A 66167-nucleotide genomic window follows, 5' to 3' on the forward strand; every position below is an offset into this window, starting at 1 on the left:
CGCGTCCGGGTTTAGATACAGGACAGGTGAGCACTGGGGTGAATGTCCTTTGGTGGCTGCAGAGTCTGCAGACCGATGGTGCCACTTTGCTTTTCTTGGGCCCGTCTGCTCTCACTCTCGGTACATTGTCCGAGGGTCTTGGTTGTGTGCTCATATTTGGTTAAAACTGACCTGTGGGAATCCTGGGGCCAAATGTGTGGGTGATTCTTTCCGGGAAGGATTAGAGCTCCTGTCCCATCTGTCGGGACCCGGGCTCTGTGGGCAGAAACTCCGTGAGACCCTCCGAGGCCCTGCAAGCCTGGGGGTGGCTTCCGACGGCAGGGTGGCACGTCTGGGTTTCTCCCAGGAGCAGCGGAAGGCTGCGGTGGGCGTGACGCGCCCTCGCCCGTGCTTTTCTGAGATCATTCTGGTGCTTCCTGGAGTGTGGCTGGCAGCCGGGAAGGAGCTAGAACCCCCGCAGCTGTGGCTCCCTTGCATCCTGACCAGGGACTGGGGTGTCTGTGAGGAAGACCCTCTCCACTCCTCCTCTCAGCGAAGCTCAGGACCCCAGCCTCTTCTCCCCGCCGCCCCCTCGCTCTTGTGAAGGGGGAGCGGCCCCACGGCTCACAGCTCGCCAGCCTGAGCCTCTCGTGACCTTGGTGAGAACCCCTCCTCTGGAGGGCTTCACAGACTGCCCCCTCCGCCCTGCGCCCCGGCCCTGGGCCGTGCCCACTAGGGAACTAGGATGTGGCTGGGCCCGCAGGGATTACAGGGCTTGATTCTGTAGGTAAATTCCACCACTCAGCATCCGAGTGGTTAATTTTATCTTACTGCTTTCTTACATTTCATCAAATAACTTTCAAGGGCGCAGAAAGCCAGAGGTGTGTATATAACAGGAGCTGAACTGTGTTTGCCAAAGTGCGAGGACTCAATGCCCCATTCGGAAGGATTTTCAGTCCTAAGCACTTTTTATTGGTTTTCATAAGGTGATCTAAGGTGCAAGAGAAAGTACACAAAGGTGTGGAAGCAGGTCAGACGGAACTGTGGCCACACCGCCGGGGAGATCAAAGCCCTCGTCCGCTGAGACACTGGGGAAAGACGGCTGTTTTCCCCGGAGCCGCCCGCCGGGCAGGGGGTGAGGCCCCGGGCTGTGTGCCAGCGACCACCCACCCACTGACTTTTCTCCCGCTGCCCTGCGTCTCCCCAGTGCCAGCCAGGCACGCAGGGGGCCACTGTCCCGGCTCACCCCCAAATGCTCGGGGGTTTTCAGGCAGCCACCCCCTCTGACCTGCAGGATGGGACGGGGACACCTGCCCCCTCCCCCGGGGCTGCTCGGAGTCGCTGTGTGAGCCCGAAAGCTCCATGTAAACGAAGACCGTTCTTCAAGGCATCCTGATCTCTAAGAATTAAATGACTGTTCCCGTAAACATGAGGCAGGACAAACCTCCACAAACCAGGGCCATAAAGCATCCACGGTGTGAGTCTGCCCCCCGAGAACCACCCAGGCTCCGGACCCACGAGCCCGGGGACATACTGAAACGGTTGCTCTGAGCCCCCGGGTGGGAAGCACAGGTTCCTTGGACTCAGGGGACCTGGGAGACGGGATGGACGCTGCGGTCCTTCAGGGCGGCCCTCCACCCAGGGCGGCTCAGGCAGGACGGCCGCAGCTTACTGTCCTCCGTGTCCCCTGCTCCGTCCCCTTCCCAGTGGGCCCCTTGGCCCGGCCCCTCCGCCCCCGCTTCTCCAGAAAATACTTCCTAAACACTGGCCGCTAAAGCTGCCCGGCTCTGTCTCCCGCCGGGTCCCTCGGGGTCCAGCACGCGGGGCCGGGCTCTGCCCATCGTTCAGCTTCTCTCTTCTCTGTTCCCAGCCCCGCCGCTGCATCAGCAGCCCCTTCTGGGCGCCTCCAGCGCTGCCAGAGCCCAGGCCTCGCGACCAGCCCGTCCCGTCTACACCCCGTCAGAGCGCCTGCAGGAAAAATCAGCCTCACCACCAAGTGCAGGCGGGGCCTCGAGACACAGGAGCTCTCATACTCGCTGGCTGGGATGCGAAACAGAAAACGAGCCGTAAACTTACAACGTGACTCAGCGACCGGACCCCTAGGCGTTCGTCCCAGAGCAACAAAGTCACATAACTGCGCACGTTACGTACAACACGCTGTCTGCCGTCGTGCCCGGCAGCTGTATTCGGGGGGCTGCAACGTGGGAAGAACACAAATGCCCCTCCACCCACCGCGGGGGCACATCGGCCCCACCCAGGCCTGTTCCAGGGTCAAAGGACAGACAGTGGACACAACACAGGAATCGCGCTGAGGGGAAGCCGCCTGCGGGGACATGTGATAGGCGTGGCTCCAGCTACATAACCGTCTTGAAATGACACGGTTTCAGCACAGAGCAGGCTAGTGGTCACCAGGGGTCACGGGGGGGTGGGGACCACAGGGGGCCATCCGGAGGGGGTGGTCACGTGAGCCTACACAGGCGACAGAACGACACCCACCTCTCCCCACACGTGGCACAGGCTCAGGGTCCCGGTCCCGGCTCGGCGTCCTCCGCGTCGCCCAGGATTACGCACCGCGGCACCGGGACAGGAACCGGAGGCAGAGTCGCTGCCCTGAACAGCTGCCCACTGGATGGCGCGGGCAGAAGGAGGAACCTGGGCGTGTGACCTCCTGGCACCAAGGACTCGGAGGCGGGGAGACCACCCTGGCCTAGGCGACTCTAAGTCAATCGCAGGGTCCTTGTCAGGGTCAGGGAGGGAGTCGCAGCCACGGAGGCAGAGGTCGGAGCCAGAGAGCTCAGCGGGTCCCGGCAGGGCCCGCGGGCCACCTCTCTCTCTCTCTCCCCCTGCACCGCGTCTGGTCCTCAGGCCGCCGCGCTGGGCTCGGGGCCTCCCCGCCGTGGTCAGGAGTCTGCGTGGGTCCCTGAACTGCGCTGCGTCTGTTTGGGCCGCCAGCCTCCCCGCCGAGACCCCTCTGGGTCCTGGTGGTGCTGCCCCACGTCTTGGCTGCAGATGTGAGGGTGTCCAGGTGGGGGCACGGGCACCGTGCAGCACGCATGCTGGCCGGCGGGCGGGGGCGGGGCCAGACTCGTCAGGGTGGCCCGTCCCCAGCCCCCACCCCTCCTCGGGCTGCCCTGCAGAGCTGGCCCTCCTGTGCCCGCTGGGCTGCAGCGTCCCAAGGCCAGCGGCAGCGAACGCAGGAGCCAAGCACCGCCCCTCGAAGGAGCCGACGGCGTAACCGTTGCTTCCCACGTTGGCCAGGCCTCCCTCCGGGCGCACCCACGGCTCGGAGTCTCGGGGACCCTCTTCCCTCCCTGTGCCCAGCTTCGCTCCCTTCACTCCCTGTGGTGACCCCTCGCAGACTGGGGTGCGGGCCGGGCGGGGGGGGGTGATGGTCCGCGGCCAGCCCTGCAGGTTCCCGGGGGGACCGGAACGGTGGGGGGCAGCCTGGAGGGGCATCTCCCAGCCCTCGGGCTAGCAGGGCTCCCCCACCAGCTCCCCAGGAGGAGCCCCGGTGTCCAACCACTGCACACGCTGCAGGACACCTCTCAGTCAAGCGAACGTGGAATCGGGGGCGGGGGGCCCTGCTCGCCCCTTTGGTGACAAACGACACGTCAGTTTTTGGCTCCTGGCACAGAACCCACTGTTTAGAAACTCCCGGGAGTGAAGTGTGATGCCCGTCCGTCGCCTTCCGGAGGTTCTAGAACTGGGTCTTCTGTATTTCATCACAAGCCGGCAATATGAAATTTTTTCTGGGAACATCATGTTTTATGACGTGGTGACTTAAGACCACCCCCAGCTTTCCAGAGACACACGGACCTTACGTGTGACAGTGGAGAGTATTCAGGAGAGGAACGATTTCCCTTCACGCCGGAAAAGCTCCCTCACCTCAACGCAACGTCAGTCACACTGCTTATGCTGCTGCTGCTTCAAAAAAATTGTTTTCCAGGCTGGTTCCTCCTGTTCCTAGTTGTTGGAAAAGAACGAATTTCCCAAAGCCGCCCCAAGCCCCTACTGGCAGAAATGAGCGAGCCTCAGCGAGCTCCCGTGCTCACGCCACGGACGTCCAGGAAAGCCACCCTTCGTCCCGAGCGCTCCGGGCCGGGCAGAGCTGAGCACGTGGGACCAACGTGAGACACCACCGCCGACAGTCGGACGGCGGAGGCCTATTCAGATGCTACGGCCACGGAGACAAGCGATTTTTGAGCAAGTTTCTGAACGCTGCGAAAGGTGAGCGTTTGTTCAGCGGTTCCGCGTGGGCCGCACTCAGGTGCAGGGGCCCCACCAGCCTCCCAAGACCCAGAAGCGTCCCGTTTCTTACGACTCAAATGTGAACATCCCGCAGCGTCTGGGTTTGGGTGGAATGTCACTGGGGTGGCTTCTCTGAGTCCTCTTGTTCACGTGACCAGCCGTTGTCAGGGCCGTGCCCCTGGGCCCGGGAGGGTCTCTGCGCTGCGCTGGAAGGTGGGGGGGGCTCCTGCTCTCCCTGGGGCGGCGCATCCGTGGGCGGGCCCTTGACCCATCCAGTCTCCCCTTCCTCCTGGTGCTTGTGGAGGGCACAGCAGCTCTGGGCACAGAGGGAGGCCATGCGCAGGTGCCAGGAGCCTGCAGGTGGTGCCCCTGGGAGCCTGTGGCCCGCTTCTCCCCTTCCTTCGCCCAACCCATGGGGTGGGTGATTAATAGGGAACTGACCTGAGGATTCTCGTTTCTGGTGGGGACCGCAGAAGAACTCACAAAGAGAAACTACAGCTTGGGGTCAGGGAGACCAAGCCAGCGGGGGAAGTGCTACTGCTGCCGGCTGACCACTGCCCGCCGACCACTGCCCGCCGACCACTACCCGCCGACCACTGCCCGCCGCCGGAGCTGGGGAAGAGCTCCGGGAGCCCCGCCGCGAGCCGGTCCAGGATGGGGCTGCGCCCTGGGTCTCCCCAGGCCAGCGGGGCAGGGGTGGTGGTCCACTCTCCTCTTTGCACATCTTTACACGTTCGCTGCCATGAGCCCCTGCTGGACCCCAGGGCATCCCTCACTGTCCGGCCACGGCCCACGGGAGGAAGTCACACACCAGAAGGACCGGCTCCCCGCGGATGCAGAGTGCAGCAGGTCCCCTAGGGACCCCACGTTATGGTCCCCTCCCTCGGTACCACACAGCCCCTCCGCTGTGCGACCCCCGCGCCTCCCCTGCGCCCTGGGAGGGGCGGGGTCGCGGCGCATTGCTGGGGAGACCGCCCGGGAGCAGCGGCGCGGTGGACCGGATCCTCCGGGTACCTGGGCGCCGACACCTCCGGGGCCACACCCGCGGCCCGGAGGTCGAGCAAAGGGCGGGGCTGCGGGCTCCCGGAGGCCCGCCCCTTCCTCCTCCCGGCCCCGCCCCTTCCTCCGCGAGGACCCCTCTTGCTCTGGCGATGCCGCGCGCGCCCAGGTGCCGGGCGGTGCGCGCCCTGCTGCGGGACCGCTACCGGCTGGTGCTGCCGCTGGCCGCCTTCGTGCGGCGCCTGGGGCCCGAGGGCCGGCGGCTCGTGCGGCGCGGGGACCCGGCGGCCTTCCGCGCGCTGGTGGCTCAGTGCCTGGTGTGCGTGCCCTGGGATGCGCAGCCGCCCCCCGCCGCCCCGTCCTTCCGCCAGGTGGGCTGCCCCCGGGGACGCCGGCCGGGCCCGCGGGCGCGGGGGTGGGGGTGGGGGGGTGGGGGAGGCCGCGCCTGCGCCCCCGGCCACTTAGGAGCCCTCGCCCGCAGGTGTCCTGCCTGAAAGAGCTGGTGGCCAGGGTGGTGCAGAGGCTCTGCGAGCGCGGCGCCAGGAACGTGCTGGCCTTCGGCTTCGCGCTGCTGGACGGGGCCCGCGGCGGGCCGCCCGTGGCCTTCACGACCAGCGTGCGCCGCTACCTGCCCAACACGGTGACGGACACGCTGCGCGGCAGCGGCGCCTGGGGGCTGCTGCTGCGCCGCCTGGGCGACGACGTGCTCACCCACCTGCTGGCGCGCTGCGCGCTCTACCTGCTGGTCCCCCCCAGCTGCGCCTACCAGGTGTGCGGGCCGCCTCTCTATGACCTCTGCCCGGCCGGCGCGGCCGGCACACGCCCCGGCCTCGCGCTCCCGCGCCGGGCCTGGGACGGCGGCCACGCGGAGGCCGGGGCACCCCGGGAGCGGCCGGCGCAGGGCGCGAGGCGGCGTCCAGGCAGCGCGGGGGCACGTCCGCCTCCAGCCAAGAGGCGCAGGCGCGGCCTGGGTCCCGAGCGGGGTCCCGAAGGGCAGGCGCCCGGGCCCCGGCCTTGCGCCGAGACCAAGCAGTTCCTCTACGGCTCGGGCAGCAGAGAGCGGCTGCGCCGCTCCTTCCTGCTCTGCTCCCTGCCCGCCAGCCTGGCGGGGGCCCGGAGGCTCGTGGAGACCATCTTTCTGGGCTCCAAGGCCCGGCCGCCGGGGGCCCGCCGCGGGGCGCGCCGCCTGCCCGCGCGCTACTGGCGGATGAGGCCCCTGTTCCGCGAGCTGCTCGAGAACCACGCGCGGTGCCCCTACGGCGCGCTGCTCCGGGCGCACTGCCCGCTGCGGGCCCGCGTCTCCCCGGCCGCGCCGCGCGGGCAGGGCAGCCCCGAGGGCCCGGCAGCGCCGCCCGAGGCGGACGCGGGCTCGCGGCGCCTGCTCCAGCTGCTGCGGCAGCACAGCAGCGCCTGGCAGGTGTACGGCCTCCTGCGGGCCTGCCTGCGCCGGCTGGTGCCCGCCGGCCTCTGGGGCTCCCGGCACAACGAGCGCCGCTTCCTGAGGACGGTGAAGAAGCTGCTGTCCCTGGGCAAGCACGGCAAGCTCTCGCCGCAGGAGCTGACCTGGAAGATGAAGGTGCAGGACTGTGCCTGGCTGCGCGGGAGCTCAGGTGAGCGGCCGGGCCTGGGCCTCGAGGGCGGCGGGGCCTTCGCCGTGCCTCCCCGGGGGGCAGGGGGCTGTCGGGGCGCTCCATCCAGTTGTCTGCTTCCGACCCCTCTGCGTCCAGTCTGCGTAACGCTGCCGACCTTCGTGGACTCAGGCAGGACCTGGGGGCTGGGAGGGGGGAGAGCGGGTGCGACGCCGGGGCGAGGGCTGCGCCGACAGACGGGGGTACCCGCAGGGCCTGTGAGCGGGCCTGCGGTCGCTCCTTATCCCTTTTTGCCTTCAAGGCTTGTTGCCGTGACGTGGTGCCCCGCTGACAGAAAGGGGGGCTGGGCCGAGAGCCCCGTTCTCGGGGGTCGGGAGGCAAGGCTCCTGGGTTCGCGGCTGGGTCTGGTCCGCCCGCACGCAGGTCCAGATGCCACTCTAACTGCGCGTCCGCTGGGCCGGGGCCAGGGAGGCGTGACGAGACCGTGTCCTTGAACGCGGCCCCAGGGTCACCAGGGGAGAGAGGAGCAGCGGGACTTTCTGCGAAGCGGGGCCTGCGGTGCCCCCCGCCCCCTGGTTTTCTGGGTTTGATGTTGGGGTTCCTCTGGCCCAGCCACCATTAGCCCTGCCTCCTCAGCACCCCCTTGTGAGGGCGGAGCCGGGAGTGAGAGGGCCCGCCCCCGCCCCGCTCCCCCTGTGTTTGAGCCCCCCCCCAGATGATCGCAGCTTCTAGAAGGAAGGCCTCTGCGAGAGCCCGGTGAGCCCCCCCCACCATGCACGTGGCCGTCCCCTGGGGGCGGGGCCCCAAAGGTCACGTCTGTGATCGGGGCGGGGGCACGCCCCCTCCGGCTCCCGCGAGACCGCGGGTCAGGGGATGCGGACAGTCAGGGTGACCTTCCAGCAGCTTGGTTTAAAAAGAGGTTTTTTTTAATTGTGGGAAAAGCTGACGTAGCGTGAGAGCTACGCTCTTAACAAATAAACGCTGGAGGGGATAGCGCCGCGCTGCCCGGGGTGCGGCAGACCCCCAGAGCCCTGGCGTCTGGCGTGCCTTGCACCCCCGCCCGGCAGCACCCTGCGCGTGGGACGCCGTGGATGGGCCTCCGGGAGGCGGGCTCCGTGGGCCAGGCCCTCACCTGACCCCTTGTGCCGGTGGGCCCAGCCCGCTTGTGGAACGAGGCTGCGACGTCTGTGCTCTCACCCTGGTTTCAGACGGGGTCCCCGTGCCCCTCGAGCCGCAGGCACGGAGGAGGTGGTGTTTTCCCAGGCGACGGCGCCCCAGCCCCTGGACCTCACGCACCTTGCTCACCCGAGCTGTGCGCCTGGCCATTTGCTCCTTTCCGTGGCCTGAGCCACGCCTCCTGTGCGCTGCTGAATGAATGCTGCTCTGAACCTCGGCTCTCCGAGGTCACCTCTCTCCCCCTCCCCTGCCGGAACGCCCCTTCCTCCGCGCCAGCCAGGCGCTCCGTCCGCAGCTCCAGGCTCCCCTGCCTCTGTCGAGCCAGGCTTGGCCACTGTCCGGCCCGCCACTCTGCCCTCTGACACCTGTCAGCTCCCTGATCCCCCATCCTGGAGCCGGGCCACCGGGCTGTGCACGTATGGGGCCGCGTGTTCCTGGAGACGTCACCAGAAGGGTCCCCGCTCGCCGCCTCAGCCTCCGGTCGCCCCCTCCTGTCCGACGTCCGAACGCAGTCGCTTTTCCCGAGCTGCGGGGGGAGCGGGACCCCCGCCCCGCTGAGCCCTGTGGACCCGAGGGGTGGCTGCGGCGTCTCAGCGCGGCTGTGGCCTCTCGGGATCTCCCCACCTCCCCCCTCCTCGGGCCCCCGCCGCCCCTTCCTGCCTCCCCCCCAGCCCCGTGACAGCCGCCCCGTGTCTGTATCAGCCGCTTGTCAGTGTTTCCTGTTTCTCCCGTGACTTCTCCTGTGATCTTGGAGTTATTTGGACGTTTATTTTTTATTTTCAAATGTGTGACTGTTTTTGTTTTTATCTTTAATATTTATTTATTTATCTTGGCTGCGCGGGGTCTTCATTGTGGCACGTGGGGTCTAAAATGCGCACTCTTAGCTGCGGCGTGTGTGGGGGATGTAGTTCCCGAGCAGGGGTGGAAGCCAGGCCCCCTGCGTTGGGAGCGCGGAGTCGTGCCTGCTGGGCCACCAGGGGTGTCCCCCGTGTGGCCTTTTGCTGTTGATGGCTCCGCCTCAGCCATGTATGGGTCCGTAGGACCGCGGTGGCCTGGAGCCCGGGGAGACTGGCTTGGACCTGTGTGTGGCGTTTGCACTGATGGTTCCCGTGTGTTCGCTGGCCAGGGTGGTGTGGTCACCACATCAGGTGCCGTTCAAGACGTGTGTCCTTCCAGACGCTGCGATGCTGAGGGTGCAGCCCCGGGGGCGGGTGTGTCCTTTCCTTCCCGTCCTGACGTCTGCATAGTGGGTGGTGGTAGCTGCAGGCACGTCTTCCTCTTCCTCGGAAGTCTAATGGCTCTTTTTACCGTGAAGTCTCTTCACCTGCCTCCCCGTTGGTTAGTATTTTCCGATTGCGTCATTTACGTTATTTAGTTTTTATCTTCAGCCTGTTGGTGCCCTGTGGGGGTTCGTAGGTTAGGAGTCTCATCCACGACACGGAGCTGACGTCTTGTGTTTATTTTCAGTCTCGGCTGACAGTCGTTGCCGCTTACCCGGCGTGATTTATTTCCATCTTTCTGTGCGGGTAGGCGCGTCTGGGTACCTTTTCATCCTCCCAATTTGTCCGCCTTTCCGTGTCCTTGTTTCTCGTTTCCGAGGTGCGTTTCCTCACGTGTGCACACGCGTGTGCAGGCGTTGGTCGTGCCTCTGGGGCTGGCTTTGTGTCTCCGCTGCCCCGCTTGGGGGGGTTACCTGTGAGCCGTGTGAGGGCCTCGCGTGTCAGGATCAGATCCCACTGGAGCCGTCTCCTCCACGAGCCCAGATGTGTCCCGAGGGAGACGCTGTCGTGACGGTTCCTACGTCAGTGTGATGTAGTTCCAGCCTCGCTGCTCCTCTGCTCGCTCACTGTTCTCCGGCCCCAGACCTGCCCCCGGGGCCCCTTTCTCGTCCTCTGGGTTTCCTTCATGCCGGTTGCGGGTGGTAGAGCCCCAGCTCTGTCTGTGCTGAGGCCCCTGTGGCAGCCTGGGGACAGCTGCACCTCTGCTTGAGGTGCTTCCAGGTGCACCGAATAAAGCGCAGAGGACCCCAGGGGCCCGTCTCGGCCCGCGGCCGTGTCCGGAGCCTGCCCCGTCGGGCATCCCTCAGCGTGCGGCCGCCTCTGCTCGCCTGTCAAGGTCAGCCTGGAAAACCCCAGGCAGTTCTGGCTCTCGCAGCCCAGGGGCGATGCTGGAAGTGTGCAGACCGGCCCCGAGCGCGTCCCCGTGTAGAGCAGTCTCCACCTCCTCCGGCCGCGTGGAAACGGGACAAATGATGAGGCTTCACGTCGTTGCTGCCCAGTACGAATGTAACGTGAGCTGCGTACGTCATTTAAGGTTTTCCAGTAGCCACAGCAAGAAAGTGAAAAAGAAAAGGTGAAGCTAGTCTAAAAGCGTTTTTAGTCGAAGCCTGGTGATCCCGTGTCATCACTTTAACACGTAATCGGGGAGGCGTCGTTGCCAAGATGCCGGCGTTCTCCTCTGCCCGAGACTCCGAGCTGCGGCGCGTGGGCAGCCATCCAGGCCCGCGGCGGCCGTGGCGGACAGCGTGCGGGGCGAGCGCCGGCCTCTCTCCTCCCAGGGGCTCGCTGCATCCCGGCCGCCGAGCACCGTCTGCGCGAGGCTGTCCTGGGCAGGTTCCTGTGCTGGCTGATGGGTGTGTACGTGGTGGAGCTGCTCAGGGCCTTCTTCTATGTCACGGAGACCACGTTCCAGAAGAACCGGCTCCTCTTCTTCCGGAAGCGCATCTGGAGCCAGCTGCAGCACATCGGCGTCAGGTACGGCCGTCGGGCCGGGCCTCTTCCTGCCTGGGCCCCGCCCTGGCATGGACTCCGGAAGCCCCATGCTTACCGGAAAGCCAGGGGCTTGAGCTGGGTGGTCTGCGGAGTCTGGAAGGCGTCTGTCTGGATGGAGACAGCACGGGCGGGCTGCCTGCTTCTCCCTGGCACGCGGGCCCAGGGCTGTTTGAGCCGCGCGGAGCAGAGAGGCCTGTGTCCCGGGATGCAGCCCCTCCTGTTCGGCGCCGCGCAGCGGGCAGAGGTGTGGTGTGAACAGGCGTTCCGGGGCTGAGTGGCCGCGGGGCGGCCCTGACGTCTGCCTCAGGTGTTCTCCGACTGTCTTGTGCCCACTCTGAAGGACTGGGCAGATGTCAGGTGGGTGGGGACCCGGCCGGGGCGGTGTGACAGCCTGAAAGACATGGGCCGGGCCTGGCCGAGGCGCCCAGTGCCAGACGACTCGGCTGCGCACCTGGGCCAGAGCGTGGCCTGCGTCGGGATGTCTGTGGGGGGAGCCAGGCCGGCGTCCCTGCGCGCGGGTGCTGGGGCCTGTGTCCTCCTGGGTCTGGGGGAGCTCTGCAGGCCCTCGTCGTGGGTCTGCGTGAAGGCGCTCTGTTTAAGTGTGTCATGGCCTGTGACCCAAAGGGGCCGTTAGGCTATGCTGTGGGGCCCGTCCCCTGCCTGGTGGGTGTCCAGCCCCGTGACGGGCTGTGCGTGGGACCACCCTTCACTCCTGGGCCCAGCAGCCCGGGGGGCGTCCTCACCCCAGCGGCTCGGAGGCAGGGGGCACGCGGCCCTTCCTGTGGGTGGTTTTGGGGTAGAGGCCGAAGATCACAGGTGACAGGGAGCCACACGGGGAGACGGTGCCATTCCTCGGGGCGGGGCGGGGGGTCTACACCGAGCACCCCCTGCGCATTCCACGTGGAGGGACGCGGGGTCTTTGTCCACCGGGAACCGGGTGTCCTGGCCCCGCCGAGCAGGGGCCTCCAGCCGGCGCCGGGCCGCACCGCGCGTCCCGGGTGCTGGCATGGGCTCTGCCGACTTCACGGGCGCTGGTGTCTGCCAGGCTTACCCGCCCTGGCTTCCCACGGGCGCCTCTGTTTCAGACAACACTTGGATCGCGTGCGGCTTCGAGAACTGTCGGAAGCGGAGGTCCGGCGACACCAGGAGGCCAGGCCGCCCCTGCTGACGTCCAAGCTCCGCTTCGTCCCCAAGCCCGGCGGGCTGCGGCCCATCGCGAACATGGGCTACGTCGTGGGAGCCAGGACGTCACGCGGAGACAAGAAGGTCACCGCTTCTGTCGTGTCTGGGGCAAAGCGCATTTGAACCCCGGGCCCTGTGGGTGTAGTCAGAGCCCCGGCGGGGCCGGTGGCCACGCTGAGGCCGTGGGACGGCGGGGCGCCGTGGACGGGCCAGGGCTCCGGGTCCAGAGCGGGGCCTCCCAGGAAGCCCAGTCCTGCGAGGTGCTGGCCGGCCTTCGGGAACCCTCCGTGTCCCTGGCTCCTGGAATCCCTGGGCGCGGGGACGGTGTGTTCTGCGGGGGCAGGGGGCAGGGGGACCGTGTGATGGCTGTCACCCCCCTGCTGGGGTCCCGAGGACCCTGTGGGACCTCATCCCCATGACTGCTCCCCCCACGGCGCCTCTGCGTCACCAGCAGCTCTCACCCCTTGCACGCGCCTCCCTGTGGCATTTGGGGGAGATGTGGGGTGATTCCACCATTCGAAAGAGAAGCTGTTGTTTTTGATGGGGGTTCATCCACGAGCAAAGACAAACTGCTCGCCCAGTGGGGCTGGGGTCCCCCGGGGGTAGCGGGTTGCATTTTTTCCATACGTGGTGTCCCTGACCCCAGGAGCATCCCTGGGGAGACCCTGGGGTCTGGGGTGGGCGCGGGCGGGTGGGCCACCTGGCCCTTCTGGGGTCTGAGGGAGGCTGGGCGGGCAGGTGGGGCAGAGCAGGCGGCAACGTGGGGGACCTCCCTCGGCCCTGGGGGCCGTCTGACCCCGCGTCCCCTCTGTCTGGGGCCCCTCTGGTGACCCGGCCTGTCCCGGGCGGGCCTGCAGGCCCAGCATCTCACCTCCCAGGTCAAGACGCTGTTCGCCGTGCTGAACTATGAGCGCGTGCAGCGCCCTGGCCTCCTGGGCGCCTCCGTGCTGGGCTTGGACGACATTCACAGGGCCTGGCGGGCCTTCGTGCTGCCCCTGCGCGCCCGGGGCCCGGCGCCCCCGCTCTACTTCGTCAAGGTGGGCGCCTGACTCCCACCCCCACCCGGGGAACCGGCCCCGCAGGGGACCCGCGCGTCACCCTCGGCCGGCGTGGGGAGCGACCGCCTTCTGCAGCCCGTGTTTGCCGGAAGGAGTCACCCCTGGGTCGAGCCGTGTCCGTGTCCCACAGATTCTCCTGCGAGTGGGAGGGCGGGGGACCCCGTGTGCCTCTGGGGGTGTCCAGCTCCCAGGGGCAGAGGCTTTTGTGGCTTCCCCTCTGGCGTCACCACGTGACTGCATCCCAGCTCCACGGGGCTCCTGCCCTCAGGCGTCCCCTTCAGGGAAGGAAGCACTTGCTCAGACCGCAGCGCCCGGTGCCCTAGTGCCTGGTCATGCCGCGGGGGCCTCCTGGTCACCAGCCTGCCGCTCGGAGGGAGGGGCACAGACCGCCCGGGGGGCGCACAGAGTCCGGGGGTGTGGGTGTCTCGGGGAGAGCCCCGTGGGGGGCGGTGCGTGTGGCAGGCACGGGACAGTGGCGGGGGGTGTCCGGTTCACCCCAGGGTTTGCTGGCGGCAGGTCAGAACCGGCAGAACCTGGGAGGTCAGGGCGGAGGTGAGCGCGTCCTCAGGCTCCTCGGTTCCCGCGTAGGTGGACGTGGCGGGGGCTTACGACGCCCTCCCCCAGGACCGGCTGGTGGAGGTGGTCGCCAACGTGATCCGGCCCCACGAGAACTCATACTGCGTGCGCCAGTACGCCGTGGTCCGGAGGGCTGCCCGCGGACACGTGCGCAAGTCCTTCAAGACACACGTGAGCCCCGTGGGTGCTGGGGGCGCGCCCTGCGGGAAGCGTGCGCGCCGTGGGGGGGAGCTCTGCGGCGGCCTCCCCCTCCTGCTGCCCATGCACAGCCCGGGGCCCCGACGGCACACCGGGCTGTGCAGAGAGGAGGGACCCTGGTGGAAGCGGAGCCACGCGTGTGTTTCCGTGGTGTTCCCGCGGCCACGTGTGCTCCGTGGGACGGCAGGGGCCAGAGGGCGCCTCACCGGGGACACAGCGGGCGAGGGTGGGAGGGCTGCCCGAGAGGACAAGGGTGTTTGGTTGTGCCCCTGGCCACCGGGGGAGGGTCTCCTAGCGCTCCTCAGGAGGGCTCTCGGCATCCCCCCGCCTGAGGGTGCAGGGGGGCGGAACCCCCCAGAAGTTTTCGGGAAGGCGCGTGAGAAGGCCCTAGGACGAGGCGCGGGAGAGCGTGGTTTGCAAGTCCTGAGTGTGCGGCGCAGGGATCTTGTGTTTGTGGACAGAGACGAAGCCACGCCCACCTCACGGTCCAGAAGAGCAGGGCCCTCGGGCTCCCTCCCGCCCCCGGGGGCCCGCGGCGGCGACCCGCTCGCGCTCCTACCCCCGACGCAGCTGCTGCGTGCGCACCTGTCTCTAAGTCTGTGATGTGAACGCGGGGAAACCCTCCCTTCCCTTCCGGTTCCCGCTGGTGTCTGGGGTCCTGCTGGGCAGTGAGGCCCCGCCTTCCCTCCGGCAGGCTTGCTGGCTCCTGTCTGGAGGTGAACGAGGCCGCTGCCAGCATCCCCGTGATGTGCCGCTTGGGGGACAAAGCCCTCGTTCCCGTGGGCGGTTCCAGGCTCGTGTAGTTTTAGGAGATGTGGCCCGAGCGGGTCCTGCAAGGCTGTGCAAGGTGCGGTCCTGGGGCCGCTGCAGGGGGCCCGGGCCTGCGGCACCGGAGGCTCAGGCTGTGGCCTGCGGCTCGGCCGCTCCCTGGGGCCCCCCCGTCCTGTCCGTAGGGCCTGGTCTGGGGAGACTGGGTTCTGGCACCTCAGCCGTGTGGCTGGGTCCCCTCGTGGGCGCCCTGCCGTCCCCCGTGTGGTGCCCGGCTGTCTCCTCCGTCGTCCATCTTAGGGGACCGTCCCACGTCCTGGGGACAAGTCCGTGGGCTGCCAGACGCCTCCTTACCTACATTTTCTGATTTAATGGAACTAGTTTATCCGTTATTTGGGGCTGAAACCCTATTGTGCTTTTTTTTTTTTTTTAATTTTTGGCCGCCCGGCACTGCACGTGGGATCTTAGTTCTTGGACCAGGGATGGAACCTACGCCCCTTGTGGTGGAAGCGTGGAATCTTAACCACCTGACCGTCAGGGAAGTCCCAGAAACCGTGAGGTGCTTGGGCAGCCGGGCTGCCTGCGGGCGGCCTGACCTCTGTGCTCCGTTAGCAGATTTGTCATTGGAACTGCCGTGTCCAGACCAGAGTCCATTTTGAATTAATTTTTGTGCTGCTGTTGTAACGTATTCCGTCTCTGCGCGGATCTAATGTGCACAGACCTGTCTTCTGGTTCACTCACCTGCTCTTTTCTGTCTCTGATTTTAGACCCATTTATCAAATTCTTAAGCCCGGCCTGTCTTTCAGTTTTAGATGTGAACTTACTCTCAGATTCCAGGTGCCTGGTTCAATCCTCTGTCTTTTTCTTTGTTTGATGAGCAGTGTTATCTTGACTGCTTTTAAAATTCCAGAAACTGGATGCCACCTCACCTGCAGGCAGGTTTCTGTCACGTCTGTTTCTGCTGTTTTGTGGGTGTTTTTGGTCGCACGGGGCTGTTCTATAGCTTCAGAATCTTTCCATGAGGTTCTAGACTTTGCAAACAGGCGCTTTAACGCACAGGTTTGCAAGTTTTCCTCCAGAGGGGATGATCCTTTCCTGACAGTTGGTGGAGCCGTGACTCAGTCCCGCAAGGGTCCGTTCTAGACGGTGTGGCGTCTGGCCTCCCTCACTTCTCCCTTGCCTGGTGTGTTCCCCTCGGAGGGGCCCCCAGCCCACGTGGCCGCTGCGACCACACGGCTCAGCCGGGTGTGGCTCCCGGGGCACCGGACGCTGAGGGTCCTTTCTCTGCGGCCCCTCCCCGGCACTGTCCCTCAGTCCCAGCTGCTTAATGGCCCCGAACCCCAACAGCTTCAGCCTCGGAGGCCCCACGTTCTGCTCGGGCTCCACCTCCCACAGTGGACGCAGGCCTCGGGGAGGAGTCGGGGCGAAGGTGGGATGCGCCCCAGGGCTGGGACCCGGCCTGTGTCCTGCCTCCCCAGCACCCCCAGGCGGCCCTGCTCTGCGTTTCACCCCCAGTCGTAGTGACCATGGGAGGGCCAGCACGGACACTGCCGGGCGGCCTCCCGGGCTGCGCGCCCGTCCTGAGCGTGCGGTCGGGGCTGCGGGGGAGTGTCGTCCACCCGCCTCACGCCGTCCTCCTGGCCGGCAGGTGTCCACCTTCACGGACCTCCAGGCTTACATGCGACAGTTTGTGGAGCACCTGCAGGCGGCGGGCTCGCTGAGGGACGCCGTGGTCATCGAGCAGGTCAGTGTGGGTGCCACTCAACACGGATCGGGGGCAGCTGTGGACACCCCGGGGCCGGCAGGGACCTGCTCCCGCCTTTGGCCACGTGTTTTCTCTCTGGGGGGCCTCAGGCACCCTCCGCTCTCAGTTTTGGTCTCGAGGCCACAAAGAGGCGAGTCCCCTTCCTCTCGGAGGACAAAAGGGTTTGCTCCATAGACCTGACTCGAACTGGCCGGTCACGGGGACCCGTCTCCTTGTGTGAGCTGCGCGCCCCCAAGCCGCGTTCGCCGGTGGTGGGTCGGGCCTCGCCGCCCCGAGCTTTGTGCACAACAGTGTCGGGGCGACTGTGCCACCACGTGAGGCTCCCGGACCCCGGACGCCTTCCTTTGGGTCTGGAGGCGCCACCGCGTGCCGTCTGGCCGGACCCCCAGCTGACCGCGCCTGCCTCTGCAGAGCTGCTCCCTGAACGAGGCCGGCAGCAGCCTCTTCGAGCTCTTCCTGCGCCTGGTCCACAACCACGTCGTCAGGATTGGGGGCAGGTGAGCCCGGCCCCTACGTCCCCACCGTCCGCCGCTGGGCTGGGTGGCAGAGGGAGGCTCCGCGGTTACGGGAAGTCCTTGCGCTCTGGAGGGGGCAGGTTATCTTTTTAACGTGTGTGGAACCAAACCTGCCTGGGGGGCGCCTGTGTGAGACCCACGTGCGTCCGAGGAGAGTGTGGTCCTGGGGGCCTCCGGCTCTCGGCCGCAGCCATTAGAGGTCAGCCTGGACCGCGGGGCCTCCTCGGGGGTCGTGAGCCGTGCACCAGGTTCGGGAAACTTTCTGGTGAAAGGGAACACCTTCGTCACTACTGTATTCTCAGTAATCACAACACCTACTGGAAGATAATCACATTAAAACGTAAAGTACCACAGACGCCTGGCAGGGCGCACGTTCACGACGGCGCAGGTGTGCGCGTGCGTGTGAACAGCAGCAGGTGGGCAGGGAACTCTCCCCACGGGAAGGGCCACGCGGGTGAGCACCTCCTCCCCGGGGCACCGGGGTGTGGTGTATGTGCGCGTCTGTGCTCCGTGTCTGCGTGTGTGTCTGTGATGGAAGCAGAGGCCCACCGTGGCCAGCACACCTCCTAAGCACGTCCTGCCCCCAGGTCCTACGTCCAGTGCCAGGGGGTCCCCCAGGGCTCCATCCTGTCCACGCTGCTCTGCAGCCTCTGCTACGGAGACATGGAGAGCAGGCTCCTCCCCGACATCCAGCGGGACGGGTACGGACCCACGCGTCGCGGCTGTTGCTTTGCCCGGGGCCGGTTTGTATTTCTGGTCCTGGATGTAGACGGGGCTGCGCCCTTTCTTCTCGTAACGGCGCACGGGAGGTGGCCAGCAGGCCTCGAGCGGGGAGTGACGTGGCTCCCGGCGTGGCCTCCCGGCGGACCAGCACTGAGCTCGCGTGCTCCCGGCCCGATCGCGGGGCCCCTGCTCGACGCTCCCGGCTGAGCCGGATCCCACAGGAACCGAAGCCTTCGTTCAGGTTCTTTGCAGAAGGTCACTGTATCCGCGTCCCTGTGAACTCGGACGTTGAAGTCCTCGGCGTTGGCCCGTGGGGGAGGATGTGGCGTGTGGGCGTAGAGCAGCCTGTTGAGGGTCGCCCCTCATCCCGGGGTCTCTCCGTGTCCAGGGTGCTCCTGCGCTTGGTGGATGACTTCCTGCTGGTCACCCCTCACCTGACACAGGCCAAAGCCTTTCTCAGGTAAGGTGCCCCTGTGTGTCTCTGTGGGCGCTTCTCGGCCCGCGTACGGCGGGTGCAACTCATGTGCGAACACCTGTGCGCCCCATGCATCGCTGCATCTCTGGGGCGCGTCCCGCGGTGCAGTCGCGCGGCTCTGAGAACCCGGCATGCCGTCGCCGCCTCCTGTCGCAGGCATGGCCGTCAGGACGCAGGAGCCGCCTGGAGGGAGCGCGGCTGGGGTGGTGGGGCCAGGTCAGCAGAGGGTCCTTGGAGATTCCATGCCCGCGATGCCCTGGCGGTGGATGGAACCGAGGCTGTGCCCTGCGCACCAAGGAGGACGGGAGAGAAGGCCTGTGCAGCTCACCTTCCCCCGCGAAGGAGAACGTTTCCAAGAGTGGAGGATTCGGACGTGCCGCGTGGAGGTGTTACCACGTGTGGGGACCGCATGGGGCTGGTGCCCACAGTAAACCTGGCACCTGGGACCCTTGCCTTTGGGCTGCGGCCGCAGAGCTCTGTCCTTCCCGGGAATCTGGAGGCTTCTTTCAAAGTGTGGTTTTCCAAGGGAGAAGAAAGTTCAAAACTGAGCCCAAAGTGTCCCTGCTGGATGCTCTGGTCACTTTGGTCCCTGGGCTGTCTTTGGAGAAACCCACCTGGACGGCACCCACGTACCCCACGTCTGCCCGCAGGGGACCCCCGGCTCGGAGCAGGTGGAGTCTGCTGTCACGCTCTGGGGCTCCGTCCCCTCGGCAGCTCCCAGCACAGGACACGGTGCAAACGTAAACTTGTGAAAGTTAAATCCAGTGTTGCGTCCAGGTCCGCACAGGCGTCGGCTACAGTTGGAGAGCTTGGTGGCCGCACGTGTCCAGTGGCCACCAGAGGGAACAGTGCAGAGATCGTCTCCTCCGTCGTGGAACGTTCTGGGGGTGGCGCTGCTCTGTGGTCGTTGGGCAGGGAGGTGGCTTGGGGAGTGTCCGTCAGGTCCCACCAGGAGATGCCCCAGGGGGCACAGACAGACACGCGTCCAGGAGACTTCCTGCCAGGACTTGGCTCACGTGATGGTGGGGCCGGCAGGGCAGGTTCGAAATCCACGGGCAGGTGGCCGAAGGGCAGGGGCTGGGGCTGCAGCGTGGGGGCCTCCCCCCGTCAGGACACCCTCTTCCGCAGCGGGTGAGCTGCCCCGCCGCGGGACGTGGTCTCCTTTAAAGCCGGCTGGGCGTGGGGGTCAGCCGCATCTACAGGACCCCCAGTTATACCAACTCGAGTTCACACGCTGGGGACCGCAGCCTCGCCAGGTGGACACATCAGCTGGCCGTCACAGAGGGGACGCATCCCTTGGCCTTTGCCCGCCCTCCGAGCCCCTCCTCTCCCGGGTCCCAGCCAGGTGCCCAGCTGAATCACACACCCGTCTTACCTGGAGGGTCATCCCCGTGTCCACTCATCCTTCAGGGCTTGTCCTTGGGGCTGCCGTGCTCCCTTCCCCTGCCACCTGCCTCGGCCCCTGCTGGGCCAGCCACACCTCTAACTGTTGCCACCTGGTCGCCCAGAAGCCTGGAGGCCAGAGCAGGGCTGTGTCCAGCCTTCCCTGGGGGGGCCGCGGCCTCAGCCCTTCTCTCCCCTCCTGCCTCTGCGGGCTGGTAGGTGACACTGACCAGTGCCTCCGAGACCCCCGGGGGGCGTCCCCTTCGCCTGGGGGCTGACGCGGCCCCCCTGCTGCAGGACCCTGGTCCGCGGCGTGCCCGAGTACGGCTGCCTGGCGAACCTGCGGAAGACGGTGGTGAACTTCCCCGTGGAGGACGGCGCCCTGGGCGGCGCGGCCCCCCTGCAGCTGCCGGCGCACTGCCTGTTCCCCTGGTGCGGCTTGCTGCTGGACACCCGCACCCTGGAAGTGCGTTGCGACCACGCCAGGTGAGCCACCACGCGGCTCCAGCGTCCTGCTCCCACGGCAGGGCCCGCGGCCCGGGGGTCGGGCCAGGCGTGGGTGTGAGTAGACGGACTCTCTGGGGGGCCAGTTATCTGGGGATTTTTGATAAAAGGAAATCATGCTGCAGACTCAGGGGCAAAGTGTGTGCCGCCGGGAAGTGTGTGGATTTGAACCAGAGGTTCTGGGGCCTGCCGGGCACGGGTCCCTGTAGGGGGAGGGCACGGGCTTTACCGCCGTCCATGGACTCACTGGGCACGGGACTTGTCACCTCTGGCCCGTCGGGGACAGGGCTGCGCGCGTGGGTCCTGCTGTGTTCACGATCTCGCGGGTCCCTCACCCGGTCATCTCAGGCTGCTGCGAAAAACACCACGGATGTCTCTGTCCTGTGGGTCCTGGAGGCTGGAAGCTGAGACCCAGGTGTTGCAGGCCAGCTTCTCCCAGGGCCTCTCCCAGCCATGTGGATGCGTCTGCTCCCCGAGGTCTCACACGGTCACCCTCTCAGTGTCTCTTTTTGGGCCACCCGTCCCACTGGATCAGGGCCCCGCCTTTATCACTTCATTTTGTCTCAGTCACCATCGTAAAGGCCTTGTTCCCAGATGGCCACGGGGTTCAGGGCTTCAACCCCGTGAGCTTGGGGGATGCCGTTCAGCCCCTAACAGCCCACCCCCCCGCCACACCGAGCCCGAGAGCATGCAGCCAAACCGCAGGCTTTGCACAGATGCAGGGGGACTCGAGACACACGTGGTGGGGGGGTGACCCGTCCTGGCCGGTGACTCGGTTCTGCTGGGGCCCTCAGGACTGCACCCGGGCCTCTTCCCGGGTGCGCCGTGGGAAGACACAGGTGTGGACGCCTTCCGTGCACGGGTCTGCACATCCGTCTGCTGTTCCTGCCACCCCCCCACACCTGCGTGCACCCGCCACCCCGGTCAGTCGTGAACTGTCCACTGGCGTGCCGGGCTTCCCCGAAGCCGTGACCCAGTGCAGCTGACGGGCTGGGCGTGTGTGTGGGTCAGCGTGTGGGGTGGACACGCGTGTTTCCTGGAACTCCGCCCTGTCTCGCAGTTACGCCCGAACCTCGATCAGAGCGAGCCTCACCTTCAACCAGGGCTTCAAGGCCGGCAGGAACATGCGTCGCAAACTCTTGGCGGTCTTGCGGCTGAAGTGCCACGGGCTCTTCCTGGACCTGCAGGTGTGCGGGCGGCCCGTGTGCTCCGTCGCTCCTGGGGGCTTGTGTGTGGTGTGGGTGCTTGTGTGCGTGTGAAAGCACATCAGACATCACGTACATGTGCACTCAACGTGTATGTGTGTGTAGGCGAGGGCGGGCCTGTGAGTGTGTGCAAGTGTGGTGTCTGCGCGTACGTGTGCATGTGTTTGTGCGTGCGTGTGTGTGTGTGTGTGTGTGTGTGTATCCAGGGCCCCGGCCCTCACCCCGCCGAGCCGCTGCCCCACCACCCACACCCAGGGCCCCTCCCCGAGGCAGTGAGGCTCGGGGCCGGTGTGGCCTCGGCTCTAGAGCCACGGGGCCGAGGCCACCGTCCGTGCAGGCTGGGGTCTCCCCCTCGTCCTTCCCGCAAGTCTGACTCCACCGCAGCTGCCGGGGTCCCCAGCGAGGGCCTGGCGGGTTTCACTGGAGAGACCAGTGGGTTCTTATCAAGACGGTCCTTTTTCTTGCTGCATTTGATGGGGCGACAAAACAAAAGACAGAAACTCCAACGCCAGCCGTGCCACCAACGCTGCTTTTTCTTTGTGATTCCAGGTGAACAGCCTAGAGACGGTTTTCACAAACGTTTACAAGATATTCCTGCTGCAGGCCTACAGGTGGGTGCACGGGGCGACTGCCCCGAGGGGGACGCGGACAGCCTCGTGCCGCAGTGACACCCTCGCCCTGGGGGGGACCGCTCTCATCCTGGGGGGCCGCCCTCCCCCTTCACCCTCGTGCGCTCTGGCTGTGCTGCTTCCGGCCACCAGGCAGTGCCGGGAGGCCTTGCGGCCCGGGGCTCTGTGCCGGCCGGCTCTGTGGCAGGTGGGGGTGGTGGAGCAGGGCTGCGGGGCGGGGCCGAGTGGGAGAGCAGCGCACCAGGCGGTGCCCGTGAGCGTCCGCGGCCTCAGACCCGCAGGTGCCCCCGGAAGGCTGTGCCCCGTCAGCGCAGCCCCGCTTCCGGAACGTTCCCCACCCCGGCTGGCTCCGTGCCCCCTGCCCGAGAACCAGCGCTCGGGCAGGCGATCGCGGGTCGTCCGGTGCTCGGCCACCGGGGGAGGCGGACCGACCTTCACTGACCGAGGCTGCAGAGCCGGGCTTGTTCCCCGGGGTCCCCGGGCAGCGCGGGGAGGCCGCGTGCCCTGACGGGGCCCCCGTCCCCCAGGTTCCACGCGTGTGTGCTGCAGCTCCCGTTTCATCAGCCGGTCGGCAGGAACCCCTCGTTTTTCCTGCGGCTCGTCGCTGACACCGCCTCCCGCTGCTACGCTCTCCTCCTTGCCAGGAACGCAGGTGCCCGCGGGCGGCCCGGCGGTGCTGGGCCTCGGGGTCCCCTCCGCACGCTCCGTGCTGCGCCCGTCCAGGGTCCCGCCCGAGGGAGCCCCCGTGTCCGCCCCGCGGCCGCTCCTGGGCGTTTCCGGGCGCCTGAGCTGCAGGCCGCGCGTGTCCCCGAGGTCCGGGGTTTGAGAGCCTGCGCTCTCCGTGGTTTCTGTGCGGGTTTCCTGGGGAAGCTGGCGGAGCGTCTCGGCGCCCCGGATCCCCGGGTGCTCCCGTCGGGGCGGCCCCTGAGAGGACGAGGCCGCCTGCGCGCCCCGCGCCCGCCCGCAGGCCCCCGCGCGTGGAGGGAGCCCCGTCTCCCCGGGGGGGCGCCGCGGCGGGGCCTCACCCTCTGCCCGTGTCCCCAGGGATGGCGCTGGGGGCCCAGGGCGCCGGCGGCCCGTTTCCCTCCGAGGCCGCGCACTGGCTCTGCCTGCACGCCTTCCTGCTCAAGCTGGCGCGGCACCGCGCCGCCTACAGCCGGCTCCTGGGGGCGCTGCGCGCAGGTAGGCGGGGCGGGGGCGGGGCCCTGCCTGAGGGGCGGGGCGGGGGCGTGTCCGGGAGCGCGCGGGGCGGGGCCCTGCCTGAGGGGAGGGGCGGGGGCGGGGCGGGGCGCGGGCGCGCCGGGGTCCCGGGCCCGCCTCTCGAGCCTCGTCTGCCCGCCCGCCGCCTCCCGTGAGCTGGGCACCCCGCCCGCGTCCTCTCGGGCGGCCGCCTGACTGCTCCGCCCCCGGCCCCCTGCCCGGGACCCCCGCCCCAAGCGCGCCTGCGCACAGGGGCGCCCGGCGGCGGCCCCCGGGGAGGGGTGGGCTCCGGGGTCTCCCCGGGGCCGGCGGCGGGGGGAGGTCTGACCCAAGTCGCCCCCTCGCAGCCAGAGCCCGGCTGTGCCGCCGGCTCCCGAGGGCCACTCTGGCCGCCCTGGAGGCCGCGGCCGACCCGGCCCTGCCCGCAGACTTCAAGACCATCTTGGACTGACGCGCAGCGCTGCCCGCAGCCGGCGGTGCGCCCCGGAGCCCCGGGGGGCGGGGGCGGCGGCTGCACGGCGAGGCCGGGGCCCTCCCCGCGAGACCCCGGGGACGCCGCGCCCGTCCTCCCGCGGCTGCGCGCCCGCCCGGCCGGGAATGGGGGCCGTGGGCGCTGCCCTCCCCTCGCCGCAGGGGCCGCGCGCCGGCTGGGGGGGCGGGGGGCGCGGGCCCCTCCCTGCCCACGCGCGCAGCCAGCGCCCCGCCCGGCCGTCCGCCCCCGGGAGCACCCCCCGCGGTTGGCTCCCACGTTCCCGCCTGCGGCGCCGCGGGGCCCGGAACGCCGGCTGGGGCTGCCTCCGCCCGGCCGCGCCCTGGCCTCTGGCCTCGCCCGTGCCCGGCTCAGCGCGCGGCCCCGTCACCCCGGGGGAGGGCGACAGTGAGCCCCGCTTGTTGTCACCGTTTACAGCCTTGCTCTCGGTGTTTGTATTAAAGCGCGTACTCATAGGTACCGTATTCTGTAATTACAGAAACATAGGTCTGTTGGGGTGGGGGCGTGGAGGGAGAGGGCGGGTGGCAGCCCAGCACCCACCCCGCCTGCGGCTCCGGCCGAACTCCCTGGACACTAAGGAGAGGAAGCACAGGGAAGTGCTGAGGTCCGGGACAAGAGAGTCCCTCCCGGGCACGGATCTCCTCTGCCCGTCTTCTTTACGGAGGACCACGCGCTGCTTATCGTCCCGGAGCGCTCCGCGGAGTGGGCAGTGAGGGCCATGGACACGGGTCTGCGTCCAGCCCCGTCCCTCCACCCGGCGCGTGTGTCCTCACTTCCTGCCCCCGTGTGCAGGATCTGGGCAGGTGGACATGCTCAGGCAGGCGGTCCCTGTCTGTCCACCCCCCTCTGTCGTCCGAGGGATCCTCCCTCTCCTGGCCCTGCGTCCTGGCCACTGTGGGGCTCCTTTGGTCACATGCTGTCATGTCCACTTGGCTGGACTTAGGCACAGAAACCAGAGAGGAGCGAGATAGGCCTGGGAACAAGGCGTCCCAGAAACGGGGGGCTCTTCAGAGGGGAGCTTGAGTCCCCGAGGCTGAGATCTCGGGGGGGGGGGAGGGTCCTCGTACGTGCGGCCTCCCTGCCCTGGGGGTGCACATGGGGCTCTGTTCAAGGTCAAGGACTGTGCTTGGGGGGCCGTGTGGAGGACCTGGGGAGAACAGGTGGCCCTCACGTCGTGGAGAGATGTGACCAGGGGGGCCCCAGAGAGAGCTTGTCCGGGGAGGCCGGGGGCTCGGAGGCAAGGGGCACGTTTCAGCCTCAGCTCCTGGTTGGGGGTGGGGGGGGGCAGTGAACCACACAGATGCCCCCCACCCAAGGCTGTGGCTCAGCAGGCCGGGGAAAGTGAATCTTAAACTAGTTCCAGGTGATGCTGATGCAGTGGACGGGGGAGGGGGACCGCAGGCTGGTCTGGGGGTTGTCTTCCATGCAGTGACCCCAGGGATGCAGCAGACAGAGCTGGCTGGGTCGAGGGTCCAGGGTCAGGAGTCTGGAGCGGGTAGGGTGAGGTGGTCGGGACACAGGAAGAGGGACCGGAGGTTGGAGGAGGGGCTTGTATGAAAGCAGAGGGCCCCCCCCCATAGCCTCTCAGAGCCCCTCTGTGTCCTTGGTCAGATCCCCGCCTCTGCGCCCACCCCGGCCTCACGTCCCTGTGAGGTGCCCCCACCCAGAGACTCCATCGTCCAGGCCTGCCCTGCCTTGTGTCCGCGAGGCTGTGCCCTTCAGAGCCCTGCGGGGCACGAACAGGGGGGCGGCTCGGGGGGTGACCTGGGGCTGGGCTGCCAGCCCTGTGCCCGGGGACGTTGCGAAGGCCCTTGGTTGGCGTTTTGATGACACTGGGTAATTCCCAAGGCTTCCTTCCGGGATGTCGCGTGTACCTTGGCCAAGTGGGTGCTAATGCCGCCCAGATGGGCTGAGCGTGGGCGCGGGGCGCCTGTCGGGTTTATGGCCGTTGCCTGTTCACTGCCTCCGCCGCGGTGTCTGAGGGACCAAGTGTTTATGATGGACCCAAGTCCACAGGTGCGTCGTAAAGAGTCCGTGAGGGCCGACCTCGCCCACCTGCTGGAAGGGCTGACCCGCTGGCCGGGGCAGAGGGCGTCTCGTGCAGGGGGAAGTGACCGGGACCCCGCAGCTGCGCCCTGCTGACCTGCCACCGGCCACCGCGTGCTCCCGGGGCCCCTGGCATTTCCGTAACAGACCAGGCCCCAGGGGCCCGTCATTGCTCAGTTTGCTGACGTCTACACGCCTCTAGAACCTTGTTTGTGTACTAAATGCGTTTTGTCCCAATTTTAGTCGAACTCACATATTTTTACTAAAGTGTAAAACCCTCGGAAAGGGCCTATGCCCTGGTCAGGCTCAACTGAGTAAGGCCTCGGTCTGATTTATCTATTTATTAAAAGCACCACGCAGACTGCCACGTGTCCTCGGGTGAAACGTGAAAATAACATTCTGAGAAGCAAAGAAAAGCAGTCCGGTTTCTCGGGCTTCCCTAGGTCTAAACTGCACGTGCAGGACCCCCTGACTCACACGCGCCCCCAGACGTGCGCGGCCAGAGGCGTCAAGGTGAGAAAGGCGTGAAGAGGTGACTTTCAGTGGAAGGAGGGGCCAGGAGTCAGGGAGTGCGGCCTGCGGGCCCCCGCCCTCCCCGTGTGGCTTAGGACTCACTTCGGGGGCGCTCTGTGTGAACCCTGCCGTCGTGCCGCGCTCCTCTTAGGTGGGCAGTCGTGCCCACGCGCCTGTGCCCCCCGCCTGCACGCCTGGCCTCCCCTCCCCCACGGCACCGTTCGGCTGCGGTGGTTCAGCACCACGGACAGCACTTGCCGGGCCCTGGATGTGCGCGGAGGAAAGCGTTCCCAGCACGAGGACAGGGACACGCATGGCCTCTGGTGGGGGTCGGGAGCAGGCCCGTGTGTCCAGTGCCCGGCGCCTGAGAGCCGACCCCTGGCTGTCGGCGGAGGGCCGGAGCGGAGGGCGGACAGTGGGTCCCAGAAGGGGCCTGAGGGCTCGGCACAGGGAAGGACCAGGCGCCGTGAGGACGGCCTTCTTGTTCCTTCCTGACACGCGATTGACTGAGAAAGCCTCAAAAGAATAAAAGGCAGTGCTTCTGCCCCACGCCTGGGGAGAGCCGGCCTCCCGCGGCTTCCGCGGCCACGTCTCCCTGGCCTTCGAGAGCAGGCAGGCTGTGCTCCTGTGAAGATTCTCTGTGCACCAGGCGGCCCGAGCCTCGGTGGGCACCCCCGAGGTTCCCCATCACATGCAGTCGCACCAGAGCCTCCCCGTGACCCCGGGGCTCTAGGTAAAGAGAGGGGCTTCCGTGGGGCGGGGCCTCCAGTCCCAGCTCAGCTGCTTTGCCTCAGAGACCAGCCCTGCCTGCAGGTTGGTTCCCAGATGCGCGTGGCGCGCGGGCCCTCAGCTGTGGGGTGTAGCTGGGCCTTCCCAGACACGCCCCCGCCGCGGGCCTGGCCGTCGGGACCCCCGCTGACGTGGCCGTGGTCTCGCCGGGCACCGTGCAGGGCCACCCAGCCTGCCCTGGGCAGGACCACCGGCCGCAGGGCCCAGGAGGCGGAGCGGGCTGTGCCCCGTTGGGAGAAGAGCGTGTGTGTCGGAGCTGGGCTCTGGAGGGCGCGACAGAGTCGGAAACAACGACCACGGGCCTCGGGCCGGGCGAGCGTGTATTGGCGCGGTGGGGGCTCTGGCACAGGCAGGACCCTCCCCGCGGCCGCAGCCCCACCTCAGCAGGCCCTGCTGCCCCGCCGCGTCGCGTGCTCCTCCGGCCGCACGTCCTGCCGCTTCCGTCTGCACCTGGCGAGCAGCTGGGCCAGGGCGACCACCGGGACCCACAGCGCAGGCAGGAGGGACAGGAGCACGCAGACGGCCTGCACCCATCCCGGGTAGGGCTTTTCCTGCTGCAAGGGGAACTGCTCCTGCGGGACACAAGGCTCCGAGGTGGGCGTCCAGGGCGGGACGGGGCGCCCCCCGCTTCACTCCCTGGACGGAGCGAGGCTGACCCTCAGCCACAGGGGCCACGCGTCGTGTGGGCCAGCGGCACCCCGTGTCTTCCCGAGAGAAAGCTGCCGGGGGGGAGGGTGGATGGAACAGGCACGGGGCCGGTGGCCGCTCCTCGGGGCAGTGGGGACCCGGGCAGCCCAAGTTCCAGGGACTTGGCCGAGCCTCTCACGGGGCTGGGTTCTGAGAGACAGGCCTGGGATCAGGGGCGGCGTCTTCTGGAGAGAGCCGCCCCGGACCACCCCAAGGGGCTGCCTTGCCCTGATCCGCTGGGCATCGTCGGACCCTGTGCTCCCCCCGTAAGGGAGGCGGCACCCCCCCACCCGAGCTCAGGCACTGTGCTGCCGGCCACAGAGGCCCTGATGGTGAGTCTGACAGGACAACAGTCGGGACACGTTCTTGGAGAGAGAGCGCCTTTCCTGCTGCGCCTGCCTGGTCGTCCGGGGCAGCTCCTTTCTGGGGAGAGCTTGGAACCGGCCACGTCTCTGCTCCAGAGAGGGAGCAGCTCTGAGCCGCCAGACGGGCGGCAGGGCAGCGGGCGGCAGGGCCCACGCGGCTCAGAGTGGCGTGGGGGCCACGGGCCCACGCGCCGACGGGCTCGGAGGTGGTTTCTCATCTGGGACCTGGCTGGGCGTTTGCAGAGCCCATCCCAAGCCACGTCCCCATGGGAGGGGCTCCAGGGACCTGTGAGGTCACCGACGTCTGGAAACTGCCTCTGTCCTCCCGCCACTGACCAAGGTCCTTGCCCAAGGTCATGGGCTGCCAGGGGACATCGGGGTCCAGGGATCTGGGGTCTCGGAGCAAAAGCAGCCCACATGGCCCTTAGGGCGCGCATGTCCCCTGTAAGCGTCCTCTACCTGCCCCCCCGCAGGTGGCACCAGGAAGGGCCAGGCTGGGTCTGAGGTGGCCCAGGGCTCCCGTCCCCAGCCCACCCAGAGAACCTACGTGTCGGGGGTTCCAGGCCTTGTAAGCCGGCGGCGAGCTGGCCAGGAGGGCAGTGTAGGCCACGAAGATGCTCAGCAGCAGCAGGGGGCTGACCACCTTCCAGGTCACCTGCCAGTAGAGGCCGGGCTGCCTCCCCGTCATCCAGGCTATGTCGTCGCAGAACCTGCCACGGAGACGCCAGGCTCAGCTTCCCCGGCCACTTGGCCAGCGGCCTCTTTCCCGCCACCGAGAGGTGGCCTGTGGGGCGGTCCCCACCGCCACGCTGACCTTTGCCCCACGTCTCCCTGAGTGGCCCCAGACAAGGTGGCCTCCTTGGGTCCTGATGAGGACGTGCCCCCCAGGTCGATGTGTGGGAAAGGCCAGAGGGGGCAGGTCAGCCCGGCCCAGGGAATAGCAGGACCCGTGGATTTGGCCCTGGGAGGTGGGGGGCTCCAGCTCTTTGGGGGCAGGGCAGCCCCTGCTGGCCGGCCATGGGAGGCAGGGCAGTGCCGGCCCCGGGCCCCCGGGGTGGGAACAGAGGCCCGGGTGTGCAGCAGCCACGGCGGACACGGGAGACGGTATCAGCCTCGCAGGAGCCAGCCCTCCCGGGGGCCCCGCCCCTGCGGACCCGCCCCTCCCAGCACCGCTCCTCGCGGCTCCTGAGGTCTCCTTCTGAGACCCCGCCACCCGTCGAGTCCAGGGGCTCACTGTTCCCTCCACATCAGTGCAGACTGCTGCCTCTCACGCCTGTCTCTCGGGGTGGGCAGCGTCCCCGCGGGGACAAGCCCGCTGTCCCCGTGCCCACAGAGCGGCATGGAGGCCCGTGGAGCATTTGGAGCTTCTCAGAACCTCTTAGAATACAAGGTCAGGGGTCACAACCTTTAGGTCATCTGGGCAGGGCTACAGTCAGGGTGACAGGTGTTGAGTCCAGGCATGAATGACAATGAGAGTGACAGGTGTGTGGATGTGAGTGACAGGTGTGGTGCATGTGTGAGTGCAGGTGAGTGACAGGTGTGCAGGTGTGAGTGACAGGCGTGGTGCAGTATGAGTGCAGGTGTGTGACAGGTGTGAATGCAGGTGTGCAGGTGTGAGTGACAGGTGTGCAGATATGAGTGACAGGTGTGCTGCAGGTGTGAGTGCAGGTGTGAATGCAGGTGTGAGTGACAGGTGTGCAGGTGTGAGTGACAGGTGTGGTGCAGGTGTGACAGGTGTGCAGGTGTGAGTGCAGGTGTGAGTGACAGGCATGGTGCAGTGTGAGTGCAGGTGTGAATGCAGGTGTGGTGCAGGTGTGAGTGCAGGTGTGAGTGACAAGTGTGCAGGTGTGAGTGACAGGTGTGGTGCAGATGAGAGTGCAGGTGTGAGTGACAGGTGGGCCACAGGCCCGGACCAGGTGTGGTTGGGTAGAACCAGTGCAACTTATCCTCAGAGGCCTCCAGAGGAAGGTGGGGTTTGGAACCCTGGGCAGGGCCTCCTGGTACCCTCGTGTCCCCCTGTCCTTGGACCTTAGGAGTCCACCCACGTGGCTGGAGACCGGCCGCTCTGTCGCTGGCCTCCCCAGAGCCAGGCGGTGTGTCTGGGGGGCGGGCTTCTGTGGATGGATTTGTCTGGGGAGGGAACTCGTCCTGCAGCTGCCTGGGAGACGGGCTCCCCGATGCCCACACACATGTGCTCGGAGCAGAGGGGTGGGACCCAAGAAAGCCGACTCACCGTTTCATCCCGTAAACATAAATGACTCCGACCACCTCGAAGAACGCAAAGAAGATCAGGTTCAGGGAAGCGACGTAGCGGTCGAAGATCTCGAGCCAGTAGTTTCCGGACTGCAACGTGAAGCAGGTGGCCAAGAGGAAGCAGACCAGGCAGACCAGCCCTGGACACGACACCCATGGCGAGGCGTCTCCCCTAGTCCACGCCCCCCTTCGTGTCCCACGGCGCCCAGGCGGCTGGAGGGTGCCCTCGGGTGGGGTGGCCGCAGCGGGCACTGCGGGAGGGAGGCCCCCGCCCCGTCCCCTCTGAGCCTCTGGGCGTCGGGTCGAAGCTGCGGGGACGGGGCCCTCCTGCCCTCGTGGAGGAGGGGCATCTGGGCCTCGGGCAGAGTGGACAGAGGGTGGAGGCGGCAGGACGGTGAGGACGGGCCCTGCCGGAGGCCTGGCTGTCCACTCACCGGTCAGGGCCTCCTTGGGGACCCATCTGGGCATGAGCCCCGCGTCCAGGAGCGGGGTGAGGATGCTTTCCATGTTCCCGAACATGGACGACAGGCCCAGGCTGAACAGCATCCCGAAGAAGAGCACGGCCCAGACGGGGCCCGCCGGCATGTGGAGGACGGCCTCCGTGAAGACGATGAAGGCCAGGCCCGTGCCCGAGGCGCTCTGCAAAGGCGGGCCAGCACGCCCATGCCGGGACGCGCATGGGCACCAGCACGCCCACGCCGGGACGCGCGTGGGCACCAGCACGCCCACGCCGGGACGCGCGTGGGCACCAGCACCCTCCTGGGTCAGGCTGAGGTGGCCCTGCCCCGTCCAGGCTGTGTTACAACAACCTGCAGGTGCACCTCTGAGGGGAGGGGACCTGAGGGGCCTGAGGCTCAGGAGCCCATCTGACAGCTGCCCCAAGGACCTGGCCCCGACGGCCCCCAGCCTGCTGGCCCTGGCCCCGCAGCAGCTGGCCCCGCGTGCGGCTCCTCCAGCCTGGCTCTGTGGCTGCACTCAGGCCCCTCTCCCTGGGCTCTGGGCACCAGCAATGCCCCCTCTCCTGGTCGGCCTGGACCTCGCCTGCTGGGCGGGGCCCATCGGACACCCTGCGTTTAGGCCGATGGCTTTTCTAGGGCACAGGGTCAGCCCCGAGCCCTTTGCTCCTGACCCCAGGTGGCCTGCAGCCACCTGTAGCCCGCCGCGGCCCCTGGGGTACCTTATCCAGGAAGTCCTCCAGGCGGCAGGCCTCCAGGGGGAGCTGGGCCACCCGCCCGGGCCGGGTGGCGTTCAGGTGCACGAGGGCAGCGGCGTAGTCGTCCCTGGAGATGCTCTGGTCGGGGAGGTCGAAGGCGTTGAGGAGGTGGAGGATGTTTCTGTGGGGCGGGAGGCGGGGTGAGCGGATACCTGCGGGGCGGGCGCTGGGCGGGTACCCCTGGCCTCTTGCACACGCGGGGGCAGAGGCTGGTCCAGCCCTGGGCCCAGGGCCCGAACAGGGCCACGCGGCTTCCTGCCCCCACGACGCGGCCCTCAACCGCCCTGGGGGTGGTGCTCCCGGAGCTGCGGGTTGGGGGGCGGCCCCAGCGCCCCGCGTGCCTCCACGTCTGCCTCAGGGCTTGCAGTTCGAACACCGCGGGGGCTTCCGTGTTTGCGGATTCTCCTGGTCGTGAGAATGTACTTGTCACTTCGCGTCCAGGCCCCGCGGTGCCCCGAGGGCGTTTGAGCACACGTCCGGAGTGGCCAAGCAGTGTCCCTGCCAGGCCCTGGGACCCTCTGCCCTCTCAGCCCCAGAGCCGGAGCCAAAGCCTCTCACAGGCTAGTGGGGGCCGTGGTTTTCTCATTTTTGTGCTTTTTATTGGTGATTTTGCTGTTTAAGTGCCGTCCAGTGTCCCAAACGCAGCAAGAGGGCCGTGGTGCTGCCAGAGGTACAGCTGTGGGTGGGGGCCCGGTGGCGACGGGCCGACAGCTTTGTCCGCGGGGTGTTTAGGTGGCGCGGCTGGAAGAGCTGCTGTCCCGCGGCGGGGGGGGGGGGTGGGGGGTGGGGAGGTGCTGCTCACCAGGCGCGGCCACGGCAGCCTCTCCGGAACCTTCTGAGAGGCGCACGCGCTGAGCAGTGCCCAGAGCGCCTGGTGTCTGCCCTTCCTCAGCACAGCCCAGCAGGGTCAGGACAGGCGTGCTCCCGTGCGTGCTGACACGGCCGGCGTTCCGCGTGGACGTTTAGCAGCACACGGAGGGCAGGCTTGTGCGGCTCTGATGGGCTTTCACCGGGAAACCGCGTCGGGAGGTCACCCGGCCATCCCTCTAACGCGGTAACTTCAAGTGTGGGGCCATCCTAACGTGTGAACTCCTGGGCTGTTGTGACAAAACTACCGCAGACTGGGGGCTTAAAACAACAGGGATTCATCCTCTCCCAGCTCTGCAGCCAGAAGTCCAAGATCAAGGTGTGGGCAGGACCACGCTCCCCCCGGAGGCTGCAGGGGAGGGTCCTCCCCGCCTCTTCCAGCTGCTGGGGCCCCAGGCGTCATCAGGCTCGTGGCTGCGTCCCTCCAGCCTCTGCCTCTGCGGTCACCCGGCCTCCTCCTCCGTGTCTGTGTGTCCCCTGCTCTCTCTAATCAGGACCCCAGCCATCGGATTGGGGGCCCACCCTGTCCGCGATGACCTCATCCTAACCAGTCATCTCTGCAGAGACCTTACTTCCAGGTCAGGTCCCATCCCAGGTTCTGGGTGGACCCTCCACCCCACTCCCTGGGGAAATAGAAGGTCGTCCGTGGGACCCCCGCGTGGGGGCCGAACCCGTGGCCACCTCACCCCAGAGCCCGAGGGCGCCGTGCTCACCCATCCAGGCAGCGCCCGTGGTCGTGGGCCGCCTTGAACCCCAGGACAGAGAAGACAGCAATGGAAGCGTAGAGGGAGGTCATGCTGTTGACCAGGGCGATGGTCACCGCGTCCCTCGCGCAGTTGTTCCTGGGCAGATTCGTGCGTCGTCAGAGCCCCGGGGGGAGACGCTCGAGGGGGCCTGCCGCTCCCGCCCCGGGAGCCCCACTCTGCACCGGGGCCTGCCTGCGCTCCACCTGGAACACGGCGCCTCCTGTGCTCAGAGGACATCTCAGACCCCTCCCTGCCGACACCCTCCTGGGGACCCCAGCTCGAAGCTGCTGCTGGTGTAAAGCACTCAGCCCCCCCACCCAGGACCTCAGGGAGGCAGGGAGCCGAGGGTGACGGTGCGGAATGACGGCCGTGTCAGCACGCACGGGAGAACACCCACGGGTGCGGTCGGGGTCTTCTCCGAAGGAGAGACGCACACCAGCCGCTGTGTGAGAGCGGAGGCGGAAACACATCACGTGCGATCACTTGAAGCCCCCAGGCCTGGCTCCCACGCGCCCCGTGGCCCCCGCCCTGCTCCTGCACCCCCGCCTGCCACCCACGGACAAGCAGGTGGAGGGAGTTAAGGGCATCACCGCTCGTGCCGTGTGGTTTATGACCCGCGGTCGTCCTTGGAGCCACGGCCAGTCGGCCTCATAAAGAGGCGGAGGCCTGGCGTCTATTTTAAGTGACTGGGAGGCTGACACAGGCTGTATTTTGCTTTTATGGCCGCGTGCATCACGCAAGGGCGGCCGCCGGTTATGGCCTTGTTCCGGGGTTTGGTGACCCAGGTTCCCTTCCTGCAGCTGCTCCAGAACCTGCTGGACGCTGCCCAGAGGGGCCCAACCTCCTGGCCCTTGGCGGGGGGGATGACTCAGTTCTTATCAGAAGCACACACCGGGTCCCCCTCCATCCCCGGCAGGAGGTCACGGCAAAGAAGTGCTTAGGGCGCCCCTCTGAAGCCCGGCCCTACCTGGGCGGGTTGTAACTCGCAAAAGCGATGTGCCCTCCGAAGGCCAGGGACAGAGAGAAGAATATCTGGGTTGCTGCATCCAGCCACACCCGGGGGCTCTGCAGGACCTGCATCTGGAAGGAGACGGGGGCCGAGGTCAGCAGACAAGCCACCCTGGCCCGGTGCCTCCTGTTCTAGAAAATTCTCAGCGTCCCTGGGACCCCTCCCACGAGCGGTGCTACCCACTCAGGCCCCGAGCGCAGTTTGGATCCGCACGTGAGGAGCAGCTGACGCGGCCGGCGCAGGCTGCCTGCTCGCGACGTGTGATGCCCCCTGGGTCCCCCCCATGAGACGTGTGGCCCTGAGAACTTGGGGCACAGCCCGCTCGGGACTGGGAGTCGGGTCTGAGCTGCGAGGCCTAGGCGTGTCTGCTCTGATCCCCGCAGGCCTGGGTTTCCGAGGACCTGAGGGCCGGGTGGGGCTTCCGTGCACACAGTGCCTGGTGTCTCTCCACTTGCATGCCGGGGCCCCTCCCTCCCCCGGGCAGGGCCCTGCCTGGGAGGCTGCGGGATGAGCTGTGCAGTCCCAGGGATGCTGGGGTCCCTGAGTCTGTGGAATGGCCCTGTGGCTCCTCATCTGGTGGGGTCACGCTGCTGGAGAAGGCCCAGCCCTCGAGATGTGGGGCCTGGGACCCCAGGGGTGGCATGTTTGGGTCTGCAGCCAGCCTCTCCCCTGAACCCCCGTTTCACACCAGTCCCCACGTCCCAGACCGCGTCCTCCTCCTGCTGCCTCCCTCCGAACCTGAGCCCCGAGGCCCCAGGCTGCTCCTTCTCGTGGCCACATCTCTGCTCCCACTGCCAGGAGCTGGGATGAGCTGGGTTGGGCGGGCAGGGGCCCCCACTCGTGTGCTTCCTGAGCCTGGACCCCGGGAGGGTCCCCCACTTACATCAGGCGTGAACAGGTAGGTCAGTCCTTCGGTCGCCCCGGGCAGGGTGAGCCCTCTGACGAGGAAAACCGTGAGGACCAGGTAAGGGAACAAGACCGTGAAATAAATTGCCTGAAAAAGGCCTGTTGTTAGTCTTTTCAGTGTGTCTGTTCCACGCGAAACCTTGAGCGAGGCGGGCGTACAGAGACGCTCGGGCCCTCTGCCCCCGCGCCAGGGGGCCCCGGCTGGGGATGCTGGGGTGTGGGCTCCCCCTGACACTCACACGTGGACTCTGCTGAGGCAGGCGATGGCCTCCCTGGGGCCACGGTCAGGCCCTTCCTCCTGCCACCCTGTGGCCTCACCTGGCTGTTTCTCGGGGTCTGTGAGGCCACATGCCCGCCCACACCCTGTCCCCCAGCAGGACCAGCCCCCAGTGCTTTCAGGGTTGGGAAGGGGTCTGGACACACGGCGTCTGCGAAAAATAAATCTGCAAATGGACGCCCTTCCCTCCTGCCCCCCAGGCTCCAGATGCAGACGCTGGGGAACCGCCTGAAGCGCCGCGGGGCCTCCGGCAGCGGGGTTACTCAGGGTTCCTGGCTGGCTTGTTGGGCCCGACGGCTGCTTCCAGAATTCCAGTCCGCTCGCACTTAGAACCCCTCACGTGAAGGTCGTCATCACCCTCACATGGTAACTGACAAAAAGCCCAGGCACACATGCACATGCAGACCTGCAAACCTGCACAGCCACGGACCTGGAGGCCCCGTAGAAATGCGTGGAATTTCATCACAGTCATTTAAAGGATAGACGTATAAAATATCGGACTTATCCAAGCCCAGAAGGAAGAGAGGGTCGGAAGCCCTGTGCTGGGTGCGATTTGCAAGGCAGGCTTGGGAGCTGCAGGCTCAGACTCCCCTGGTCCTTTCCGCATGGAGACCAGGTGACTATCAATGTATTTTTTTCTCATTGTCTAAGTCTTTTTAAAAGATAGTCCACTGTTTGAAACAAAAATGCTGAGAATGTGGCAGTTTCCTAGCAGTCTAGTGGTTAAGACTTGGCACGTTCACTGCTGTGGCCTGGATTCAATGGCCTGGGTTCAATGACCAGGGAACTAAGATCCCACAAGCCATGTGGCACGGTCAAAAAAAAAGGAAAAAAAAATGCTGAGAATGCACTTGCTATTTATAACAACCTGTAAGTAAAATGTATGACAACAGCGTGAACACTGCAGGGAGGGGTGTGATGCTGAGAGCTTCCTCTGTGCCGTGGTGCAGCAGTGCTCAGAGACAGACCGCGATGCTACAGCCCCTGATTCGACCACCAAGTTACGGCTAATAAGCAAAGCACATCAAATGGGATCAAAAAATACTCAGAAAAAGAGTGAAACAGGAACAAAGAACAGTGGAGACATGCAGAAAACAAGTACAAGATGACAGGCTAAACCAAACCAGATGAATAAGCACATTAAATGTAAATGGTTTAAACACCCCAAATGAAAAAGGCAGGGATTATCAGACTGGATTAAAAAAGCAAGACCCAACTATATGCTGTCTACCAAGAATCACACCTTAAACAAAAAGACCCAAAGAGGTGAAAAGAAAAAGAATTGGAAAAAATGCACTATGTTAATCCAGTCAAAGAAGGCTGGAATGGCTATTCTAATAGCACCGTGGACTTCAGAGCAGACGGTCTCCAGGCTGAGGAGGTTCACCTCCTGGTGATAAAGGCGTCCGTTCTCCAGGGACATGTGACAGTGCTGACGTCACACTCCCCTCCTTGCTGAGCCTCTAAACCCCAGAGGCCAACGATGATGGACGTGGAGAGGGGTCCTCTGGGGTAGAGGGAGCTGGGCAGCTGGGTCTGGCCTGCCGGCTCTCACCTTCCCAGTGGTCTCAATACCTCTGATGACACAGAGGTATACGATGGCCCAGGAGGCCGCCAAGCAGACCAGCAGTCGCCACTGGACAGAGCCACTGTCGTTGATGTTGGCCGTGATGTTCAGCGTCTGCCGGTACCAGAAGTAGCTCACGGGGCTGCTGTCCCGGCATTCCCGCAAGAGCCCTGGTGCGAGGCGGGGCCTGTCGGGCTGGCTGCAGGCTGCACGTGACCTGGGCACACCAGGCAGGACCACCGCCACCCCGAGCTAGGCGCAGGGAGGATGACCACCCGTGGGCTCTGCAGCCAACGTGGGGAGCCTCCCTGCCCAGCCCCTCAGTCTGGGCACCCAGGGCTGGCCTTGTCCAGCATGTGCCCAGCACAAGCTTTATCAGACAGAGGCAGGAAGGGAGAGAGGTCAACCCAGCCTCACGAGTAAACTTGAAAACCGTGTTTCCCATGTCTGGGAGGTCTCCCCAAGGGGTGACCTTGGCTGGGTCTCCACCTAAAGACAGTCCAGGCAGAGCACTGCCCTCTCGTCGCCAGGCCCATGAGCGGCTGCGAGGGCCCAGGTGCTCCTCGGTGAAGGAACGGGGGCCCGGGGCCCTGGGTCCCACAGTGAACAAGCAGCAACGGGGGTTACAGGTACCCGTTTCGAGGTGCCGACCTAGGCTTGGCGTCTGGTCTGAGAGCAGTACCTGTGCGGTTGAGGTCCGGTGGGCAGGTGCTCCAGGGCAGCGGGTGTTGGAAGGAGTTGAGGAGGTACCACAGCACCCAAGTTAGGACCGTGTTGTAGTACAGGCTGACCAGGACGGACAGGAGGAAGCAGCCCAGCCCTGTGGACACAGCCACCGTCAGCGCCCCCTCCGCCCCCCGTTACAGACCATCCTCATGCACGTCCTGCCTTTCTGTTCCCTACGTCGCCCCAAAGGGCTCCCGCTGCCCGCCCGCTGTTCTGCCCCCGGCTGCATCCGCCCGCAGGCAACCCATCGTCTTCCCGGCCACGCAGTGCCTTCTGGGCTGGGCCACGTTTGGGTCTCCCCAAGCCTTAGGCTGCTTCCAGGCGGGGCTTTCAGATGGCCTGCAGCCACCAGGTGTGTCACGGGCCTGTACGGCGGTGCCACCTCAGGGGCACACGGGGAGCTGGGTCCGCCCTCTGCCCAGTCTCCTCTTGGTGCGAGAGCTCCTGGGACAGGCAGGCTTAGCACTCTGCGTGCAGCGGCTGGGCGATCCGGGACAGCCTGCTGCTGCTCCGGGGCTGGCCAGCTGCTCCGCCACCGCGCCCTGCACCCACGTCCTCCGGCAGCAACGCTGCTGGCCGGGACCCCCGCACCTTTACATCAACGCGCCTCCTGCTTCTGCGGGTTCTAAACCGCCAGATGTGCCCTGGCGTGCTGATCAAACACCCATGCGACCCGCATGGCCCCCGTAAATGCAGCACCCCCCCGGCAGCTGTGGGCAAGGATCACGTACCTATTCCGCCCAGGTAGGGCGAGATGGCCGTCCACACGCCTGTGCTGCCCCGGCGCAGGCGCTGGCCGACGGCGAGCTCGACGTGGAAGAGAGGGATGCCCTCGAGGGCCAGGGCGATGAGGTAGGGGATGAGGAAGGCGCCTGCAAGACACGGCGGTCAGTGGGCAGCCCTGTCCACCCCGCCAGGCCTCTGGCCGGAGGATGACACGGGGGTGCAAGAGATGCACTGGAGGCCGCCCGAGGGGAGGAGACGGGACCCCCGTGTCAGGGTTGCCTTTGTTTTCGATGGCTTGGCGTCCGTCACCCCACCGTCTGGTGCTTCACGGGTGGTTTTCATCCACAGACGGCGGCGCGATTCTCGCTGAGGCCCCGTGCCCCCTGGTTCCGGGACCCCTGAGTGAGGGCTGGCCTGCTCACGTGGAGCCTTGGAGGAGACAGCACCCCCGACGGTCTCCCAAGCTCCGCCCTGAGTGCGGCAGGAACCCATCTCTCCATCCCTTCACCCAGTCCGAAGGCGGGGAGGTGGACGCAGAGTGGGTGGGAGAGGACGCCGAGGTCCCCGGGACGGAGCACGTACTAACCAATGCGAAGAACCCGAGGGAAAGGCAGGCGGAGACGGCGGTGGCCTTTCTGCTGGATTCAGAGTCCAGAGAGCTCACCATTGCACCAGGGAACCGCCGCCAGGGCCTTTCTGCACCACGAGCCCACGTGGATGGAGCGGGTGCCGGGAGGTGGTGGGGCCTGGCCTCCCCGAACCCACAGACCCGCTGGGCCTGCTGGGGAGACCCTGGGTCCCCACTGGACGTCTTGCATGGTCGGGAGGACGACTACGTCCCCAGCAGCGGAGGCTGTGCTGTTGGTGGTGTTGGCGTCTCAGCTGCGCACCCTTCCCTTCCGGTCCCCGCACCCTGAGCGATTGGGTCCAACGCGTGTGGGCCCCTTAGATGCTCCAGGACCAACGGCAGCCGCTCCTCACCCGCACACAAAGTCCAGGTGACCCCAGTGAGCAGCGCAGACCGTGAGGCCCCCCGACCATCAGCACCGGCTGCAAGGGCGTCGTCCTCCCCACACTGTCTGCAGGAAGCTTGGATTCGGCCTCCGAGGGCCACTTCCGCGAACCACAGTCCCCGTGTTCTTCACCAGCACAGCCTCCTTCTGGCTCTTCGTGTCACCATCCGCTGTTCGGAGGCTGAGTCGGGGCCCTGGACGGAGCAGATGGCCACGGAGCCCTCGGCCCACGTCAGCCTCTGACAGGACGCCGGGGCCAGTGCTCGGCGCAAACTGCTGACGGGTGTCTATGCAGCCGCAAAAGGGCGAAGCTGCACTGAAGGAGAACGTTGAATTCTGGAGGGATTCGGCCTCAAGGGAGGCACCGGATGCCCCAGGGACAGCCCCGCAGGGACAGAGCTGGGGGGGGTGTGGACAAAGCCCCGGTCACCCAGGGAGCCCCTGGGGGGTGGGGCAGTTGCAGGGCGGGGGCCAGGCCACAGATGGAGGAGCCTTCTTCCCTTCCCGCCCGTCTCCATCCTGCACTGTGGAGTTTCCTGCAGGCGGGCCACCCAGCCACCCACGGGCCTCGGGATGCACACCCGCAGCGTGGCAGGGACAGACACAGAACAGCCACGCAGGCAGGGACTGAGTCCCGGGTCTGTGATCCACTGTCCAGAAAGGGCTGCAGCTTCTGGGCCGGCCTCGGCCCCCTCCCCACCCCTGCCCTGAGGGGAAGGCCGCAGCCAGACAGGGCCCGGTGGGGGCCTTAGGGGCCGGGTGCGGTCCGTGTGACAGGGCCACCCAGAGGAAGCACCCAGGGAGGGGAGGGGCTCTCCCGTGTGTCACCACGTGCGCCAGACGCATCTCCGCCCCAACGGGACCGCCGTGGGGTTCGGGTTAGCTCTCAAGCCAGGCTCGGGCTCTCCACGTCCAGCCAGGGCACGTGCCCCCCTCACGCTGGATCTGAAGGTGGAGAGCTGTCCCCCCACCGGGTGGACCTCCGTGCAGCGGTCACGAGACCCGCGAGGCCGGGAGGAAGCGAGAACAGCGTGTCTGGTCCTCTTGCCCTCCCGGCTCAGAGCTCAGGGAACCCTCGGCGTCCTGCAGGTGCGGGTGGGAGGGTGCTGTCTGCGTGAACCGTTCCTGGGCTGCCACTAGCCAGGCGACTCCTGGAGGGTGGAGCTGGTGGCCGGAGGAGCCGACCACCTGACCGCGGGATTGGACCTTCCAGCCCCACCCCTGCCCACCGGGGAGACGGAGTTAATCACCCGTCAGTGCCCAGTGCTTCCGTCAAGACGGCCCGCCTGCTGGGACTTCGGGGTCCGCGGCAGCAGAAGCGCAGGGCGGGTGGCCCCCTGGGGAGGGCGGGGCCTCCGTGCCCCTCCCCGACCTGGCCCTTCACATCTCTTCCTGACTGCATTCTTCAACATAAACCTGTAAACCTAAGAGTTTTCTGGGTCCTGCAAGCCGTTCTCCCCTAGCAAATTAATTATTGAGCCTCGGCTCGAGTGTGTAGCCAAGTTGGCCAGAAGCCGTGGGTGACTTGCGGACCCGGTACTCCGGATTCGCACCTGAGGGGGCATCCTGTGGGGCCAGCCCGCGGCCTGTGGGGTCAGGCAGCCCGTCGGTGTCCACGGAGACCTGGAGACCTGGCCGGTGTGGGGAAAGCCTCACACGAGGGGTGCCGCGGCCCTGAGAGCAGAGGAGCTGGGGACGCGGAGCACACCGCGGTGCGGGGGGCGCCGTGCACGGCTGGCCGCTCTGCACCTCCGCTCAGGGCGGACCTCAGAGGACCCCCCGCCCACCAGCACGAGGGGAGGGGCGCTGGGTGCAGCACGCACCAGCTCAGTCCCCCAGGAAGTTGTCGTGGAGCAAAGAAGGTTGCGGTCAGCACGGCGGCAAGAGCCCGGGGTGCCCGAGATCTTCACGGAGAGAATCCCACGAGGACAGGAGGGAGAGGGACGCCCTGTCCCTGTGTGTGTGGCGGGGCGGGGGGGGAGGGGTGACGCGTGTCAGCAGGGGGACGGCTTCCCAAACCCGTCTGGGTGGTCGACGCCACCCCAGACCCCCAGGCAGGTGCGTCCGCGTCTTGAGTTCCTGCGGAACCGTGCCAGCCCCGGCGTTTACAGGGAAAGGAGAAGCCAAGAGCACGCGCTCTGCTGACCCAGGGCTCCTGCAACACCCACGACCTCACTCAGGGCCGCTGTCGGTGCCAGAGTCCACAGCCCTCCGGGGACACGGACGTCCCGGCGGGACAGGGCAGCACGGAAGTCGGGGCCTCTTACTGAGGGACCCCACCTGCGTGGCTCCCTGGGGTGAATCCCGCCTCAGAGCTCCGAGGTCAGCGCCCTGCGTCGCCGCCGGGCATGGGTGCTTCTGCCATCCTCTGACTTAAAACACAGCTCACCACCGAGTGGCGTCTAGGTGACGGGTTCTGCTCAATTCTGTTACAACGTCGCCTCATGTTTACAAAGCAGAGGCAGAATACTGACTGACGTCATGGGGCGTTTGTGCACCTTGGGTGACACACGGTCTGCTTGTCGCCTCCGTCTCATCGTCAAGACCACCAGAGGCCGTGAAAGCGGACAAAAAAGGGCCCCTCGCAGTGTGAGAAACGTAAACATCTCACGACATTTGGCCGAGAGCGTCCACATCTGGAAACAGATCTGTAGACGTGTTTCAAAGCCCTGGGCACGGCCGGTGACCCGGCTGCTCTGGCCACGGGCACAGCCGCCCCGACGGCCTCGCTGTCTGGACCTTGGGGGAGGCAGACCCTGCAGGAAAGTGGTTCCCGGGCCCCGGGTCCGGCAGCTCTGGGCAGCGGGTAAGGTAACGGGCAGGGACAGGCTCGCAAACCTCAGAACCCCGGTGTGTGGGGCGTGGCCGAGGCCCCGACAGATGCGCAGGGCACAAGGGCCCCGGGAGCCCCAGGCCGGGTCTGTGGCTGTGCTCCGGGGATTCCGTGCTTTCCGAGGGGCCGTCGAGGAGGCTCTGGTCAGGACACCCAGGGCCCGGGCGCCTTTGGGGCAGCCTTAACAGGGGTGTGTCTCCAGCAGTTTGTCTGCATTTTCAAATTTTCCTATATGCCCTGTATCTTCTTATAATCAGGAAAAAATAACATTAAAGACACCGTTTCTCTATAACCAGCCAGCTCGGCAGACGGTGCCCACGCGGGGTCCGCCTGCCATGCCGCGCCCCCCCCCCCCCCCCCCCCATCCACTGCTCGCCTATCTCTCGAGAAGGGCCGGCCGCCCGCCCTTGAAAGGGGAAGGGTGCCTCCCCGACCAGAAGACGCGCGTGAGCTGTCACCACCTCGGCCTTCCCGTCTCCTGGGCGGGAGGCCAGAGCGCGTGCCCCTAGAGAGACCGTCTCCAAACTTCCCACCAGAGCCCAACTCGGCTGGGAAGGTCGGCGGGCACGGGGGAACCGCAGGTCGGGCAGGGGCAGAGGGAGCCTCAGGTCAGACCCCGCACGAGGACGAGACTGCCTGGAAAGCCCCTGCCCCAAGTCTGGGGACAAAACAGGCCACATCCCACGTCCTCCCCCGAGGGCCACGGTCCAGCCAGTCTGTGGCCTCCTGTGCCCAAGAGTGAGCGTGACACCAGGAGAAACAGGCCATCGGCGAGAAGCACCCGGCAGAGCTGCTCCAGCCCCGGCTGCAGCCCGCGGCTTCGGGGCCGGGAGCCTGAGCTCGGGCCTGACCTCCCTGTGCGGCCCCCCGGGCCCGCCGTCTGCCGCGGCGCCCGTGAAGGAGCCTGGCGCCCTGACCGCCGCAGAGCCCGGAGGGCGGCCTGGTGAGCAGCACCGAAAACCCACGGCCGCTGGACCTCGGAGGACAAGTCCCCGGGGGCGCGTGCCCCCGACAGCGTGGAGACCGCGGCGGGGACACCGTGGAGGGCGCGGGCTCACCTCCCCCGTAGGTCTGGCACAGGTACGGGAACCGCCAGAGGTTGCCCAGGCCCACGGCGAACCCGACGCAGCTCAGGAGGTACTGCAGCTTGTTGTCCCACGTGGCCCGCTCGCCACCGTCCGCGGGCGGCTCAGGCCCCGGGGCGTCCGCCATGCCCACCACCCGCTCCTGGCTGCGGCCCGGAACCTGCGCTGGGGCTGGGAAGCCACGCGCCGTCTCCCCTGCAGGTGTGATTTTTCATAATTTAAAGGAAAACCAGTGGAGCCAGTTAATTGGTAACAGGCCCCCCCGCCCAGCCCCACACCCTCCCCCGCCGGTTCCCGCCCGGTGCCAACAGCCCACGGCTCTGCCACCACCAACACAAGAACCTGAAAGACAGCAGGGCTGGAGCACTTTTAGTTGTTTTTATAAAGTTGTTTATTTCCCAGTAACTTAGTGAGATACTTGCCGACTCACACGTAGCTGTGAAGAGTCGTACCCAGAGCCCACGCGCCCAGGCGCCCGAGGCAACATCCTGCAAATGTCTTGTCGGCGTCACAGCGGACACAGCGCCCGTCTGTCCCCAAAGGTGCCTCTGTCCCCTGTGCGGCCGCAGCCCTGGGGGCCTGCACGCTCTGTGTCACTACAGACGTGTCACCTCGAGCACGTTGTGTAAACGGTGTGACCTTGGGGTTGGACTCAGGCTCTGGACCCCCGCCGGCGGGGTTCTGTATGGCCGTGGAGCTCCGTGTCCACCGAGCACGGACCAGGTGGGGCCGCGTGGACGTGGGGCGAACCCCCCGGGCAACACTGCCAGGCCCGGGGCCATGTTTATTTTTAAGGCACACTTATTTTCCAAAGAGATTTCCAAACTCCTCAAATCGTCTGAATGTGAACTTTCCCCCTGGCTCCCAGCATTCTTGTTCTGAGGCGGCCCAGGTAAGTTCCAGGAGTTTATCACGGCCTCTGCATCCCCGGCGCGCCAGGGCCCCGGAATCCACACCGGTGCGAGCCCACCGTGAGCCACGGAGGTCGTGAGGGGAGTGGGGTCCCGGGTGCCCAAGGGGCTCCCTGGGGTGGGGGGCCCCACACCCGTGACCTCACTTTCCCTGCTCACCTCACCCGGGCAGCGCGATCCCAGCGGACGCGTGTTTAAAGATTCCTTTGTGGGTGAGAGGAGAAAGTGAGGAAAGGGAGAACCAGGGAAGGTGGAAGGTGGCGGGTGGGGAGGGGCGGCCGGGCCCAAGTTACCAGCACAGGTCTGTCCCTCCTGGCTTCCCGCGCCCGTTCCCTGTCCCCCCCCAGCGACCTCGCCCGCGGCCCCCACACCCTGATGCCAAGGCCCACCTGCCCCAGCTCTTCCCCGGGCACCAGCGGGCAGTGTGGGGCTCCGTGGGCGCCGCAGACCCCGTCCTGCCCCGTCCCTGCGAGGCTGGGGCACGGCTGTCCCCTCATCCTCTGCGTTTAGATGACATTTAGTATGAAAGGGGGTGATTTATTCAGACAAGTACGTGCGACACCCACAAAACCCGAATTTCTAACAATTTGCCAAAAAGCCTGTGAAAGAAGCCCTCACCAAGTGACAGAGAGAGACGGACCAGCCTGGCCCGGGTCGTGCCTGGGAGTGGGTCCCCTCCGTGTACCCCGGGCGGGGGCGTGGACCCACGGGGCCCTGAGCAGCGTTTTCCCAGCGGGGGGTCGGCACACGCCGGCCGCAGGGCAGGCGGGGCCCCGTGGGAGCTGGCGGGGAGTCTCCCAGCAGGAGGGACGTGGGCGCCGGGACCCAGCCCCCACGCGGTCTCCCCTCCCGCACGGAGAATCCTCAGACGGTCCAGTTTAACTTAAACTTTCAGATTTTTCCGTGGAAAGTGGAGGTGACCAGTCCTTGGAAACAAACACCCGGGTGCCACGTGACCCGGGCCGAGACTGAATGTTGCATCCCATTCCTGACGGGGAGGGAGGCGCGGACACGGCCCTTCACTAAGCGACACCAGCTGGACGGTCCTCGGGGCCTTCACGGTCCCTGGCGTTGGTCAGGCCGCATGGACCATCCTCCCCCTCGGTGGCCAAGGCCGAGTTACCTTGTAACTGGCTTTTCCAACACCGGGCTAAACATTCACGGAGTTAACGTCCTCCCGAGAAAACGCAGGGGGTTCTGCCTTCGGTCACCCAGGCTGAGTTTTACTGAACAGCTCATGGCTCGTGGAGGCCCGTGCGGCGGCGAAGCGGGTCAGCCTGCACGACGCCGGGACACAGCCGTGACCGGCGGCTCTCCTCGGGCACCAGGTGGGCGGGGCCCCCAGGACGCGGCCAAGTTCTTGCGAGCTCACCGGCCTCTTCTGGACGGGCCCTGAGAAGGGTGCCCCTGGCCACGGGGTGAAAGCCGCGACCTGACGGCGGGGGGTCCTGAGGTCAGAGGCGACAGCAAGGGGAAGGGTGGGGCAGTGAGCCTCACCCCATGGCCCGGGGGAGCAGGCGGCCCACGGCAGCCCGGCCCCAGCCCGGCGGCTCTGACTCTCCCTGGGCGGGGCTGGGGAGGGGACCGCCGGGCTGGCAGCCACGTGGGCGTGTACACCCACCCCAGGAGGGTCCCTCCTGTCCCCTTACACACCCCCGCGCGTGCAGGCACATGCTCACACACGATGTCCACACTCACACTCGTACACTCACACGTGTGCACCCTCACACAGCACACACACGCACATGTAAACACGCGCACACGTGTGCACACTCACTCACACACGCACACACACAGGCACACACTCACGTATGCACGCTCCCACACAATACACCCACAGTACACACATGTGCGCACACACACGCTCACACGTGCACACGTGAGCAGCCCATCCCCTCCTCCGACACCCCCCCCCCACCCCCGCGCTGTGGGCTGGGCCGCTCAGGCCTTCAGGTCCCCGTTCACTGAGGCCGTGGACAGCGCGTTGACCAGCCCCTGCCGGTCCCCTGGCCGCTGCACGCGGTTCCTGATGAACTTGTAGATGGCAAAGACGGGGATGATCAAGCAGGGCACCCCGGCCACGATGACCACCACGGCGTACACCCAGCCCGGGTACTTGACGCTCTGGGATTTGGGAAATTCCTCCTGGAGAGAGAATGACCGCGGGGTGAGCGGACCGGGCAGCCAGGGATCCGTCGGGCACAAACGCCCCTCCCCACCGCGATCCTCTCCTGGCCTCAGGGCCGACGGGGGGGGGGGAGCCGCCCGCACACCCCCAGCCCGGAGGCCCGGGGCTCACATAGGCCGGGTTCCACACGTTGTATACCAGCTCCTCGTTGACTTTGATCACGAGGTAGAACAGGAGGATGGCCAGCATGATCAGGGGGCTGACCACGCGCCACGTGACCTGCCAGAAGATGTTGGGCTTGTGGCCAATCATAAACTCGATGTCCTTGTTGAACCTGGAAGCAGAGGCCGAGGGGGCCGTCATTCGTGCACGGTCCCAAGACGACAGAGGGCGGCAGCCTCTCCACGCCTGGACGGACGGTTCCCGTCCTGCGATGCCGTACCCTGACCGGTCAACGTCCTTCTGGGCAAAGACGCGCCTCCCCAAGGAAGACCCCCCGCCGCACAGCAGAAGCCGATCTGGAGCCTCCGGGGCTCCGGCCGTCCCACGGTGCCCCTGCCCAGCTGGGCCTGTGGATTCCCGTCAGAGGCCTCGCCCTCCTGAGCCCTGGGCAGGCACCGACGGAAGGAGGGACCAGAACGTCTGGGGATGGAGGAGGGACGCCGTCTGAGCCCCCCCTCAGCCTCCTTGGCAGGGCAGCGGCCCTGACGTCGGGGAGCCTCACCAGCCCCGCGCCTGTGCCCAGTGCCCCTCCCCAGACGATGTCGTCGCCCGCGGAGATCAGAACGCAGCGGGCAGAGCGTAAATATGAGCCGTGCGGGGCCCGGTGAACAGAGGGTGCCGGTGGGGACGCACAGGCACCCAGGCCCGTCCCCCGCGGGGCTCAGGAGCCCTGTGACGGCGCCCTCCCCGAGGCAGCGGCGTGTGGTAGCGGCCGCGGGCCGGGGTTGGCTTCCGCTGTCCTCCGGCCACCCACAGGTGGAGGCGCTCTTTCAGACGATGTCACATCTGCCACAAGACCAGCATCACGTCTGCGGCAACACCCGCGCGTTTCGGTCTGCGCGCACCCCCCGCCGTCTGCGGACGTTACACACCGCGGGTCTCCCGCGGCGCCCCCAGGCCGACTCCGGCTGTGCGGCTGAGTGGGGCCGCTGCACGTGTGCCCTTGCACACGCGTGCCCTTGCACACGCGTGCCCTTGCACACGCGTGCTCTGGGTGGTGCAGGGCAGCAGTCCCAAGGTGGCCCCCTCGACGGGCTTGTGCCATTTCATGTTGGCGGGTTCTCGCAGACCCTCCTGGAGCTGTGGGGAGGCCCGCTCCCGCTGAGAGCCGGGGGGCTGTCTTCCGGACCCCCCGATCCCCGATGCCCTGGACGGCTGTCCGGGCCGCACTTGCCTGCCTGTCGTGCCCCAAGGAGCCCTCCCCAGACCCCTGTGCAGCCCGAGCCGGAGCAGAACCCCCAGCTCTCTCCCCCGGGGGGTCCTGGGGAAGCCCCGCGACCCACAGCAGACGCCCCGCCGCCGGTGCGCCCGCCCTGGCTTCCCCCAGCGGCCCCGAGACGGTGCTCCCTCCTTCCGCTGCTGGCTGTGCCCGGCCCGGGGCCCGGGGGCACCTGGAAGCTGGAGGGGCACGGGTAGCAGTGCCCCGGGCAGGGATCCCTCGGGGAGCCGGCTCCTCTCCCCGTCACCTCCCGGGGCCAGGCTCCGCCCACACCGCCCGGTGCGGGAAGGGAGGTGCGGGCTCGGTCCTGCGTCTCGGACGGCCGCTAGGGACGGCCCCCGGCCTTCCCTCCTACCTGTCCACGCCGTACACGTAGACGACGGAGAACATCTCGAAGAAGGCGATGACAAGCAGGGGGATGGAGCCCGCGTAGCTGTCCAGCAGGGACAGCCAGTACTGGCCGGAGTTCAGCGTGAAAATGAAGGCGATGAGATACGTCCCCAAGCAGATGAGGCCTGCGGGGCCGAGGGCAGGGCTGCGGTCGCCAGGGCGGAGGGGCCCGGGCTCCACGTCTGCGCCGCGGCCGGCTGCCCGCCTTCCCTGGCCCCGGCCCCACGGCCCCGCCTACCTGTGAGCAGCTCCTTGGGGCACTTCTTGGGGATGATCTTGAGGTCCTGCAGGGGCACGACCACTCCCTCCATGTTCCCGAACATGGAAGACAGGCCCAGACAGAAGAGCATGATGAAGAAGAGCACGGACCAGAGCGGGGCCACGGGCATCTTGGTGATGGCCTCGGTGAAGATGATGAAGGCCAGCCCGGTGCCCTCCACGCCCTGCGGGGCGGGGCGGCCGTGTCACCCAGGCTGCCGCCGAGGCCCCCACGGGCCGGGCCGGCCCCGTCCCTGGACGGCGCTCCACCCGCCAGGCCGGCACCACGCAAGCACGGCTGACGTGGGCCATTTTGGGAAACGACCAGATCATGTTTTTTAGCCTCAAGTGTGTTTTAAAAAGCTGAACCCGTTTCACGACCGGGAATTGGATCACGTCGCCTGGCAGTGGTCAGGGCGCCGTGCGGCCGGACAGACCCACGCAGCAGATGCTCGCAGACCACCGTCCGCTCGCGGATGGGCGCTCCACCACCACCCTGCCCACGGCGGGGGCCAGAGCGCTGAGCCACTTCAGCAGGCCCGAGAGTCCCCAGAACAGACGCCCTGCCCGCGGGGTGGGCGGCACCACGGGCGCGCCCGCAGGTGCGTAATGACCACACTCTGCATGGGGTGGGTGGCCCTGTGCCACCACGTGTGGCCCACGAGGGTCAGGGAGGCCTCGGGCGTTGGTCCCCCCCGGGGTCAGGGGTCCCGGGGGTAGAACCTCCGTAGAGAACCCTTAGCTCGGAGGGACTGACTGAGGAGCCGGCCTCTCCCGCGGGATTCGCGCGAGGCCCGGGATCCCACCAGAAGCCAGGGACCCACGGCAACGGGACGGCATGCACGCGCGTTCCCGGGACACGAGGCCTGGGCCCCAGGCGGAGGCGTGAGCGGCTGAGGGCCGGCGCCACCAGCGGCCTGGTGCCCACACCGCGGAGGAGCCTGTCCGGGGGTCTAACAGCCCGGCGCCCGTGGGGAAACAGAGGCAGGTCAGCGCTGCCCGGGGCTGGGGGCTGGGGGGGCTGGCCCCCCGCTGGCGGGAGCCTCCCGGGGTGCGGGACGGCATAAACTTGCTCCATACATTTACCGGAGCCCTGCAGCTTCGAAAGGAGAACTGACACCTCCATAAGCTTGTTTTTTAAAAAGAAAGGAAATTCAGGCTGTCGGGTCGCTGCCCCTCCCTCCCTCTCACCCGGCGCTCCAGGGCAGAGCCAGGCAGGGAGCACCCTCTGCTCTGTGTCTGCCCCTGGCGGGACTGTGGTGCCGCTGGAGAGACAGGGCAGGCCCTCAAAGCGCCCCACACGCCCTGACGTGTTGGGTGGCCCCAAACAAGGAGATTGCAAAAACAAAATCAGTGAACGCTGCCTCCAAGCAACGGGGCACGAAATGCCGCTAACTGCTGGGGTTGGCGTTCAGAGGGTTTGTGCGTCGGGGGTCGAGGGTGGGGGGCGTTCCCGGCAACGTGCCGGCCACCTGCTGTCAAGTGATTTCAAAAGTAAAGTTATAATGATTCTGACCTTTTTGCAGAAGAAATCAAAGTAAAGATGGACCATGGGGTGCTTCTGTGTGTTTGGCACGAGGCCCTGGGCGCAGTCTTGTCTGTGGGGGGCCCTTGGGTCCCAGCCTGGGCCTCGCGGGGCCTCCACGTGGGGTTTGTGGCCAAGCAGACACGGGTGCCCTGGACCCGGCGCCCAGGACCCCACGGGGCAGGGGACAGGCCTGTCAGGACTGGGCCCCCGGGGGACGCTCAGCAGCCCCCCACGGTGCCCGCTGCCCTGCTGCGCGGCCCAAGGCGCCTACCTCCGAGAGGAAGGTGTTCAGGTCGCAGGTCTGGAACTGGAGCTGCGCGTAGGCCACGGGGTCCGAGGCGTTGCACCGCTGCTGCATCTCAGCGAAGTTCTCCTGCGTCACGTTGCCTTCGGGCAGGTCGAACCCGTTGATGAGCGTCAGGATGTTTCTGGAAAGAGAGCGAGGCTGAGGCCGGCCCTGGGCGGGCTCCTTGGAGGCGGAGGCGGAGGCGAGGGGCGGGGCCGCAGCAGCCGCGGGGCGCCCTCCCGCCACTCACGCGCTGAAGCAGTCGTCGAAGCGCTCCGTGGCGCGGAAGCCGATGATGGAGTAGACCACGGTGGCCGCGTACACGGACGTGAAGCCGTTGATCACGGACACGATGACCGCATCCATCTCGCAGTTGTTGCTGTGGACGGAGCGGTGCCGGTGACCGCAGGCCCAGGGACCAGCCCGCGGCGGCACGGGCGGGACGGTCAGAGCCGAGGCCCGGGCCCGCCCGAGGGGCCGAGCCGCTGCTGGCCGCGGAGCGGGGAGGGGGCTCTTCCTCAGCCCGCCCGAGCGCCAGGTGACGGTCCCCAGCGCTGCTGCAATCTGGTGGCCCCCTGGTGCCCCCCAAGCCCTGGGGACCCCCAGGGCTGGAGCTGGAGACCCCTGTGTTCAAATCCCTGCTCTTCGAGCACCTGCTCTGGGCTCAGGAGGTCACTGGTCAGCCCCACGTGGGCAGGATGGCCAAGACCTTACAGCCCACCAGCCACAGAGGCTTCAAAGAGGCAGCCTGGGCCGGGGGCCCCCCGCTGCCGGGCCTAGACGCCTTCCCTCCCCCTCACGCCCCCTCCCTGCCGCCCCCCCCACGCCCGGCCCCGCCCGTGCCCCCTCCCGCCCACCCCGGGCCCTCACGGCTGAGGACTCCCCACCTCCGCCTGGACACCTGAAGCCTTCTTCAGCCGGCACACGACCCCTGACCTCCCCGCCCTCCCCACCTGCTGAAGACCCCACCCTTCAGACGCTTCCGGCAGGAGTCCCCGGGGAAACGCACGTCAAACCCGAGAGACGCCAGGCCACACCCACCGCGGCGGCCAGAAGCCAGGCATCTGCGGGTGACAGGTGTGGGCGAGGCTGTGGGGGAACCAGGGCTGCCCGCGTGGCCCCGTGGGGGGCTGTGAGGCGGGCGGCTGCGCCGGAGGCCAGCCCCTGGGACAGTCACACCCCGCGCCCTGCAGCCCCGCCGCCGCGCCCCTCGGGGACCGGGACGCAGGCGCTCACGGCACCAGGAGGCGGGAACCGCGCGGGCGCCCGGCGCCCAGGGATGATACGCGGAGCCTGGCGCGGCCCGTCCGCCGGCCACGGGACGACCCGGCCACGGGAGGAAGGAGCGCGGCACGCAGGGCAACGCGGACGCAGCCCGAGGGCCTCCAGCCCAGCGCGGGGAGCCAGGCCCAGGGGACCGAGGCAGGGGGAGGCCTTGTCCGAGAAACGTCCAGAACTGACCGACCCACCGAGGGGGGAGCCGCGGGGCCGCCGGGCTTTCTCTCGGGGGTGGAGGTATTCCGCAATGAGTGTGACGGCTGCGTGACTCTGGGGACGCCCTGAAAGCCACAGGACTGTGGCCTCTGACGGGGCGGGTGGTGTGGCCGCATCGGCACCCTCCGCTCCCCGCCCCCGCCCGCTGGCCCTCACGGCGCCCGCGGCCACCCTCCCCGCCCCGCCCCCCGGCCGTCAGAGCCTCTGCGCGCGGGGCCTCCGCGGCTCTGAGCCCGGGCCAGCCCGGCCCAGGCCCCGCGCCCTCGCCCTGCTCCGTTCCTCCTCCTCCCGGAGCCTCCCCGCGGCCGGCTCGCCCCTGCCCGACGCAGAGCCCAGGCGGGCCCTGGAGCGGCGGGTGGGGGCTCCGCAGGCGCTGGGAGGTGGACGGGCACCCGGGCGTTCCTCTGGAGGCCCCGGGGGGGCCCGGCAGCTTCCGTGTGCGTGTGGGTCTGGGGTGGACTGCGGGGACGCCCACGGGTGCGGTGCCGGGTGCCGAGGGGGCTGCAGGGGCAGCACGGTGTTCGCTGCCGCCAGGGACGAGGCGCAAAGGGGGGGCCGGAGGGTAAGCGGGCCCTGCTCAGGGCACCCGCCCCTGAGAATGGCCCCCAGTCCCGGCGCCCGCGGTCCAGGAGGCCGGGGCCGGCCCCGCCGCGAGCGCGCGTCCCGTGGGGAGACCAGGGCTCCGAGCACCAGGGCGCCTGGTGGAGCGGACAGCCCCGCCGCCCGCGGGACCCTCTGTCCCTCATACTCACTGGACAGAGTTGTAGCTGGAGAAGGAGATGAGGCCCCCGAAGGCCAGCGAGAAGGAGTAGAAGACCTGCGCCCCCGCATCCAGCCAGGTGACCGGGTTGGCCAGCTCCGTGACCTGCGGCCAAAGACCCTCAGCTGTGCGCCACAAGAAGGGGGGCGTGGGAGACCCAGGAGGGGAGCCCGAGGAGGGGAAGGGCGCCCGGAGCCAAGGTGACAGCCAGCCAAGGCCACCGCGTGCCGGTCAGAGGGAAGACGGCCCCAAGGCGGCAGCTGGTGACCCTTTGCCCAGAGCCGCCCACGGCCCTCAGCAGCCCAGCCCATGTCCAGGGACCCCGGGACTGGCCAGGGCCTGTAGAGCCCGGGCCCGTGGGTGGATGGCGCGGACTCACGTTGGGCGTGAACAGGAAGACGATGCCGCTGGTGGCTCCCTTCAGCGTGAGGCCTCGGATCAGGAAGATGGTCAGCACGACGTAGGGCAGCGTGGACGTGATGTACACGGCCTGGGGAGGCGGCAGGTGTGGGACGAAGGGGGTCGGCCGGGGGCGGGGGGGCCCGGCCACGAGGAGGAGGGCTGGCCACACGGGACCCACACGCCCACCTCCGTGCGCCCCGGGCCCCGGCCTCCCTCTCTGGTTTCCATGTCCTGTCGTGACCATGGTTACTGGTTAGCTCCCGCCAATCGGGTGGACATCACAGTCACTCCCGCACGCGGCTTCTTAAGCGTGTGTCTGAGAGCCGTCCGGTCCAGCACTGAGCGTGGGGCGCTGGCCCGGGCGACCAGCAAGGCCGCCTGGACGGGGGGCACGCGGGGGCCGGACCCTCAGAGCTGGCTAAAGGGGCAGCCCCCGGTCCTCCCAGGAGCACCGCAGCCCCCGCACCTTCCCGGTGGTCTCGATGCCGCGGATGGTGCACACGTAGAGCACGCTCCAGGCGCACGTCAGGCAGAGCAGGATCCACCACTGCACGGAGCCCGAGTCGTTGATGGAGGGCGAGATGTTGAGGGTCTCCCGGTACCAGAAGTAGTCCACGGGCGAGCTGTGCGCGCACTCCTCCACGTAGCCTGGCGGGGGGGGGGGGGGCCACGTCTGTGAGGGCCACGGAGAGCGCCCACGGGAGGACACGCGGGCCCAGCTCCCGGGACACGGGTGCCAGGGGCGCCGTGCCCTTGTGCCACGCATACACGTCGTGCGCACACCCGCACAGACACGCAGCAGACCATATGCACACAACATACGTACGTGTGTGTACACACGCACACGTGCAATCGTGTGCACGCGTGCAAACCCTGAAGCAGGCACACGCCAGACTCGCATGAAAACGTACATGCAAACCCACCGCGCGCACACGTGCACACTGGGGCTCGGTGGCCTGCCTTCTCCCCCGCCCACGCCCCCGGCACGTGTAGGCCTACGGGCTGAGCCGGGGGTCGGTACGCTGGGCCCGGCGTTCAGCCGTTCGGGGGGTCACCAGTCCTGGGGGGTCCCGGGCGGCTCTGTGCAACCTCACACACGCGCACCACTCGGACCTCGCCAAGGGGGGCGTGGTCGAAGCCTGGCAGGCCTGCCCCAGCCCCCACGCCCGTCCCCAGGGACGGGGACGCTGCCCTGACCGGTCCCAGCGTGCAGCCAGGGAGGCCACGGGGGCGGGGCCTGCCCCTTTCTGTGCTCTGCGTTTCGCCCCACGTGCATCACAACCGTGCACGTTTTGGGGCCTCGGGGGGAGGCTGCTGGTGGGCCGCCCTCCCCCGGCCCAGCAGGGCTCACCCGTCTGGTTGGCGTTGAGCGGGCACTGGCTCCACGGCAGGGGTTCCTGGAAGGAGTTGAAGAAGTACCACATGACCCAGGCGATGATGGTGTTGTAGTAGAGGCCCACCATGAAGGACACGAACATGGACGCGATGCCTGCGGGGGAGGGGGCAGCGCTGGGGTGGGGGTCACCTCTGGGGGGAGCCTCCTGGCCCACGGCCTGTGAGTGGACGGAGGGGTCCCAGACAGCAGGAGGCCAGCCCCAGCGGTCCTTGTCTCTGCTGGTCCCTGACCTGGGCAGGGAGTGTGGGACCCTGCCTCACCACGTGTCCACCCCTCCCCAGGCCCTGCACGCCTGGGGACTCGGGACGGCCTCTGCTGCCCACTGGCCCCTGGTGCCCACACCCCAGGGGGTTCTCAGGGAGGGTTTGCACAGGCCTCAGGGTGGGGGCCGTGGTGCCCTGGGACCTCCCTCTCCCTGAAACGAAAAGAGAAGGAGAGAGGAGGGGGCGGCGCCTGCGGCCAAGGCGGGACCCCCGCGGGCCCCGGATCGGGGCGCAGACGCGCACCTACGCCCTTGAGGGTCGGGTGGATGGAGCTCCAGACGCCCATGCTCCCCTTCCGCAGCCGCTGCCCGATGGCGAACTCCAGGTGCAGCAGTGGGATGCCCTCCAGGACCAGCAGGATGAGGAACGGGATCATGAAGGCCCCTGGAGCGGGGAGGGCGGCCGCCTGGTCAGGGGGGGCTCGCTGGACGGCAGAGGCCACCTCCGCAGGCGTTTGTCGCAAACAGAAAGGACGTCACCACGGCAACACCCGTGACAGCCGTCGGCATCGCTGGGGGGGGACCAGCGCGTCCGCCGTCCCCGCAGGACGCTGCCCGCCCCGCAGCCCCTGCAGAGCTAGGGACCGTGTCTGCAGGCGGGTGGAGCCTGGGGAGGGGCACGCACCAGGGGGAGCCCCTCGGGGGCTTGGACACACGTAGCTCCCTCGCTCACGGGCAGGGAAGAGCATCACCAGAGGGTCTCAGTCTGAGCCTCAGGGACCCTGCTCTGGGGACGGGGAGGAGCCGGGCGTGGTGTCGGGCAGCTCCGCTCCCTGACGGGCACCAGGGCCCAGCCTGCGCTGACGCGGGGCCCCGTGGACACGTGCCAAGCGCCAATGCAGGACAGGGACGCGGTGAAACCCGCTTTCATGGTGCGCGTGGTCCCTCCAGGCGGGCTCTGCCACCCGGCCTGGTGGGGACGCCCCTCCCCTTCTGCGCCCCTTCCCGCTGCTCTGTCCTCTGCCCCCCCCCCGTGGCGTCACCCGCCGCCCTGGCCTGAGCCGGGCCGGGCCCCCCGGCGGCTCCCATCCCCTGACCCGGGCTCTGGGGAGAACCGCGGAGGCCGTGCGGGTGCACGTGGCCCCGCACCGCGCCAGGCGCAGTCCTGCCGAGACAGCACGATCGTGGTTACCAAAGGTCGTCGGCGTTAGTCAGACGAGGCTCAGGAGCCCGAACGGGGCGATAAGAACGGGGAACACAGTCTTGTCTCAGGACTGCAGCGTGGACTCAGGCCCGGCCTGACAGGCCTCGAGGGCGGGTCCGCCGGACACTGGGCCTGGAGGGCGGGCAGGGAGGGGGCTCCCCGGGTCTGGCAGCCCGGCTCCCCCCTCGGTTCCTGGGCCAATCCCTCGGCCTTTTCTCCTTTCCCTCCTCCGGCTGCCTCTGCGGCGCCCTCGCACTGGGGGGTCAGGCCGCGGGGCCCGGCGGCACCACCTCCTGCCCGTGGGCCGCCACGCCTCGGTCTCCACGCCAGGATGCGGTGGGGCCACGGGCCGCAGGCCCCTCTCCCAACCTGGGGCTCCAGGGACAGGCTTCTTGTGGTGCTGGGGCTGCCGGGGGCGGGGGGCTGAGGGTCAGGAAGCCGGGGCCGGGGAGGGGGGGCGGGGCTGTGACAATGAGGAAAGGCCCAGGAGAGGAAGGCCCACCGGCCGGACCCCCGAGGGCGGGGCGGGGCAGGGCGGGAGCTGCCCCGGGTCTGCGGCTCAGCCGGCCGTGGGCTCCTCTGTCAATGAAGGTAACGTTGAGATAAGATTTGTCTCTCTGATGTTTTCTCAAGAGCTTTGATTTGAAAATCTTTCGGGCAAAACCGACTCCTCCTCTGTGGGTGCAGGCGCAGGGGAGGGACAGGACAGAGGAGGCAAGGCTGCAGGTCTCAGCGAGAGAGGAGAGCCACGTAGGTGCCTGGCGCCCGGTGTGCTTCCAAAGGTCCCCGGAGGGGGAGGCAGCCCCACGGAAGGAGGTGCGGGCGGGGGTTAACACGCCCGGGAGGAGGATAGGCAGTTTCTCTCTCCGAGGAATCAGGAAGCAAGGCGGGGGAGGAGAGAGCGGCCGGAAGAGAGCCTGAGGAGTGGCCCACCTGGGCAGGGAGAGCCCACCTGGCTCAGGTTCGAGGGGGGGGGGGGGGGGGGACCTATCCGCTTCTGAGTCTCCCGGGCGCGCCTCGCTTTGTTTAATCCTGAAGCGTAATCACAAGCCCCCAGTCGGCGTCCAGTAGGAAAGCAAAGTGGAAACCGAGGCTGCCACCCCTCCCCGTAGCGGGGGTTCACCAGGAGATTTGGGGTCGCCCTCATTCCTGTGGGTGGGCCTGAATGGGGAGTGGGCAGCGGATGCCCTAACGGAGGCCCAGCCTCCCCCGGGACACCACCTGCTTCCCCAGATGCCCCTGAACGGGCCACGGGTCCCTCCACCATTTCCCCAAAGGACAGGCGAGGACCGCCGCCCGGCCTCGCCCAGGGCCTCCCCTGCGTCCCCGCCAGCCCTGAGGTCCAGACTCAGTGCCAGCGCCTGGAGGAGCCACGAGGCCGCAGGGGAGCCGGCCCTCGGGCGGGGCTGTGCGGGCAGACCCTGCCCCCCTGCACCCTGTCCACCCTGCTGGCCACCAGGGCTCCGTCCTTTCGGGCCGGCCGTCTGGTCTGTGGGGTCCCAGTCAGCATCCAGCAGAGCGACCACTGGAAAGGCATGCGGTTCCCCCACACCAGGGGACTCCAGGGCTCCAAGGTGCCGCCCGGCGGTCCGAGCAGCTCCCTAGGAGGCCTGGGGCTTGTCCAGGACCTGGAGGTCGTGACCCCAGAAGTGGGACCACCCGGACCCCACACTCCCTAGGCCCCTGCTCAGACCTGCCCCCACGGGAGCACCCAGCCAGGTGCACCCCAGATTCGCTGGGTGGACAGAGGTGGCCGTCGCGGTGGGCGTGGATGGAGCGGGGGTGTGGAGGCCGGTGGCCCAGGCGCCCCGGGGGGGGGGGGCACCTCCTGGATATCCAGGGGGCGCGGGGAGGGAGGGAGGGGGCGCGGGACAGGGAGCTGAACGCACGACTGGCCTCCGGGCCCCGGACCCCTGGCCAGCGTGGAGGACAGCTGGGTGCGCGGCCCGTCCACCCCCTGCATTTACAACCATGGGACGCGGGAAGGAAAGGACGCTGCTGGCCGCGGGGGGGCGGGAGGGGGGCACGAAGGACGCAGGAGGAGATGCCTGAAGTGAGGCCGCCCTGAGACGCGGCCGGGGGAGGCGGAGAGAGACCCCGCTCCCCTACCTCCCCGAGCCCAGAAAAGCAGCAGGCTCTTCCCAGACCCGAGGGAGCTGAAACATCCGCGGCCAGCAAGCGCCTCCGGGGACGGGTGGGGGGCAGGGGCCTGCCCGCGGGGGGCAGCTCCCTCCCCTCCCCGACCCCTGCAAACACAGCCCCGGAGGAGGGGCACCGCCGCGGGCCGGACCAGCCCGCGGGAGGGCAGAGGCGCGGCCGGGTGCGCCCGCCTGCACCCCCTGCTCGGGAGACGCCGGCATCGCCGCCCGCGCCACCCCCACAGCGCACACTCAGGACGCTGCCGCCTGCCCAGCCTAACCCCGGGCCCACGGTCTTCACTGCGCCTTTGTCTGCTTTCTCTATGTACTTGTTTTCCATAACATGAAGTTAAAAATAAAAGAAAAACTCATTTCCTTCTTGAATGACCCAAAGCTCCTGGAAACAATGGGAGACAAATTAAGGTTTCAGCAACGTTCAGCCTCCTGCCCTGATGGGCAGGGCAGCTAGACCTCAAGGGTGGCACGTCCTCCTCAAGCCGCGCAACCTCTCCCCGCCCCCATAGCTGGTGCTGCGGGGGTGGCAGGGGCGGGAACGTCACCCTGGCAGGTCACCGGCCACCTGCCGCCTTGTCCTCAGGGACGGTCCCCCGTGCGTGGGCGACCGGACGCTCAGCTCCGGACCCGTGAGCTGGCCCGGGGGCAGGGGACCGGGCCCGTGGCGGGGGCGGGTGGACGCGGGGCTGGAACGCCCCCCTCACCCAAGCTGAGTCCACGGGGTCTACGGGTGGTTCCCACGCCCCCCAGGCTCCCAGCCGCTGTGCGACTGCACCCCGAAACCCCACTTCCACGAGGAGTTCTTCCCAGTCGAGGGCCTGGGCTCTCTGGGAGTCTGAGGGCTTGGTTTCTGCTCCAGCCAATCGCACTGGAGACCTGGAAGGTGCTTCCAGCGTGCTCCTCCCGGGCGTCCCTCCCCGGCTCTGGGGTCCCAGCCCGCTCTTCTCGGGGAGAAGCACCTGGCCTCGGCCCACAAAGCCGGCCCGGGGCCCCGCACGCAGGGGGAGCAGCCAGCCCCTCCTCCCTGTCCACCTGTGCTGAGCTAAGCAGGTGCGAGGACGCAGCAGGCGGGCGAGATTCGGGGGGGGGGGGGGGTGGCCCGGCCTCACGGAGGCAGCTGAGAGCCTGGAACACACAGGCTGGACTCAGGCTGGGGACCCCCGACCTCGTGGGCTCCCCGGGGTCCCCACCACAGGGAGAAGCGCAGGCTGGACCAGGGGCTCAGATGACACACCCTCTCAGACACTCGGGCAATTCAGGGGGGTCGCTGCGAGGACCCAGGAGGGCCACCTCCACATCTGCTTGTCTCGAGGACACTGGTGTCACAAAGCCCGGGAGAGCCTGCAGTGTCCTCAGCGTTAGACCTGACTCACAGCACTGGAGAGCACTCAGAGCCCACAGAACCGGGAGCATCCCCAGAGCATCCGGCCGGCCAGCTCTCGGAGCCCGTCTGTCCAGCGAGCACCGCCCCTGCCCCGGACCTCCTCCCCGGGCCCAGGTCCTCTGCCCCAGGCCAGCGTGGCGGCCAGAGGGGACCACGGTGTGACCTCTATGCCTGCAGCTGTGGACACCAGGAGGATGGGGGGAGGGACGGGGCCACGGGGACCCAGATCCAGAACCTGGTGGGGATGGGCGCCTGGGCCCCGGGGGAGGAGACCCCTGGTCTCCAGGCCAGGCCCCCGGAATCCTCTGGCAGCAGGAGGGGGGAAGAGGGCTCCCGCCCCGGGCCTGGGTGCACCTAGGCCTCTCCACGGGTCAGCTGCTCTCAGCCCGGCCCCTCCTCTGTCCGTCGGCGAGGGAGGCATCGGGCGAGGCTGGGATGCAGGAGACACACAGGGAGGGCTCACCCGGTGCCTGCATGGTGGACGCACCGAGCGCGGGCCTCCCTGCCCCACAGGCCGGCACCTTCCATGCTCAGAGGAGGGGGCTCCCCCTGAGGAGTGGCCGGCTCCTCTCTGACCCCCACGCCCAGGTCAGCCCAGGTGTGGGAACGGGGCAGGGCTCCTGGGTCCTGGAGCGCGGGGCCACCCCCGCGAGCAGGCCCTGGACGTGCGGGCCGGGGCACCAGGGGCGGAGGGGCTGCGGGCGCCCCTGCCGGCCCTGCCCGCGGCCGCCCGCCCGCCCTCCAGCCGCGCGCCCCAAGGTGGGGCCCGGGGCGCGGCCCGCCCGCCGCCCGCCTACCTCCGCCGTGGCTCTGGCACAGGTAGGGGAAGCGCCACACGTTGCCCAGGCCCACGCAGAAGCCCACGCAGGTGAGCATGTACTGTGCCTTGTTGTCCCACTTGGGCCGGGAGCTGCTCTCCTCCTTCTCGATGCTGTCCAGCGCGCCCAGCGACGGGATCCGGGCCTCCAGGCCGCGGTTGGGCAGTGCCAGCCTCACCATGGCGGGTCCGGGCAGGTCCCTCGAGCGCGGCCGGAGCGGAGGGCGCGTGGCCGCGGGCCGGAGCCCCAGCACTTTATAGGGAACCTTTGGCACCTCACCCCGAGCACCTGGGCCGAGAGGAGGCGTCAGCAGATCTGGAGGGCGAGTCCGCCAGACAGTTAATGCCTTATCGGCAGAGGCGCCCGGACCCACCGCTGCCCCTCGGCGCTGCCGGCCCCTCCCCCTGCGCAGACGCCGGCGCAGAGGCTCCGGGGAGCCTCGCCCACCCCACCCTCCACAGCGGCACCGCCGCCGGGCTGCCCGGGAGGAGGGACCCGACGGTAGGGTGGCCGCCTGGCTCTGCCGGACACGGGGTCTCCCCAGACCCTCGGCGCCCCCGCCCGCCCGCCACACCCCGCCCGCGGAGCCAGGGGAGGGGCCTCTCTCCGCAGCTCTCTCTGCCCGGGGGTGGACGCGGGCAGCCCCGACCCCTGCCGGCTGCAGCGCCAGGTCCTGGGAGCAGCCCACGGCCCCGTCCACACCCGGCTCAGAGCCGCCCGCCCCTCACCCCCGCGCCGGGGAGAGCGAGAGGACCCCCAGCGTGGGCGCCCGGAGCCGCTGCAGGTGGGGGCCTCCAGGCCGGGCCCTCGTCCCTGGGGGCGCTCCCGGGGGCTCAGGGCCTCCTCCCTGCTGTCGCCCAGCCCCCACCCCCGGGGGCGTGGCCTTCCTTCCTCTCACCGGTTGCTGGAGCTGGGCACCGGCGGAGCAGCCACGGGAGACGGGGTCCCTGCCCCCCAGAGGGGCGTGGTCAGGTGGGGAGACACGGGGCGGCAGCGGTGCGTCCAGAGATGGACAGGCGGTGACCTCGGGGGGCGCGGGATGGTGGCCCAGGCTGGCCTCTAGGCTGGGGGCGCAAGAGGAGGACCCTACGGGGTTACATCTAAGCCGACACTGAGGCAGCTCTGTCTGCCCTCCCCACCCCCGCCCCCGCCGCCAGCTGATATTTGAGGATTCCCTGGGGAGGGTGGGCGGGGGTCACTCAGGGAGGAGGCCTCGGGACCCTGACCTTTGACCCCAGGGTGGGGGGGTCTACGGAGGGTGGAGGCCGGAAGAAGGAGATCAGGTGTGCTTTCAGGGACATCTGGCTCCTGAGACAGACAGACTGGAGGGCTGGGCCGGCGGTGGGGGCCCCCGCAGAGAGAGAGACACACACGCACACGCACATGCACACGCGCACGCACACACACACGCGCGCGCACACACACACACACACACACACACACGGATGGAGGGACAGAGACAGAGACACAGAGACAGGGGGGTCTTCCCCAGCCTCTGTGGGCCCCCGCTTCCGCCCCCCGCCCAGCCCCCGGCACCCCCTCCTGCTGTAACCCTCCACCAGCTCCGGCGTCTCTAGGGGCAGAGGTTTCCGGACCTGCAGGTCCTCCCTGCCCTGAGGGTCCGTGACCTCTCCCCTCACCCCCCACTGCCGCTGGGGCCCCTCCTGCTCCTCCCCGCACGGCTGCGGTCCCGGCGCCCGGGGCCGCCCACCCCCTTCAGGCAGGTGCGGTGGCCCTGCTCCCCACAGCATCCTCTGCTTTAACAGGATGTGCGGTTGACTCAGTCCTTGGCAACAGCTTGGTCCTCCTTTCCCGGCTCCACTCCCTCTCCCGTCCCCTCGCTCACCTTCGCCCCAGCGTTTCACTAGCAAACCCACACTAGCCCAGGAAGGAACACCGGGGAGTGTACACCGGGAAGGCTCTCCTTCTCTCCAGGCTGGCGAACCTGAGGGACTCACCTCCTACCGGAAACGTCAGGGTCCGTGCCTGATTCTCACTTCACCTCACATCTTGAGAGTGTTCCTTTTGTTCAACTAAAAATCCTAAGCTAAATTTAGATTCTTCTTTATTGTATTTATTAACTCTGTAAATTTTCTTTCTGGCGTCATTGCTGTGACTTATCGCAGGGACTTTCCGGGACGCGGCATGTCTCTGCTGGTTTGGAGTCCCCGTTACAGATGTTGCTGTGATAAACATATGTGAACACACGGTTTTTGTTACGGGTCAGCAGGCGGGTGAATTTGCGTAAAGCGGTCACATCCACTTAACAATCACCCAGGTCAAGAGACAGAGCATCCCGGACCCCCGAGGCCCTGCTCCCTCCCAGCGTCGTCCGTCCGACCATCTGTCCACCTGAGTTCTGGAAGCACAGCTGGGCTCGCTGCTCCCAAGGGGGGCTGCGGCTTCCCAGGCTCAGCGAGGTCCCTGTGTCCTTCCCGCCATCACCTCCATCTCCCTGGCGGGAAGTGCTCGGTCCGTCCATCTGTCCTGCTGCGGGACAGCGTCCGGGTTGCGCCATTGCCACGAGCGCCACTCTGAAGCCCCTCCTCGCCTCCTCGCGTGCCAGAGGGGACGGTACCCGGGCGTGCTCAGGCCCAACCTGAGAAGATGCTGCCAAACCGCCTCCCAGAGGACTGAGCCAGTGACCCGCCGGCCGCCGGGATGCTCCTCACAGCCGCCTGTCACCGGCCTCGCACCTCGCGGCCACGGTGACCCGCCAAAGGCAGCGCGTGGTGGCTTTAACCGGCATTCCCCCGGGCCTGTGACACTGCTGTCCTCCCGTGAAACCCATTCAGCCATCCTTTGCTGTCCCAGCCCGCTGACCTCCAGGACAGGGCCATGCACGTCCCAGGCCTCTTCCGCCCGGCCACCGGCCTCCCACCCTCTGACCTCCCCCCCCACAGGGTGTCTTTTGAGGAGAAGCCGCTCCCATTACAATGGTGTCAGTCAGCTCTCCTTGGAAAGACCTTTGCCCACCACTAGGTCCCAAAGACACCCTCTCACGTACAATCCAGAAGTTTTCATGTTTTCCTTATACCTTTCAGTCAATGATCCTCTGGGAATTGTCACATGTCGTGTGAGGGCAGCTGTCCTTCTTGGTGGGGGTGGGGTGGGCGCATATGTCCAAACAGCCGGGCACCATGAACCCAACCGTCCCCCTTCTCACTCCCTGCAGAGCGGCCGTTGCCGTGACTGTCGGTGCCTGCGGTCTGTTTCCTCACTTCCCGCCCTGGCCCTTGAACCTTTTTGTCCACCCTCTTCTCCTGGGCACTCAGCCTTCATTCCTGAAGCGGTATGACAGGCCTTCTCTCTTCCACCGTATTCTTCAAGGACGCACACCTTGTGGGATAAGCTTGTAAGTCCCACAGAAAACCTGCTGGGATTCTGACTCAAGGGCCTTCCACCGGTAGATCAATTTACACGGGGTGTTAACAATATGGGGTCTTCAAACCACAAACGTGGGACATCCCTCCATTCACGTACGCCTTTTTCTCAGTGATGTCGTATGACTGTCTTGTTTGGCCACGCCATGTGGCTTGCGAGATCTTAGTTCCCTGACCAGCGCTTGAACCTGCACCCTCAGCGGGGCAAGTGCAGAGTCCTCACCTCCGGACCGCCAGGGAAGTCCCTGTTTCATAGTTTTGTGCGTGGAGGTCTTGGGGCTCTTTCGTCACCTTTATTCTTGTTTGACACGTCTGAACACGCCTGTGAGTAATGCTTGTTCTTACTGCTTACCTTCTCCTCGTGCAGTGCTGGCGCCCAGGGCAGCACAGCTTTCATATCAAACTCTTTCTCGGACATGTTTCACCGTTGCTTTTAAAAGATATTCTCAATAAATTCTTTTTACATTGATTTATTTGGCCGCGCCAAGTCTTAGCTGCGGCAGGTGGGATCTAGTTCCCCGACTGTGGATCGAACCCGGGGCCCTGCAGTTGGGAGTGTGGAGTCTTAGCGGCTGGACCCCTGGGAAGTGCCATCCGTACAAAATTATGCCAACTGAAAATGACAGTCTTCATGAACCCTTTCCCATCCTTTTACCTTTCCCTCCTCTGCTTTCGTCACCTCAGCACATCGCGTCCAGCACTGCACACAGCTGGGAACGGGAGCACCCACCTCCTTTCCCATCCAGGGAGAAGTTTTCGGTGTTTTCCCACTGGAACCGTCAAGTACAGCGAAGATCTTTGTACAGACTCTTGTCGGATTAAGGAATCTGCCTTCTATTCTGAGTGTCCTCAGAGGCCCTTTTATTTTGCTGTCACAGCTTTACCGAGATGTAATTATCACAAAGCACAGTTCACTCCCATTTTTGTACCGTCACAGCGCTGTGCAACCATCCCTACAGCGGGGTCAGAGTGTCCGTCGCCCCCAAAAGAACCGGGCCTTCAGCGAGGCCCTCGCCACCCTTGAGGGGTCTCTTTTGTTTTAACTGTTGATTATAAACTCCTCCTCCTTTGTTCTCTTAATGTGGTGAATACACAGCTTGATTTTTAACTTGAAGCACGCTTACATTCCTGGAATAATCCCAAATTCTCCATATCCCATAATTATTTACACCCCTGGGTTCAGTCTGCCACAAGTTAACCTGGTGTTTGTACAGCTATGTTCCTCTGACCGTAGGCGTCAACCCAGAACCCCAGTTGTTTCTTCGGGGTCATCCAGGAGGGGGTCCTGGGGCTGCGGCAACTCCCGGGCAGGCGTGGACATTAGCGGCTCCACCCCTGCCGACAGGAAGGCAGCGCAGTCCACGCGACGCTTTCACTAGCCAGCGGGACTCTTCGTTTTAATCTTTGCTAATTCATAAGTTTTTAAAATGTAGTTGAAATAGACCAGATGGTTTGTTGAAGCCTTTATAAAGTGGGTTCCATCCTTGATCAATTTTTGTTTTTTCTATTAGATTTTATCTCAGTAGGGCTGGCAGGCAGCTTTGTATTTTTCTCACATGGGTGTTAAGGGGACGCCCCACCCTTCAAATCCTCGGAAAATAAGCCGAGCCGGGTGGTCTCCCTGTGCCGGGCAGGATGGGGCCTGAGCCCGGGACAGCAGGGCCGCGGAGGGTGTGGCTTCTGCGTGAGCCCTGTCCTCGCGGCAGGTGGGGGGCCGCGCAGTCTCCTGGCCCTCCCGTCGCCGCTCACCTGTGCCTCTTGGCGCTGCTGCGTCCTCACGGGGGAGCCTGGTTCCAAGGCCCGAGTTACTGAGTCGCGGCCTCGGGGCTCACGGGACCTTGGATGCGTCCCGCTTCCGTGCCCCTCCCCGCCCCCCCCATCCCCACCCCCACTGGATGCACTGACTTCCGGGCGGAGTGGAACCCACAGGGTTAGCGCCAGCCCCCCACCGAGAGCCTGTCTGGCCTTTATCTGTGCCTGCTCTGCCCTTGCCTTCTCCCGGGGAGGAGGGTGCAGAGCGCGTCTCTGCAGGAGGAAGAGGGAGAGACCGAGGCAGGGCAGAGACACGGGCAGAGACGGGGCAGAGACGGGGCAGAGACACGGGCAGAGACACGGGCAGAGACGGGGCAGAGACATGGGCAGAGACGGGGCAGAGACACGGGCAGAGACACGGGGAGAGACACGGGGAGAGACGGGGCAGAGACGGGGCAGAGACACGGGCAGAGACACGGGGAGAGACGGGGCAGAGACACGGGCAGAGACGGGGCAGAGACATGGGCAGAGACACGGGCAGAGACAGGGCAGAGACGGGGCAGAGACGGGGCAGAGACACGGGCAGAGACAGGGCAGAGACACGGGCAGAGACACGGGCAGAGACGGGCAGACACACGTGCAGAGACGGGGCAGAGACACGGGCAGAGACGGGGCAGAGACACGGGCAGAGACACAGGCAGAGACACGGGCAGAGACGGGGCAGAGACACGGGCAGAGACGGGGCAGAGACACGGCAGAGACGGGGCAGAGACATGGGCAGAGACGGGGCAGAGAAACGGGCAGAGACACGGGCAGAGACAGGGCAGAGACACGGGCAGAGACGGGGCAGAGACACGGGCAGAGACACGGGGAGAGACGGGGCAGAGACATGGGCAGAGATGGGGCAGAGAAACGGGCAGAGACACGGGCAGAGACAGGGCAGAGACACGGCAGAGACGGGGCAGAGACACGGGCAGAGACGGGGCAGAGACACGGTCAGAGACGGGCAGACACACGTGCAGAGACGGGGCAGAGACACGGGCAGAGACGGGGCAGAGACACGGGCAGAGACGGGGCAGAGACACGGGCAGAGACGGGGCAGAGACGGGGCAGAGACACGGGCAGAGACGGGGCAGAGACACGGTCAGAGACGGGCAGACACACGTGCAGAGACGGGGCAGAGACACGGGCAGAGACGGGGCAGAGACACGTGCAGAGACGGG

The 66167-nt window shown here is 67.1% G+C and overlaps 3 protein-coding genes across 10 annotated transcripts; 1 reads left to right on the forward strand and 2 right to left on the reverse strand.

Moving 5' to 3' along the window:
• The first annotated feature begins 5348 nt into the window (after positions 1-5348).
• Positions 5349-23501, forward strand: TERT (telomerase reverse transcriptase). Of its 8 annotated transcripts, XM_057709977.1 has the most exons (16): positions 5349-5597; positions 5708-6836; positions 10549-10744; positions 11848-12028; positions 12802-12981; positions 13591-13749; positions 16193-16288; positions 16721-16806; positions 17412-17525; positions 17936-18007; positions 19703-19891; positions 20970-21096; positions 21664-21725; positions 22271-22395; positions 22788-22925; positions 23291-23501. In XM_057709977.1, the coding sequence occupies exons 1-16, from the start codon at positions 5379-5381 to the stop codon at positions 23392-23394; spliced, it is 3177 nt and encodes a 1058-aa protein (XP_057565960.1). In that variant the 5' UTR covers positions 5349-5378; the 3' UTR covers positions 23395-23501. The 8 variants fall into 8 exon arrangements, 7 of the variants coding, with proteins under 7 accessions (XP_057565960.1, XP_057565963.1, XP_057565961.1 ...); XM_057709980.1 differs by lacking the exon at positions 17412-17525; XM_057709978.1 differs by lacking the exons at positions 10549-10744; positions 11848-12028; positions 12802-12981; positions 13591-13749 and having other exon boundaries at positions 16193-16806; positions 17412-17788.
• A 3267-nt stretch (positions 23502-26768) lies between these two features.
• SLC6A18 (solute carrier family 6 member 18) lies at positions 26769-43198 on the reverse strand. Its single transcript, XM_057708465.1, has 13 exons — positions 43028-43198; positions 38129-38269; positions 37354-37491; positions 36660-36841; positions 34805-34915; positions 33880-33992; positions 32880-33008; positions 31264-31420; positions 30521-30725; positions 30067-30226; positions 28381-28543; positions 27210-27353; positions 26769-27044 (listed from the first exon to the last, which is right to left on the reverse strand). The coding sequence occupies exons 1-13, from the start codon at positions 43179-43181 to the stop codon at positions 26769-26771; spliced, it is 2073 nt and encodes a 690-aa protein (XP_057564448.1). The 5' UTR covers positions 43182-43198.
• Positions 43199-45906: 2708 nt separating this feature from the next.
• Positions 45907-59990, reverse strand: SLC6A19 (solute carrier family 6 member 19). The gene is made up of 12 exons (XM_057708466.1): positions 59789-59990; positions 54555-54695; positions 54004-54141; positions 53119-53300; positions 52630-52740; positions 52243-52355; positions 50247-50375; positions 49982-50138; positions 48163-48367; positions 47890-48049; positions 46265-46427; positions 45907-46110 (listed from the first exon to the last, which is right to left on the reverse strand). Exons 1-12 carry the CDS (start codon positions 59988-59990, stop codon positions 45907-45909), a joined length of 1905 nt encoding a protein of 634 aa, XP_057564449.1.
• Positions 59991-66167: the final 6177 nt, after the last annotated feature.

This window comes from Hippopotamus amphibius, chromosome 15 (assembly GCF_030028045.1).
Source record: "Hippopotamus amphibius kiboko isolate mHipAmp2 chromosome 15, mHipAmp2.hap2, whole genome shotgun sequence".
Lineage (NCBI taxonomy): Eukaryota > Metazoa > Chordata > Mammalia > Artiodactyla > Hippopotamidae > Hippopotamus > Hippopotamus amphibius.

Bases quoted from the DNA above. Each gene is read 5' to 3' on its own strand.
- SLC6A18 (XM_057708465.1), bottom strand. From the start codon at position 43,181: ATGGCGGACGCCCCGGGGCCTGAGCCGCCCGCGGACGGTGGCGAGCGG. The intron at 34,916-36,659 runs GTGAGAGCCGGC...GGCCTTTTTCAG, and splicing joins GTATTGAGACCACTGGGAAG to GCAATTTATTTCACGGTCTT. The intron at 30,227-30,520 runs GTGAGTGGACAG...TGTCGTGTCCAG, and splicing joins CCCCAAGGAGGCCCTGACCG to GGCTGGTCTGCCTGGTCTGC.
- TERT (XM_057709976.1), top strand. From the start codon at position 5,379: ATGCCGCGCGCGCCCAGGTGCCGGGCGGTGCGCGCCCTGCTGCGGGAC. The intron at 18,008-19,702 runs GTAAGGTGCCCC...CCCCTGCTGCAG, and splicing joins CAGGCCAAAGCCTTTCTCAG to GACCCTGGTCCGCGGCGTGC. The intron at 21,097-21,663 runs GTGTGCGGGCGG...TTGTGATTCCAG, and splicing joins GGCTCTTCCTGGACCTGCAG to GTGAACAGCCTAGAGACGGT.
- SLC6A19 (XM_057708466.1), bottom strand. From the start codon at position 59,990: ATGGTGAGGCTGGCACTGCCCAACCGCGGCCTGGAGGCCCGGATCCCG. The intron at 54,142-54,554 runs GTGCGCGTCTGC...CCTCCCCCGCAG, and splicing joins CCCGACCCTCAAGGGCGTAG to GCATCGCGTCCATGTTCGTG. The intron at 53,301-54,003 runs GTGAGCCCTGCT...CCCCCCCGCCAG, and splicing joins GCTCAACGCCAACCAGACGG to GCTACGTGGAGGAGTGCGCG.